This window comes from Zingiber officinale, chromosome 6B (genome assembly GCF_018446385.1).
Source record: "Zingiber officinale cultivar Zhangliang chromosome 6B, Zo_v1.1, whole genome shotgun sequence".
Taxonomy (NCBI): Eukaryota; Viridiplantae; Streptophyta; class Magnoliopsida; order Zingiberales; family Zingiberaceae; genus Zingiber; species Zingiber officinale.
In genome coordinates, this window is record NC_055996.1 from 44,479,573 (window position 1) to 44,551,661 (window position 72,089).

The 72,089-nt window shown below is 39.1% G+C and overlaps 1 protein-coding gene across 1 annotated transcript; it reads left to right on the top strand.

The window, feature by feature from the left end:
* The first annotated feature begins 22,472 nt into the window (after positions 1-22,472).
* Positions 22,473-26,343, top strand: LOC121990121 (NAC domain-containing protein 7-like). The gene is made up of 4 exons (XM_042544340.1): positions 22,473-22,673; positions 24,901-25,082; positions 25,156-25,427; positions 25,542-26,343. The coding sequence occupies exons 2-4, from the start codon at positions 24,923-24,925 to the stop codon at positions 26,091-26,093; spliced, it is 984 nt and encodes a 327-aa protein (XP_042400274.1). The 5' UTR covers positions 22,473-22,673; positions 24,901-24,922; the 3' UTR covers positions 26,094-26,343.
* Positions 26,344-72,089: the final 45,746 nt, after the last annotated feature.

Sequence of the window (72,089 nt, forward strand, 5' to 3'; positions counted from 1 at the left end):
CGGTCGATCGAACCGTAAGATCGGTCGACCAAACCATGATGACTCAGCCTAGCCAGTTCATCAGCATCGATCAGCAGCAAAGGAAAGAAGGGTTGATCGGTCGACCGAACACATGGATCGGTTGACCGATCCAATCAAAATTAATTGCACCATTAATGAAGATTTTTGCAGATTTCGACGAACAGGGAAATTGACTGTTTGGTCGACCGAAAAATGGGTTCGGTACACCGAACCATTAAAGATCAGTAAATGCAAAAGATCAAGCCAGCTTCAGACTTCAGCCAGAATGGAAGGGAGCAGGTTCGATCGACCGAACAGAGGGATCGGTCGACCGAACTTCCAGTACACCTATAAATTCAGACTTGAAGACAGAGGCCTTAATGAAAAATTTCTGATCAATATTTCTGGTGCTCTTCTGCAAAGCTGCTCACGCCTACGATCTCAGCAAGCAACTTCATTCGTGCCGACCGAGCTTCAATTTTAAATTTTCATTGTCGGTATATTTCTTTTTGTATTGTACTTAATTCTATAAGATTGTAGAGTGTTACTATCTTACATTCTTGTAACTGTACGATCCACTTCTTTCCGAAGGTTTTGGAAAGAAGTGTCATAGTGGTTTGCCCATCGGTGCGGTCAAGGACCGCGGGCCTTCGAGTAGGAGTCGAGCTAGGCTCCGAACGAAGTAAATCAACGTGTCTCTCTCTTTACTTTCCGCTGCACATTTCTGATTTGAATTTGAAAAGAAAAGTTTTTTAAAAGGCACGATATTCACCCCCCTCTATCGCTCTAAACGATCTATCACGAAGCCCCTTGCGGGGTTAGGGGCAGCACCCCAACTTGCGATATAACCATCGCAAGTGTTCCTAAGCGATCCTACAACGCCTTAGCCCACTGTCCCAAATCATTTTGGGCGAGACCTTGCCGATTCGGAAGGTGTTTCTCGGTAGTCGAAGCCTACAAGTGTTCAAACACTTGTTGCTTCGCTTCTATGAGAAAAATACCCATAAAATACATGAAAATCATAAATTTATAGAAAGTTATAGAACTTATATTTTTCATAAAAATACAAATAAAACATGTACACGCTTCGCACGTGGCTCTGATACCAATGTTGGGTTTTCCGGGCCGCAAAAACCGTTTTTTGCGTTGCGAAACCCTGAATCCCATGCCACCGGATCCGTGCGAAGTTATAAAATTTCATAAAAACTTCATGTACATGTTTTCTAGCCTAGATCTACACTAGATCTACAAGGAAGAGACTTATACCTTTGTAGCGAAGCCCTTCTCGTATCTCGCTCGTCCAAGGTTCGCCGGATCTCAAGGTTGTCAAGTGTACAACCCTCTATGTGTATCCACACGAACAAATCGATGGAGAGAACCTATAAAGATGTGCTAGCAACCTTAGAGGATTAGCAATGGTGGAGGAGAGGGAGAGAAGAAAGGTAGAGAGGAAGAAGAAGGATGTTACACACACAAAATGAAACTCCCACAATGACATAAAATGACCGGCCACATTGAAATGAGGTTATATACCTCCATGGGATATCAAGAGTCACAACTCTTGATCTCCCTCATGATGTGGCACACACATAAGCCAACCTTGATGATGTGGAACATCATCATTGGCTCACTTAATGTCAACTCACAAATGAGGTGGCAATGGTCAAGTCAAACTTGACCTTTCATCTTCCTCTCAAGTCAAGTCAAACTTGACCACTTCTCTCTCATGGTTGATCAAATCTAACCATTGGTTCAAGTCAATTTTAATTTAATAAATCTCTATTCATTGAATTAAATTGGCTCAATGAGTCTAAGTCCAAATTAGACTCATTTAACACATGAACCAAATTGAGTCAAACTCAATTAGTTTACTTTGGATTACTCTTAATCCAATTTGGTTCATCATATGAACCTAATCCTCTAGTTACATCAAATGAACCTAATCTCCATCTATTTGCCCTTTGTGTATGACCCTATAGGTTCTTGTAACTTTGGCAATGCTCCTAAACTCATTTAGAAGCATAAGTAATGAGCGGTATCTAGCAACACATCATTACTACCCAAGTTACAAGAATGTTGAGATCCAACATCACCTTGTGACTACTAATTGTGACCCCTCACAATATATGACAAGTGTTCTTCTATCTTTGACATCTATATTGATCAATGTGAGGCATAGACCGTGTCATCCTCTAATCAATCTAAATCTTGAAACCCAAGTAGACTCACACAATCAAATGAGTTCAACATCTCATATTGACTCATTTGGGCATGACCATGTACTTAGTGGTCTCACTCTATCAAGAATAATGATGTCACTCCCATCATATAGAAGGGATAGATCCCATCTACATCACTCACATCCCTCCGCATAATTTTTTACATACCCAATAATCGCCTTTATAGTCCACCCAGTTACGGGTGATGTTTGACGAAGCCAAAGTATGTAACTCCTTATGTAGGGAACCATGGTGACTTCAGGTCCAAGGACTAATAGTCATACTAATAGGCACATGAGAAAGTATATGACACTCATATAACGATCCATGATACTTTCTCATGATGGGTCATTCAGTATACATTCTCCAATGCATACCCATGTGTCAACTTGATATCTCCATATCCATGACTTATGAGATCAAGTCATCGAGTTGACCTACATGCTAGTCTCGTCGTATTAACATTATCCTTGAATGTTAATACTTAACTAGGAATGATTAAGAGTAGTGTTCCCTATATCATCTCACTATCGATTCAACCAATCGATTGATATAGGTAAGAACCTTCTACTCAAGGATGCTATTATACTTAGTTATTTGGCACCAATACAAGTAAGCATAATAACCATAAATAAATGCCTTTATATACATAAGAAATATGATACAATGAGTCCATACAACAATTATCAAATGATTGGCTCTAGGGCTCTAACTAACACTAATTGTGACTCTCACAATATGTGACAATGTCCTTCTATCCTTGACATCTAGATTGATCAATTTGAGGCATAAACCGTGTCATCCTCTAATCAATCTAAATCTTGAATTCCAAGTAAACTCACTATAATCAAATGAGCTCAATATCTCATATTGACTCATTTGGGTATAGCCATGCACTTAGTGATCTCACTCTATCAAGAATCACGATGTCACTCCCGTCATATAGGAGGGATAGATCGCATCTACATCACTCACATCCCTCCGTATAATTTTTTACATACCCAGTAATCGCCTTTATAGTCCACCCAGTTACGGGTGACATTTGACAAATCCAAAGTATGCAACTCCTTAAGTAGGGAACCATGGTGACTTCAGGTCCAAGGACTAATAGTCATACTAATAGTCACATGAGAAAGTATATGACACTCATATAACGATCCATGATACTTTCTCATGGCGGGTCATTTAGCATACATTCTCCAATGCATTCTCATGTGTCAACTTGATATCTCTATATCCATAACTTATGAGATCAAGTCATCGAGTTGACCTGCATGCTAGTCTCGTCGCATTAACATTGTCCCTGAATGTTAATACTTGACTAGGAATGATTAAGTGTAGTGATCTCTATATCATCTCACTATCGATTCAACCAATCGATTGATATAGATAAGAACCTTCTACTCAAGGACGCTATTATACTTAGTTATTTGACACCAATACAAGTAAGTATAATAACCATAAAGAAAATGTCTTTATAAATATATAGGAATATGATACATCGAGTCCATACAACAATCATCATATGATTGGCTCTAGGGCTCTAACTAACAATCTCCCACTAGCACTAGTGCCAATCAGTGTAGGCTCTAAGGCTCAATGACCTAGTGTGACCATCATGCTTTCTCTGTGCTAAAGCCTTGGTCAAGGGATCAGCTATGTTTGCCTCTGTGGGTACTCTGCAAATCTTCACATCTCCTCTATCGATAATCTCTCGAATGAGATGGAAGCGCCATAGTATATGTTTGGTCTGCTGGTGTGAGCGAGGTTCCTTAGCCTGTGCAATTGTTCCATTATTGTCACAATAGAGCTCTATAGGATCAACTATGCCAGGAATCACCCCAAGCTCAGTAATGAACTTATGGATCCAAACTACCTCCTTTACTACTTCTAATGCAGTAATATACTCGGCCTCTGTTGTAGAATCAGCAAATGTGTCCTGATTCAAACTCTTCCAACTCACATCACCACCGTTCAAGCAAAGCACAAACCCAAACTGCGATCTATAATCAACCTGGTCAGTTTGGAAACTGGCATCACTGTAACCTTTTACAGCTAGCTCATCATCGCCTACATATATCAAGAAATATTCTTTAATCCGTCTTAAGTACTTAAGAATATTCTTGACCGCTATCCAGTGATGCTCACTTGGATCTGACTGGTATCTACTTGTCATGCTCAAAGCATACGAGACATCAGGACGAGTACATAGCATGGTGTGCATGATAGATCCTATGGATGAAGCATAATGGATCTTATACATGCGGTCTCTCTCCTCTCTAGAAGAAGGACTTTGTGTCTTCGAAAGACTCACACCATGTGACATCGGCAGAAATCCTTTCTTGGAATTCAGCATGGCAAACCATAGTAATACCTTGTCAACATATGTACTTTGACTTAGGCCAAGCAATCTCTTAGATCTATCTCTATAGATCATTATGCCTAGAATGCAGGCAGCTTCACCTAAGACCTTCATTGAGAAACAATTCCCCAGCCAAGTCTTGATAGACTGCAGCAAAGGAATGTCATTCCCAATGAGTAGTATGTCATCCACATACAATACATGGAAGACAACTGTGTTCTCAATAACCTTCTTATAGACACAGGGTTCATCTTCATTCTTGATGAAACCAAACTATTTGATCGCACATCGAATTGAAGATTCCAGCTCCGAGAAGCTTGCTTTAGTCCATAAATGGACTTATGCAGTTTGCATACTCTGTCAGTATGCTGTGGATCTACAAAACCCTCAGGTTGTGTCATGTACACATCCTCGAGTAAGTTTCCATTCAGGAACGCGATTTTGACATCCATCTGCCAGATCTCATAATCGTGGTATGCTGCAATAGTAAGCATGATCCGAATGGACTTAAACATCGCTACTGGAGAAAAGGTTTCATCATAGTCAATACCATAAATTTGCTTGAAACCTTTTGCTACCAAATGACCCTTATAGATAAGTCCATCCATGTTAGCCTTTCTCTTAAAGACCCACTTACACCCAATGGGTTTGACGCCTTCAAGTGGATCAACCAAAGTCCATACTTGGTTGGTGTACATGGATTCCATCTCAGATCTCATGGCCTCTAGCCACTTCTCAGAATCTGGTCTCATCACAGCTTCCTGATAGGAGGTAGGCTCATTCTCAATGAGCATAACGTCATCATGGTCAGACAAGAGAAATGAGTATCTCTCAGGCTGACGACGTACCTTATCAGACCTGCGAATAGATAGGTCTACTTGAACTGGTTGTTGTTCCTCAACTCCTTGTGGAACAATCTCATCATCCACAACTCTTTATGGCTCCAGTTCAACTTCCATCAAGGCTTCAGTGCTATGGTCCATATCTTGAACTTCTTCAAGATTGAACGTACTCCCACTAGTTTTTCTAGAAACAAAGTCTCTTTCTAGAAATACCCCAGTCTTAGCGACAACTACTTTGTGTTGACTGGGAATGTAGAAGTAATATCCCTTCGTTTCCTTAGGATATCCTATGAAATAGCACTTATTGGATTTGAGTCCTAGTTTGTCCGAGACTTGACGTCGAACGTAAGCCTCATAACCCCAAATCCTCATAAAAGGCACCTGGGTATCTCTCCCAGACCATATCCTATATGGTGTCTTTATCACAGCCTTGGATGAAACACAGTTAAGTATGAAGGCTGCTGTGTCTAGAGCATAGCCCCAAAGAGATATAGGAAGATCTATGTGACTCATCATAGATCGCACCTTATCTAATAGGGTACGATTTCTCCTTTCAGATACACCATTCCATTGTGGTGTTCTAGGAGGAGTGAGTTGGGATAGAATCACACACTTAGCTAGATAGTCACTAAACTCATGGCTAAGGTATTCTCCACCTCGATCTAATCGAGTATCTTAATACTCTTGCCAAGCTGGTTTTGTACTTCATTCTTGAATGCTTTGAACTTTTCAAAGGATTCAAACTTATGTGTCATCAAATATACATAATCATATCTACTGAAGTCATCAGTAAATGTAATGAAGTACCTATAACCACCTCTGGCAGCGACATTGAAAGGGCCACATACATCACTATGTATAAGTCCTAACAAGTCAGTCACTCTTTCGCTATGTCCACTAAAGGGAGTCTTGGTCATCTTGCCCAGTAGGCATGACTCGCATGTCTCATATGATTCAAAATTAAATGAGTCCAACAAACCATCTTTATGGAGCTGGGATAAGCGTTTGTCATTTATATGACTTAAGCGACAATGCCGGAGATAGGTTTGGTTCATTTCATTTGACTTGAACCTTTTGATATTTATGTTATAGATGGGGTTCTCTAAGTCTAGAATATAGAGTCCGTTCATCAAAGGTGCACTACAATAGAACATATCGTTTAAATAGAAGGAACAACATTTGTTCTTTATGATAAACGAAAAGCCTTTCTTGTCCAAACAAGAAACTGAAATTATGTTCTTAGTAAGAGTAGGCACATAACAACATTCATCTAATTCTAGTACAAGCCCAGAGGGCAGAGATAGAAAGTATGTCCCTACAGCAACAGCAGTAACCCGTGCTCCATTGCCTACTCATAGGTCCACCTCGCCCTTCGTCAATGCCCTGCTATTTCTCAATGCCTGCACATTAGTTCAAATGTGAGAAGCACATCCGGTATCTCATACCCACGATAAAGAAATAGAGAGATTAACTTCTATAACATATATACCTGAAGTAGAAGTCTCACTTTTCTTCTTCTTAAGATCTTCCAGGTAAACTTTACAGTTCCTCTTCCAGTGCCCGGTCTGACCGTAGTGGAAGCAGATAACATCCTTGGCAACCCCTCCTTTGGGTTTCAGTGCCTTGCCTTTGCCCTTGGCTTGGGACTTTCCTTTGCCTTTAGGATTACCCTTGCCCTTATGCTTTTGTACCATCAAAATGGAGTTGGGCTTAACCTTCTTAAGGTTGAGCTCAGCAGTTCTCAACATGCTAAGCAACTCAGGTAGTGACTTATCAATTTCATGCATGTTGTAGTTCATGACAAATTGACTGTAGCTCTCTGGCAAGGATTGCAAGATCAAGTCAGTGGCCAGCTCTTGGCAAAGTTGGAATCCCAACCTCTGTAGGTTTTCTATGTACCCAATCATTTTGAGCACATATGGTCCTACGGGAGTCCCATCATGCATCTTGCACTGAAACAGTGCCTTGGAGATCTCGAATCTCTTGTGCCTCGCTTGTCCTTGATATAGTTGACAAAGATGTTCAACCATATCATAAGCACCCATCAACTCGTGTTGCTTCTGAAGCTCAGAGTTCATGGTTGCGAGCATGAGACATGACACATCTAATGCGTCGTCTTGATGCTTCTTATAAGCACCCTTTAATTAAATGATGCTCCCATTGAATTACAGAATTTTTGTAGAATCAAGTCATGGATATGGTCAAACCACACTTACTAGATTCTAACCAATTAGCTATAATTCTTGCGAGACAAGATCCACATCATACTACGCCTTGAGTTAGCTTTGGCTAAATCGCCCAAGACTTAGTATGATTGGTAGATAACTAATTATCAATTACATCTCTATGCAACTCTTGTTTATAGGATCAAAAATCTCATTTACATTAAAACTTGAGTTAGCTTTGGCTAAATCGCCCAAGATTTAGTATAAATGTGATTTTTATCCTATCGTCCAACCGTTGGAAAATGCCTATAGTTATACTCGATCCAATTGAGTTAACTAGTTATACTCAATATAATTGAGTTTGTACTCACCCAAGCCTAGATAGGCGGGACCAAGATTGTCCCTCCGCACCCTACCAAGATAATATGTGTTGCTCTGCTTTGGCAGGTTCAACAACAACAAATGATCGAGGTGTTGGTTAGTTCTAGGAAAACGTATCGGTTCTACTGTACAAAAATTTTATACAAGTGTCGAACCTTTCCTTAAATAACCTATTGTGTTCTTAAGAAGTTAAATTAGGAATTACAGATGGAACTTAACATCATTGATTCCAAATTTAACTTATCTGTTCTTAATGGTTTATATTTGAATAGCAAGCTAACACTATTGATTCAAATCCACCTATGTTATTAATTTCATTAAATATTAATTTCTAAAATTGGTTTCCAGGACTGCATAGCGAGACACATGACCTTCTTGGATAGGGGAGTAACCACCACCGCCTAGACAAAGCCTTTTAAGGAAAGCTAATATTTAATTTCCTTAAATAACTGTAGGTTAACCAAAAAGAACAATCGAATCACAAATTCGAAAAACAAAGAAAACACAAACTCGAAAAATAAATTCGAAAAACTAGATCTAATGCCTCTTGTGTTTGAAATTCTTACAAAAAGAAATAACTAGCATGATGCGAAAAACAATTGCTAATTATACCTTCTCTTTGTATGCTAATGACCTCGAGATCTTCTGCTGTATTCCTCACCTCGCCTTGGATGTCGTGTGGGTGACGATCTTCCAAGATGAACACCACCCAAAAGCTTTCTTCCTCTTCCTCTAAAATCTGGCCACCAACACCACCAAGGAGAAGAGAGCAAAAGGGAAAAGAGAAGGGGAGAGGGAAGGGTCGGCCACCTAGAGAGACTCCACCAAGAGAATAAGAATTGTTGTCTCCCTACTTCTCCTCTTCTTCTCATTTTCTTGTATCTGTCCACAATGAAGAACCACAAGAGGTGGCCGGCCCTAGCATGAAGAGAAGCAAGGGACGACCCTTAGGAGAAAACTAGAGAGAAGAGAGAAAAGAATAGCATGCTACATGAGGCCTCTCCTCCCCTTCTTTTATATTACTTGCCCAAGGCAAATAAGGAAAAACTTTTTACAAAAATTAAAATCTTCCTCATGTTTTTCCTTTTCCCTTATTATTTTTCCTTTTCTTTTCTCTTGATTGAATCAATCACCAATCATAGATTGGTTTTAATTTGATTGGAAGATGGTTTAATCCTATTGGCCGAACCCTTGCTTGGGCACCAAGCAAGGGTGGTCGGCCCCTATAAGGAAGGAAAAGATATCTTTTGTAAAAATTTTATAAACTCTTATAAAATTTTACAAGCTCTCTTTTTAATTTCCTAAAGTGGATGTTAAAAAAGAAAGTTTTAAAAATTAAAACCATGTTTTAAAATTTTAAACTTCTCTTCTAAAAATATCCTTTTTTAACATGTTTGCAAAAATTTAAATTTTAAAACTTCTCTTCCTTTTTCTAAAACTATGAGGATGGTTAAAAAAGGAAAGTTTTAAAACTTTTAAATTTTCTTTTAAAACATGTGACCTAATTCAAATAAGGAAAGTTTTTAAATTTTAAATCTCTCTTTTAAAACTTGTAGTTTTCTACAAAAAGAAGATTTTAAAAAAATTCAAAACACCCCTCCTTGTTTGAATTAATGTGGTCGGCCCCCTCTTGCTTGGGCACCAAGCAAGGGGTCGGCCCCTTAAGAGGATAATGTGGTCGGCCCTTGCTTGGTCACCAAGCATTGGGTCGACCCCTTTCTTGGACACCAAGATGGGCTTATATTTGGATGGACTTAAGGCTTTAATGAGGCTACGACAAGGACCTAGAGGAGAAATTGGTTTTGGCCTTCCGATGAGCTTGAGTATCCCGTGTTCACCACGAGCACACAACTCAAGTTCATCGATAATAACTCATTCCACTAGAGAGTTATTATCGCACTACCGCACCGATCCCAAATTATATTTTGGGCTTTTTCTTATCATGAGTGTGTTAGTCTCCCTGTGTTTAAGATTACGAATGCCCACTAATTAAGTAGGTTACTGACAACTCACTTAATTAATATCTAGCTCCAAGAGTAATATCACTCAACTTCATTGTCATGTCGGACTAAGTCCACTTGCAGGGTTTAACATGACAATCCTTATGAGCTCCTCTTGGGGACAACTTAGATAACTAGGACACATATTCCTTCTATAATCAACAACACACACTATAAGTAATATTATTTCCCAACTTATCGGGCATATTGATTTATCGAGCTAAACCTCACCCTTTGATAAGTCAAAGAAATAAATATTAAATATATGTGCTTGTTATTATATTAGGATTAAGAGCACACACTTCCATAATAACTAAGGTCTAGTTCTTTTATAAAGTCAGTACAAAAAGAATTTTCCTAAAATGGTCCTACTTAATACACTTAGAGTGTACTAGTGTAATTTATTAGTCAAGATAAACTAATACCTAATTACACTATGACTATTCCAATGGTTTGTTCCTTTCCATCTTAGTCGTGAGCAACTATTTATAATTTATAAAGAACCGACAACATGATCTTCTGTGTGTGACACCACACACCATGTTATCTACTATATAAATTAATTGAACAAATTACATTTAACAAATAAATGTAGATATTGACCACTGTGATTCTTTATTTCTAAATAAATGTTTATACAAAAGCTAGGCTTTTAGTATACACTCTAACAATTCCCCACTTATACTAAAAGACTATGCTGCCATACATTTGATTCCCAAACCTTCAACATGCCCATCAAAAGCTCTTGCCTCAGGGGCCTTAGTGAAAGGATCTTCCAGATTATCACTTGATACAATCTAGGCGGCAACAACTTCTCCTCATTTATAGGATTTCTCGTATTGGGTGGTACTTGCACTCTATTGTGTTTACTTGCCTTACGGACTTATGGTTTCTTTGAGTTTGCTACTACACCACTATTATTACAATAAATTGTAATAATTTTTTTTTGGCAAACCAGAAAACATGTCTAAGTCCATCATGAAGTATCTGAGCCATACAGCTTCTATGACTGCCTCAGAGGCTGTCACTTACTCAGCTTCTATGGTGGAGTCCGAAAAAGCACCTTTGCTTATCACTCTTCCATTGTTATGACTTCACCTCCTAAAGTAAACACAAAACCCTGAGATCAACTTACTATTGTCCCTATCTGATTGAAAGTCAAAATCCATGCAACCCACAAGGACCAAATTATCTGCCTAGTAAGCTAGCATATAATCTCTAGTGCCTCTAAGGTAAGTAATATATGTTTTACCGTAATCCAATGTCCTTGTCTAGGGTTACTTTGATATCTGCTAACTATTCCCTCGGTAAAATAGATTTCTTTTCTCATGCATAGCATACATTAGGCTTCCGACAGTCGAAGCATAAGGAACTACCTTCATTTCCTCTATCTCCTTTGATGTCTTCGGAGACATCTCTTTAGATAAATCTACTCCATGCTGAAAAGGTAAGAAACCTTTCTTGGAGTTTTACATGCTTAAAACAAGCAAGGATTGTTTTGATATATGAAGCTTGGGATAAGTAAAATATTCTTTTCTTGCGATCCCATATTACTTTGATCCCAAGAATATATGAATTCTCCCAAGTCCTTCATATCGAATTGTTTGGACAACCATACCCTTACTTCTGACAAAACTTTGATATTGTTTCCAACTACCAAAAAAGTTATCTACGTATAGTACAAGAAATACCACCACGTTTCCATCACACTTCTTGTATACACAAGACTCATTCGGTTATTAAATAAATCCATAGGTCTAGATTACATTATTAAACCGGATGTTCCAAGACCTTGAAGCTTTACTTCAGTCCATAGACTGATCGAGCTTACACACAAGATGCTCTTTGCTCTTTGCAATGGTCCCTTCTGGTTGCTATATATGAATGTTTTCTTCAAGACTTCCATTAAGGAAAGCTGTCTTGACATCCACTTGCTAAATCTCATAGTTCATAAGAGAAGTAATAGATAAAAGAATCTGGATAGACTTAAGCATGGCTACCGGTGAAAAAGTTTCCTTTTTCAACAAGCCTTGCTTTGAAAGTTTCTACCTTCCTATATATCCCTCTTTTCATATTGCAGACTTATTTTCACCCAATGGCTTTTATACCATTTGGTGATTTTATAAGCTCCCAGACTCTATTAGAATACATATATTCTAATTCTGTATTTATTGCTCTTTGCAAAGATGCTGCATCTTTATCTTGGAGTGCTTCGTCATATGTGCGGGGATCAGGTTCATGTCCACCAGGGATCAAGTCCAAAGACTCTCCCAAAACATGAATCTTTTAGGTTGCCTAACAACCCTCCCACTATGACGAGGCACTTTCTGTAATTGTGTATCATTTGTGATACGTGTTGCAGTTTCTTGTGATATTTCATCTTGTACAGTTGGTACTAGATTAGACGTGTCCTATTTCCTTAAGAATAATTTTTACTCATGGTCTTGTGGTTCATAGTATAGTCCTTTTCTAAAATCGGGCATTGGTGCCAACAATGACCTTCCGATTTTAAGGACTATAAATCTCTTTTCATTTTTCTAGGATAACTCACAAACAAGTGAACTCATGTCCAACTTATCAGTGTCTCTCATGTGTTAAACCACCCAAATCCGAATATGCTTCAGACTAGGCTTACACCCATTCTGCAATTCTATGGGAGTAGAGAGTTCTGACTTAGAAGGTACTATGTTCACTTTCGTTTCCAGTATATATCCTTAAAACAAATTTGGTAATTTTCTGAATAATTCATCATCGATCTAATTATTCCATAAGAGCCTTATACCTTCTTTCTACTACACCATTCTGTTGGGGTGTACCAGGTACAGTTAGTTGGGATTAAATCCTGACTTCTAATAAGTGACTCCTAAACTCTCCTAAGAGGTACTCGTTACTACAATTTCACCGTAGTGTCTTGATACTTTTACTTTGATGTTACTCCACATCAGCCTAGTACTCTTTGAACTAATCAAAGCACTTAGACTTGTGGTGCGTCAAGTAAATGTATCCTTATCTTGAATAGTCATCTATAAAAGAGACGAAATATTCGAAACAACCTCTTGCTTGGATAGTCAAAGGTCTACACAAATCAGAATGAACCAATTCCAACATATCTTTGGCTTTATACCCCTTAGACTTAAAAGCTTCTTAGCTATTTTTCCTTCCAAGAAAGAATCGCAGGTTGGAAAGATTTCCATGACCAATGAACCCAAGAGTTCATTGGTTATTATCCTTTGAATCATACTCAAGTTAATATAACCTAGCCTTGGATGCCAAAAATATGATTGGTTCATTTCCGAATGTTACTTTCTCTTATTAAAGTTAGAAAATATGTTATTAATTTCCATTTATTGCATCGTGGGAGTTATTGGATTATAAATTGTCAACCAACGTACTAGAACAGATAACTTCCCTATTTTCCTTGATAACAAATTTGTTATCAAAATAGATAGAATATCTATTCTTTAATAGTTTAGAAACCGAAATAAGGTTCTTTCTAAATTTAGTACGTAAAGACAATTTCTGAAAATTCATATTTTATTCCTATCAGAGGATAAACATCTCTCACTGCAACAACTGTTACTTTTGCAGTAGTGCCCATGTAAACAGTGTTTTACTTTTCATATAGCTGTCGGGTTTCCTGGAACCCTACAATTAATTGCAGACATGATTAGTGGCATCTGTATCTACACTCCAGGTACTGGTAGATAACACCACTAAACATGTTTCAACAACTAATGAATTAAATACACCTATATTGTTCTCAGTTCTAAGAGGACAGTCTACCTTAATGTCTAAGTCCTATCATTATAATTGAGACTACTAAGTCTTTTCAATAGTATAACAACTAGGGGATTGACAAACATTTAAAATCCTAAGAATCATAAAAATATTTGGTCAATACCAATATTTTAAAATCCCTGTGAATTTTGTATGCCATGATAGTGTGGACGTATACAAATTCAAAAAAGAGATTTTGTCCATTAATTTTATTATCTCGTCATCCTAACTTCATGACAAATAAAATTAATAGTTGGTCTATCTTTGATCAAATATTTTGGTCAAAACTTTGAATTTAAAATAACATTGATCCCTCAAACAATATTATTTAAATTCACCAACACCTCAAACACCAAGAATTTTGCATGCCACAATAGTGAACATTTGTAAGAGGAGGGTTTTACCCATTAATTATCTTGTCAATAAATCTTTATGACAAATAAAATTACCTCAAACACCGTGAATTTTGTATGCCACGATAATGTGGACGTATACAAAACCAAACATTTGTAAGAGGAGTTTTTCCCATTAATTTTATTTTCTTGTCATCCTGACAAATAAAATTACCTTATACACCGTGAATTTTGAATGCCACGATAGTGTGGACGTATACAAAAACTCGACATTTGTAAGAGGGGGTTTTAATTTTATTATCTTCTCAACTTATCTTTTTAAAAAATTAATAGTTGGTTTTCCTTTGGTCACACAAATAATAGCAGTGACTCCGATGGGGAGGATACTATTAGACATGCCTAAGTGTATACCATTACTTGACACTAAGTCCATTAATAAGATTGTACCCCTTCCGATGGGAAAGATCACACACTCTTAATTAATTTCCTATAGTCATCCTAAATGGAAGTTTGATCTAGTGATCCGCAAACAAACTCATCCGATATGGAGGAAGGCATTCAGAGCCAAGGCGCAAGTTTGTTTGTATCACTTACAAACCAGTAATGGAGATCGTGGAATTTATTAAAATAAATCTCTCTCCCACTTAGTTATTTAAAGTGAGGAATTTTAAACTATCCTAGCATACATCACATGCATACATACATATCACAATAAATAAAAGCAATAAATATGGAAATTATTTTTCCAACTATTATGGCATTTTCCATCATTGTCCTCTGTGTGCTCCAACCCTAGCTGCTGCCACCTTTAGCCACCGCCATCCAGTCGAGACGTCGCATCCATCTTGCTTCTTATTCCGCTGCGCCTCTGGTGCTTCAAAAGTACCACGCCTCGCAAGCATCCGATCCGCGACAAAAATAGAATTTTACATGTGTCGATCCTATATTCCACGAGGGAATGTACATGAAATCTAGATCGAAAATAAAATTCTAAAATCCTAGGGCTAATACAGCTCCTGCTGTATTAGTTACATACAATCATGCACACACACAATAATGCCCTTGACATGTCCAAGGGTCCAATCACACATAACATCTATAAGCCATAATAGTTGGAGCCTGCAACCAAAAAGTTAGCACATCCTACTATTATCCTGCCTAAATTATGTATGACATGTGCATAACCTATTTGAATTCTAAACACACAGAGGCAAACCCTAGCTCTGATACCAATTGTTGGTTAGTCCTAGGAAAACGTACCAGTTCCACCGTAAAAAAATTTTGTACAAGTGTCAAACTTTTCCTTAAATAACCTATTGTGTTCTTTAGAAGATAAATTAGGAATCACAGATGGAACTTAACATCATTAATTCCAAATTAACTTATCTGTTCTTAATGGTTTAGATTTGAATCGCAAGCGGAACTTAACATTATTGATTCAAATCCACCTATGTTATTAATTCCATTAAATATTAATTTCCAAAATTGGTTTCCAAAACTGCATGGCGAGGCACATGGCCTTCTTGGATATGGGAGCAACCACCCCCGCCTAGACAAAGCCTTTTAAGGAAAGCTAATATTTAATTTCCTTAAATAACTCTAGGTTAACCAAAAAGAACAATCGAATCACAAATTCGAAAAACAAAGAAAAAACAAACTCGAAAAATAAATTCGAAAAACTAGATCTAATGCCTCTTATGTTTGAAATTCTTACAAAAAGAAATAACTAGCATGATGCGGAAAACAATTGCTAATTATACCTTCTCTTTGTATGCTAATGACCTCGAGCTCTTCTGCCGTATTCCTTGCCTCGCCTTGGATATCGTGTGGGCGACGATCTTCCAAGATGAACACCACCCAAAAGCTTTCTTCCTCTTCCTCTAAAATCTGGCCACCAACACCACCAAGGAGAAGAGAGCAAAAGGGAAAAGAGAAGGGGAGAGGGAAGGGTCGGCCACCTAGAGAGACTCCACCAAGAGAATAAGAATTGTTGTCTTCCCTACTTCTCCTCTTCTTCTCCTTTTCTTGTATCCGGCCACAATGAAGAACCACAAGAGGTGGCCGGTTCTAGCATGAAGAGAAGCAAGGGCCGACCCTTAGGAGAAAACTAGAGAGAAGAGAGAAAAGAATAGCATGCTACATGAGGCCTCTCCTCACCTTCTTTTATATTACTTGCCCAAGGCAAATAAGCAAAAAAAATTTACAAAAATTAAAATCTTCCTCATGCTTTTCCTTTTCCTTTTTATTTTCCCTTTTCTTTCCTCTTGATTGAATCAATCACCAATCATAGATTGGTTTTAATTTGATTGGATGATGATTTAATCCTATTGGTCGGCCCCTTGCTTGGGCAGCAAGTAAGGGTGGTCGGCCCCTATAAGGAAAGAAAAGATATCTTTTGTAAAAATTTTATAAACTCTTATAAAATTTTACAAGCTCTCTTTTTAATTTCCTAAAGTGGATGTTAAAAAGGAAAGTTTTAAAAATTAAAACCATATTTTAAAATTTAAAACTTCTCTTCTAAAAGTTTCCTTTTTTTAACATGTTTGCAAAAATTTAAATTTTAAAACTTCTCTTCCTTTTTCTAAAATCATGAGGATGGTTAAAAAAGGAAAGTTTTAAAACTTTTAAATTTTCTTTTAAAACATGTGGCCTAATTCAAATAAGGAAAGTTTTTAAATTTTAAATCTCTCTTTTAAAACTTGTAGTTTTCTACAAAGAGAAGATTTTAAAAAAATTCAAAACACCCCTCCTTGTTTGAATTAATGTGGCAGACCCCCTCTTGCTTGGGCACCAAGCAAGGGGCCGACCCCTTAAGAGGATAATGTGGCCGGCCCTTGCTTGGTCACCAAGCATTGGGTCGACTCCTTTCTTGGACACCAAGATGGGCTTATATTTGGATGGACTTGAGACTTTAATGAGGCTACGACAGGGACCTAGAGGAGAAATTGGTTTTGACCTTCTGATGAGCTTGAGTATCCCATGTTCGCCCCGAACACACAACTCAAGTTCATCGATAATAACTCATTCCACTAGAGAGTTATTATTGCATTACCGCACCAATCCCAAATTACATTATGGGCTCCTTCTTATCATGAGTGTGTTAGTCTCCCTGTGTTTAAGATTACGAATGCCCACTAATTAAGTAGGTTACTGACAACTCACTTAATTAATATCTAGCTCCAAGAGTAGTACCACTCAACTTCATTGCCATGTCGGACTAAGTCCACATGTAGAGTTTAACATGACAATCCTTATGAGCTCCACTTGGGGGCATTCTCAACCTAGATAACTAGGACGCAGATTCCTTCTATAATCAACAACACACACTATAAGTAATATCATTTCCCAACTTATCAGGCATATTGATTTATCGAGCTAAACCTCACCCTTTGATAAGTCAAAGAAATAAATATTAAATATATATGCTTGTTATTATATTAGGATTAAGAGCACACACTTCCATAATAACTAATGTCTAGTTCTTTTATAAAATTAGTACAAAAAGAACTTTCCTAAAATGGTCCTACTCAATACACTTAGAGTGTACTTGTGTAATTTATTAGTCAAGATAAACTAATACCTAATTACACTACGACTATTCCAATGGTTTGTTTCTTTCCATCTTAGTCGTGAGCAACTGTTTATAATTTATAAAGAACCGACAACATGATCTTCTGTGTGTGATACCGCACACTATGTTATCTACTATATAAATTAATTGAACAAATTACATTTAAAAAATAAATATAGATATTGACCACTGTGATTTCTTATTTCTAAATAAATGTTTATACAAAAACTAGGCTTTTAATATACACTCTAACACGAGGTAGTGATGGGTATCAAGACTTGTTAGGCATATCGAGTTGACTTGATTAAGATCTAATCTAATCGTGGATTCGTATCTTATACGCATCAAGGCACTAATTATCCTACTCTAGCATGCATAACATACACACAAGCAATGAATAATTAAATTTTAATTAGGTCATGGCCCTACTACGATCTTCTCAAGCCAATGAGAAGATCGAACGGTCAACCTAGGGTCAACAGCTTCTCCAAGCTCCTCCCTTTGATTTCCATATGTTGCTCGCACCCTCCTCGTAACTCCTTCTCGAGTGGACCGTCCACCGCTCCATTTTGTACATTACAAATATGAAACTCGAGTTACATTCGAGTCTAAAACTATTTACAATAGGAAATATGAAAGAGAGGTACGACGCGCAAGTCGCATATAAGAAATACAACACGCACAATCACAAAAAAATGGCGCGCAGGCCATATTATGAATTACAACACATTTTGTCCAATAAAATTGGGGTTTTGGGCCATGATCATCACAAAATCATACATAATTCTAAATTATATATTAAATATAAATTTCTATAATTTTACTACTATTTTTAGGATTTTATGAGTCGCAACTTCCCAGCGGTCCCGTTTAGCGATTTTCAGGCGCGATCGCGGAACAATGCCCCTTGCGGGGTTAGGGGCAGCATCCCTTCTTATGAAATGAGTCTCACGAGTGTCCTATTACAATCTTACAGCGCCTTAAGCCGCTGTCCCAAAATAATTTGGGCGAGACCTTGTCGTTTCGGAAGGTTTTTCTCGGTAGTCGAAGCCTACAAGTGTCCAAGCACTTGTTACTTCGCCTCTACGAGAAAAATACTCATAAAATACACAAAAATAGTAAACTTACAGAAACTTACAGATCTGATATTTTTCATAAAAATACAAACGAAACATGTACACGCTTCGTACGTGGCTATGATACCACTGTTGGGACTTTCGGGCCGCAAAAACTATTTTTTGTGTTGTGGAAACCCCTAAGTCTTGCCATGGATCCGTGCGAAGATATAAAAAATTTACATGTACATGTTTCCTATCCTAGATCTACACTAGATCTACAAGAAGGTGAGTATACCTTTGAAGTGAAGCCCTTCGCAAATCCTGCTCGTCCAAGGTTCTTCGGATCTCAAGTGTGTTCAAGCGTACACACCTCTAGAAGTATCCACACAGACAAAAAGGATGGAGAGAAAAACACTTAGAGTGTTCTAGCACTCTTAAGGTGTTTCGGCCAAGGAGGAGAGGGAGAGTAGAGAAGAAGAAAGGAGGAAGAAGATGGAGTTACACCAAGCACACCCAATGCACTAAAGTGGTCGGCCACTTAATGAAGGGGGTTTTATCTCCATGTAATACCAAGAGTCAAGGCTCTTGGTATTCCTCATGAGGTGGCATACCATGAAGTAACCTTGATGATGTGGCACATCATCATTGGTCGACCCTATGCCAAGTCACAATGACATGGCATTTGGTCAAGTCAAGGTCAAGTCAAACTTGACTCTTCATCTTCCCTCTCAAGTCAAGTCAAACTTAACTTAAATCCTCCCATGGTTGATCAAATCTAACCATTAATTCAAGCCAATTTGATTTAATGAATCTCTATTCATTAAACTAAATTGATTTAATGAGTCATAATCTAAATTAGACTCAGTCAACACATGAATCAAGTTGAGTCCAACTCAATTAGTCTAATTTGGATTACTCTTAATCCAATTTGGTTCATCACATGAACCTAATGCTCTTAGTTCATCATATGAACATAATCTCCATCAAATTGCCCTTTTTGTGTGACCCTATAGGTTCTTGTAACGTTGGCAATGCTCCTAAACCCATTTAGAAGCATAAGTAATGAGCGGTATCTAGCAACACATCAGTACTACCCAAATTACAAGAATGTTGAGATCCAACATCACCTTTGTGACTACTAATTGTGACTCTCACAATATGTGACAATGTCCTTATATCCTTGACATCTAGATTGATCAATTTGAGGCATAGACCGTGTCATCCTCTAATCAATCTAAATCTTGAACTCCAAGTAGACTCACTATAATCAAATGAGCTCAATATCTCATATTGACTTATTTGGGCATGGTTATGCACTTAGTGATCTCACTCTATCAAGAATCACGATGTCACTCCCGTCATATAGGAGGGATATATCCCATCTACATCACTCGCATCCCTCTGTATAATTTGTTACATACCCAGTAATCACCTTTATAATCCACCCAGTTATGGGTGATGTTTGACGAAGCCAAAGTATACAACTCCTTATGTAAGGAACCATGGTGACTTCAGGTCCAAGGACTAATAGTCATACTAATAGTCACATGAGAAAGTATATGACTCTCATATAACGATCCATGATACTTTCTCATGGTGGGTCATTCAGCATACATTCTCCAATGCATACCCATGTGTAAACTTGATATCTCTATATCCATGACTTGTGAGATCAAGTCATCGAGTTGTCCTACATGCTTGTCTCATCGCATTAACATTGTCCCTGAATGTTAATACTTGACTAGGAATGATTAAGAGTAGTGTTCTCTATATCATCTCACTATCAATTCAACCAATCGATTGATATAGATAAGAACCTTCTACTCAATGACGCTATTATACTTAGTTATTTGGCACAAATACAAGTAAGTATAATAACTATAAAAAAATGTCTTTATAAATATATAGGAATATGATACATCGAGTCCATACAACAATCATCATATGATTGGTTCTAGGACTCTAACTAACACTTTTATATCGTCAATCATCTTGAGATTTACATGCCTATAGTGATATAGATTGGATAAGTTCTCCTGAAGACAGACGCTCTACTAGTGCATATGCAATATTTCTTGGACGAAAGCTTATCTCATGGAATTCAAAAAAATAACCTACGATATCTCGTTCAAACACTGAGGCAGAATATAAGGTTATAGCAAATACAATGTCTGAAATTATTTAGCTTCAATTACTTCTCTCTGAACTTTATCTTACATCAAATATTTAACTAAAAATTTGGTGTGATAATAGAACAATATATCTCACACCAAATTCAATCTTTTATGCTCGTATAAATTAATATGTGGAAATTGATTTTCATTTTGTTCGAGAACATATAATGACTTAATAATTATCAGTTTCTTATATTTCTACAGAGGATCAAATTGATAATATCTTTACTAAGTTATTATCTAAATAGTTTTTCAACAAGGTAGTAAGTAAACTCAACGTCAGAGATTTCTCGTTGAATTTATCGGGGTGTAAAAGAGAATCATTCAATATGATTACACCAAAATAAAATTATGACCTATTAATTATTTCTTTCATTTTTTACTCTGTCAATTGACGGAGTCTTATAATATTTTTTTATTTATTACTCTGTTAATTAATAAAGTCTTATAATATATCTATATATTATCCCTTTATGGACAAACCAAATCAATCAACAATTTTATTATTTCATCTCTTTTCTATCAAATCTCGTTTCTTACGTATAATTCCTATTGTAATTGATTGACATCAGCTCATTGTTGACTTGATTTCCATTAGTTTTTTAGTTAAAAAATTAACCAACACGAGCTAAAGCATTAAAATGATGGAGAGAAAGAAATTAATATCGTAGAGGAGATCTCGTGATTGTGGGCATTTTGATTAGGCAGCAAATGATGAAGAAATTGGCAGGCACCCAGCTGTTTAACAATGGCCGACCACATCTTCTTCCAACTCCAACATGACTGTGCCATCGCGTATGACCCTTTTGCTTCACTTCTCTCCCAAAGATACACCAACACCTACCAAAGCTGTACGTATCCCACCCTGCAATTAATCGACTACACAAGCATAAAATTAATATCACACTCCCACCGCCTTTCAACATCCTCTTTCTCTCTTACTTGACGTCTCGATGGGCGATGTGGCTGACGAGGGAATGATCGGGTCGAGCCCACGCCGGACAGGGAGCCGCCACCTACTGAGCTCAAGCACGCTTGTTCAATACTGAATACTGAAGACTGAGACCTCTCTCTCTCTTTCTGCCTAATTAATTGTTACTAATCGATGGAGCTTAATCGGTCGGTCCAAAGGAGGCCCACCATGCACTAGCAAAATAGGAGTGCTAAAAGTTCGGTGCAGGCATAATTACTCGATACTACTCATACACGAGAAAAGGCAGAGCGGAGAGGAAGATGAGGAAGGGGATAATATCAGGGCATGCAGACAGCCAGCCAACCATTTAGAGACCGTCGAAGCCAGGTGGTCCCCAAATCTCCACTTCCTCCTGCATATTTTATTGGAAGCAAAAATATAATACATTTGTTTCTTGTTGTGCAGTTCTCAGTGCGTCGCAATCAATATATGAGGTGAGGAAGCTAAGGAAAGGGAAGAGATTTAGCTGATCGATCTTGTTGTGGTGGTCGCAATCAGTGGCGGGTAGAGGGTGGTGGCGGTTGCGGCCAAGAAGGCCAACGAGAGTAAAAGAGTTGGCACTTTGCGGCCATTGCGGCACCATCTCTCTCTCTCTCTCCCGCCTTCAAGTCATATCTGACCACTAAAATATGCACATGATGTATAGTCATCTGGAGTGGCTTGGCTTCTATATATATTTAACTCCACTGGCTAGCCCTTTATCCCCTCCCTAGCTATCCATCGCCAATTTGCCTTCCTCGACTCACAAGGTATACCTTTTTGAAGAGAAGCAGCAGCTCGCAGGGGTTCCAAACGAAGGTATCTGCACAAGTTCCGCGTACTTGGGAGCTATAGACAACAAGTTATTTCCTTGTGTGCATTGCAAGAAGTGTTCCTTCTCCCATCCGTGTCCTGTGATATTCATATTCTTTCTCTCTAGGTCCCTTTACTTTGTGTTTTCTTTCATCATATATGCATATGCATGAATACTTGCACAACATCATTTCACTCATATGGAGTAGATATATATTCTCATATTTATATGGAGTCGCCTTTCTTATTATTGTTCGTACGTATAAATTATCTACAAGGTTCTAATTCATGCAATAATGTGTATACTTTGTTCACATATACATGGTAGACTTAGATCAATATTTTTGTGGAAGTTGTATTAGATTTATATGTTTGTTGACGTGTTAAATCAGATCAATTGTCAAAAAAGTAGATCTACCTCGTGAATCTCAGGATTCATAATATATTCTTCACAGAGTTCATGACTATATATATATATATTACTAAACAAAGGGGTCATGAACTGTGTGAAGAATATATTATGGATGAATATGTTACCAATATTTTAATTATATGCCAAAGTAGATATTAAATATCAGTCTTTGAGGCGAAATGCAATCGATCATGGTTAAGAATTAATTTAATTTCTTAAATGTACCTTATATGTTTTACATTTGGATGTCAGTTTAACAACATGCATGTAGCTTTATTTTTAGGATCAATTATTAATTTTATCATATGATTTCAGAATTCAATTAATTAAGTAATTGAAACAGAATGAATTGATTGTATAAAATTATAATAAATATCACTTTATGAAATTATTTATGTGGATATATGGATATAATTCTAACGTGTAAAGGCCTTAGTAAACAAATGATACCATGTCCTTAGGTGTAGATTTTATTGTGGTATCAATATATACTAGTGATATCAATCTATATTATAGGCGCTACCAATTTTTAATGGTACAAATCTATGTTATGAGTGATATAAAATAATAGTAATCTACTAATTTATTTACAGGTTATAGGTGATACCAATCTCTGATATAGATGGTATCCATCTGGTACGTGCTACTTTAAAAAATAAAAAAAAATGATAATTTTATTTAGTCTTATTGATTATTTTTAGGATGATCGGTCCAGTCTCACGGAAGTTTCCATCCGTCATTAGGGTAAATTGAGAAGCACACGCGGTGGCCAATCCAGAAGTCCAACATCTTTAGGTTACGCCCCCCATTTGAAGGAAAATTCCTGTAAATATGTCATAGCTGGAGTTCGAACCGTGGGTACTTGGATGATAATCTTAATGTCTTACCACGATACCATGACCCCATATATACGTGTTACTCATCTGTATTACAGGTGGTACAAATCTGGATTATAAGTGTTACCAAATAATAGTGTTGTAAGTAGTACTATATACAATGCATATTGATGTCACTTTACTACCTATATATAATATTTATTAGTAGCACTGTAAAGTGCTAATTTTTTTTTTAAATGACATTTGAAGATTAACACATAAATCATACCAAGATTCATACATGAAAGAAGTAGTCGATCTTCACACGATATGCATATAGGTTCTGCATGCATGTTCATGCCCCTCAACTTAGTTGAGTTGGTCTGTATGGTATAATTATCAAATCAAGAAAGGGTTGATTTCCGATAAAGTAGAGAGAAATATCCTCCTATGTGATAGTCTATTCAGTTTTTTGATTTATCTCTTTATTGATAATTATATGATCTACCTTATGGGACGTCCGGGATCCATGTATAACCTTTTGTAAAATCTACATGCAAGTTCTAATATTCCGGATGTCATTTGTTAATGAATTATTGGCGAAAGAAAACCGTGCATTTGTTATTATTTTACACCCTATTTTATTTAAAAGAATGTAGAAGATTTATTCATAAAGACACATTTTCATAATAAATTTAATAATCATCTTAATTTATATTCTAAATCTTGTTATAACCTATGTGTCAAGAAATTTTCTGGGCTAGGCATGTGTATGCCTCATGTTTTTCTTAGACGAATGAACCTGCTTTATACAAAATAGTCAGTTAGTTGTACATAAATTGATTTCAACAATTTTGATCATTAATGCATACGTTTTAAATCTATTTTGCATTCTCAGAAATTCAAATGATAGTATTTGAGATATTCTTTTGTTACAATATTAAACTTAAATTTGCTACATTTGTGATCTTATAATCAATTGATTGCACTCTATTTTTGCTTGTAGATTTTGAACTAAATTAAAGGAAATGGAAGCCTTTTCTCATGTTCCCCCTGGTTTTCGTTTTCACCCGACTGATGAAGAACTTGTTGATTATTATCTTAGAAAAAAAGTGGAGTCAAGAAGGATTGATCTAGATATTATAAAAGATGTAGATCTATATAAAATTGAGCCATGGGACCTTCAAGGTACAACGTCAACACATAATACTTTATATTCTATATATTCTAAGCTTCTATATGTATATACCTCTTGTCGTAGAAAAATGCAAGATAGGAGTAGAAGAACAAAATGATTGGTACTTCTTTAGCCACAAAGACAAGAAGTATCCGACTGGGACTCGTACAAATCGAGCAACAACAGCTGGATTCTGGAAGGCAACGGGAAGAGACAAACCAATTTATACAAACAACAATTTGATAGGCATGAGGAAGACATTGGTATTCTACAGAGGTCGAGCGCCAAATGGACTAAAGTCGGACTGGATCATGCATGAGTATCGTCTCGAAACAAATGAGAATGCACCTCCTCAAGTAAGTGCACGTAACAATGCATAGAACTTACAAGCATTTAATGAATGTTGACAAAAGTGTGCAAAGTCATGGATGCTTGGGTATACAAATTAAAATTTTGTCTCCATGTTTCAGGAGGAGGGATGGGTTGTGTGTAGGGTTTTTAAGAAGAAAATCGCTGCCATGAGAATTGAAAATGAACACTATTCATCTTTCTGGTATAATGACTACATGTCCTTACCTAATTTCGATTCCACAAATCAACATGACTCACACTTGGAGATGGAATACCACCAACATCATCAACTTTTCAATTGCAAGCCAGAGGTAGAGATGCACCACCAATTGCCGCATGATTCCTTCCTACAACTTCCCCAGCTTGAGAGCCATGTTTACATCAACCAAGCAAGTCCTCTCCAACCATCCAACATTGATGAACAAATGCATTCAAACAAGCACCTTCAACTCATCTCGACATATGCTACTGATATCACCAGAGACACTAAGGAAGCAGGTGAGAATATAACAGATTGGAGGGCTCTTGATAAGTTTGTTGCATCACAACTCTGCCATGATGAGATCTACAAAGAATGCATTTTCTCCAATTTATCTGCTGATGTTCAAACATCAAAAAAGTGTGACGGAACTACCAAATCCACTTCGACTTCCAACTTAATTGAATTGTGAAAGTAAAAAAAAAAAAGACATTAATAAAAATATACATATATACACATAACATACTAATTCTAGGATTCAAATAAGTTTCAAAAGAGAACCATACAGAACCATATATTTGTGTACATATATAATAAGCAAAAGTTGTTAGGAGGTTGAGGTTGGTTCTTACAATTATTATGAATTTCTTCCTCACTAAGAACATTGTATGAGATTGATTTATTGTGAAGAAGGCTTGGGTAGTTAATTCTGTCTTCATTATCGAAGAAGCAAAAGGTTGTATAGCATGAACCCATTGGACATTAATTATTATCTTGTCCATGATTGGCATGCAGTACTCTACAAAATACTAGATATTTATATTTGCATATGTAAAAGTGAATTTTCACTGAACTACATGCAATTTATCCTTTATTTGTTATTACACTATTAGAATAATATTCTTTAAGGATATATCAATGTTCATATAATAAATTTTTGATGACACTAAAATTTAGTGACATCATTGAAAAACGCTCTATAAAATAATGTTCTCATATTTCTGACATTTTCGATGTCGATATATAATATCAATACTAACTTCAAAAGTATCATAATATAGGGATATAATGAAGTCTAAAATATCAAAAAAAAAAAACATATCTTAAGGGAATTTATAATTGTCACCTAAACTCATTTATTTTGACATTTATAAATGTCTTATTTTTTATAAGGACAATCAAAATTATTAGTAAAGATAATTTATAAGATCATTTTAAAATGTCAGTTTAACTAATTTATAATGACATTAATAAATGCCAATATAATAATTTATAAATACATTAAAAATTATCTTTAATATTTATTTAGAATATATATATATATATATATATATATATTCTAAATTCAATATTCATATATCATCATAATTCATCCACTGTGAGATATAAAAATTAAATAATAAATACAATTTAGAAATAACTTTATAAAATTTTCTGAGAATTTTTAGTAATGTTTTAGGATTTAAACGGAGCCCGTATGACATATTTAAAGAAATAAATCTATTAAAGTTAGAGGAAGCTTGCCTGTTTAGATTATCACGTAAGTGGGAGTTAGTTAATGCGATTAACTTAAAGTTAGATTAATTAACCTAGATATAAAACCTAGGTTTCCTATTCATTTTCCTATTCATTTCCCTATTCCTCCCTGATTCTTCTTATTCTCCCAATATCACCACCGCCCCCTCTCCCTCTCTTCTTCTCTTCATCGTCACCTCCTTCTCTTCATTACTGTTGAATAATCGCCAACGTTGAAGAGTACGGTGTGTAGCCTTTTGCCAGCCAGAAGCAGTAGATTGCTATCACGGGGTAGTGATGGCTTCGTGGGCACGTTGCTGGAAAGGGTACCGGAAGGACATGGGAGAGCCGACCATCATCTTCTCTTTTTCTCCTAATTTCCATCGATCCATGCCCTAGCTCATCAATGCTGCCATTTTTCTCTTTGATTGTTCCACATCCGATCGAACTATGCCTTTGTTAACCGTGGCCCCGGTCGAGTGCCACCACCGGAGCGCCTTCTTCCTCATCCATCTCCATCCAACACCGGTAATCACCCTAGCAAGGAGGAAAGGGGTATTCCCTTCCTAATTTAAGGCCACTATGCGCTCCACCCCGAGCAGATCACCGACTCCTTTTGCCACCACCGACTACCGTGAACCCTTGCCAAAGAGAAGTCATAGGGTAACAAACTTCTCTACCCTATTAGTGTAATTTGTTTTAGTTTTTGTTACAATCAAATTAGGAGGAAATATATGGAGGAGTTAAATTAGTAATAACAATGTTTAATATGATAATCCCAATTAGGTTCATTGACTATCTCTAGGGGTGTCTGGCCTAGCCCTATGGAAGTTTCCCACCTGGTACCAGGGTAAATTAGGAAGCACATGCTACGGCCAGCCCAAAAGCCCAGCATCTTTTGATTGCACCCCCACCCCCCCCAATAATTTGGAGGGAAAATTCCTACAAATATGCCATAACTAGGGATTGAACCACAGGTGCCTAGGTGATAACTTGGATGTTCTACCACGACATCATTGTTAGTTAGAGCCCTAGAGCTAATCATATGATGATTGTTGTATGGACTCATTGTATCATATTCTTATGTATATAAAGGGGTTTGTTTTGGTTATTATACTTACTTGTATTGGTGCCAAATAACTAAGTATAATAGCGTCCTTGAGTAGAAAGTTCTTATCTATATCAATCGATTGGTTGAATCGATAGTGAGATGGTATAGAGAACATTACTCTTAATCATTCCTAGTCAAGTATTAACATTCAGTGAAAATGTTAATGCGACGAGACTAGCATGTAGATCAACTTGATGACTTGATCTCACAAGTCATGGATGTAGAGATATCAAGTTGACACATGAGTATGCATTGGAGAATGTATACTGAATGACCCGCCATGAGAAAGTATCATAGATCGTTATTTGAGTGTCATATACTTTCTGATGTGGCTATTAGTATGACTATTAGTCCTTGGACCTGAAGTCACCATGGTTCCCTACATAATGAGTTACATACTTTGGCTTCGTCAAACGTCACCCGTAACTAAGTGGACTCTAAAGGCGATTACTGGGTATGTAACAAATTATGCGGAGGGATGTGAGTGATGTAGATGGGATCTATCCCTCCTATATAGCGAGAGTGGCATCGTTATTCTTGATAGAGTGAGACCACTAAGTGCATGACCATGCTCAAATGAGTCAATATGAGATATTGAGCTCATTTGATTAGAGTGAGTCTACTTGGAGTTCAAGATTTAGATTGATCAGAGGATGACACCGTCTATGCCTCAAATTGATCAATCTAGATGTCAAGGATGTTGGTGCAACCTTAGGTCAAGGTTGACCTGGTTGACCCGACTCGAGTTGACGTGACTCGAGTTGTATTTTGATGTTTGACTTGGGAAGATTGTCGGTGCAACCTTAGGTCAAGGTTGACCTAGTTGTGTTGCATGTTGATGTTTGACACTCGTGAGAGAGTTCTATTCTTGATGTGGGACAAGAATAGATGTTTGGGAGATTATTGGTGCAACCGTAGGTCAGGGTTGACCTGGTTGACCTGATTCGGGAAAAGTCCAAGTATGGAGACTTGGCACGGAAAAGTCCAAGTAGGGAGCTTGGCACTGGAAAAGTCCAAGTATGGAGACTTGGCACGGAAAAGTCCAAGCAGGGAGCTTGGCACGCGAAAAGTCCAAGTATGGAGACTTGGCACTGGAAAAGTCCAAGTATGGAGACTTGGCACGGGGAAAGTCCTGGTGAGTGAAGCCAGGCAGTGGGAAAGTCCTAACTGGGATGTTAGGCAATTGGAAAGTCCTGGTGAGTGAAGCCAGGCAGTGGGAAAGTCCTAACTGGGATGTTAGGCAGTGTGGAAATCCTGGTGAGTGAAGCCAGGTGGAAAGTCCTGGTGAGTAAAGCCGGGCAAGGGAAAATCCAGATGGATCAAGGGTGATCGGACATCTGGTGTTGAGAAGTCCAAGTGAGTGAAGCTTGGCATATGGAGTCGGAGAGGGCTCGGTAGCTCGTTCTCCGAACTAGGTTAGAGAGGGCACTCTAAACCTAGGAGTTGGATCGGACTGGTGACCGATCCAGTGATATTGCGTTTGCCCTGATCGGTCTGGTGACCGATCAGAATCAGATCAGTGGCTCACTGATTGTAATCTGATCGGTCCGGCGATCGGAGGCAACGCAACTTGCGAGAAGAAAGTCGTGGATCGGTCTGCTGACCGATCCACACTGATCGATCGGCGGACCGATCGGGCATAGATCGATGGCGTGAGGCGAAGCCCGATCGGTCTATGGACCGATCAGAGGTTCTCGATCGGTCCACAGACCGATCGGGGCTTGATCGCGACACCTGATCGGTCCGGGACCGATCGGTGACAAAAGCTTCGCGCGCTAGGCCGATCAGACCGATCGAGTTCTAGCCGTTGCGACGCAACGGCTAGTTTCAGGTATAAAGGGGTCGAGGGCTGCTGCTGCACTACTTCTTCTTCCTCTTCTCTTCTGCTACAGAGCTGCTGTTCTGGTGCTTGAGCTTTGTTGAGCTCTTCTTCGCAAGCTTCGCGTGAGCTTCTCGACTGGGATATCCTGCTGTTGTAGGTGTTCTGAGGAGCTGCTGCTTCAACGAATCCAGTCGGCGAGGAGGCAAGAAAACCTGTGTTTTTACATTTATTGTTCTTGTCTTCTTGTATTTCTTGTTGTATTCCTTTCTTGCTGTTGCAAGAATATTGTGGCGAGGTTTCTCCACCCACAAGGAGTATATTGTATTAGCCGGTTTTCCGGGGACTCATCCACCGACGGATTGATAGGCTTCGTCCACCTTACGGACACGCCGAGGAGTAGGAGTTTCATCTCCGAACCTCGTTACATCGACGAGTTGAGGTTTGGTTTGTTTTGTTTTCGTTTCCTTTTGTTATTTCCGCTGCTAACCTAATTTGTAGAAAGAAACGAGCAAAGATTTGGGGTCGGCTATTCACACCCCCCTCTCTAGCCGTACGAAGGATCCTAACAAGTGGTATCAGAGCGAAGGTTCGCTCTTCATCGGATCAACACCCGTGGGAGCAAAGCTAGAGAATGGATCTCTATGGAGAAGACGTCACCATTCCACCCTTCTACGAATGCGGCGACTTCGCGTATTGGAAGGTAAGGATGAAGTATTTTCTTATGACTAACATAATGAATTGGTTTTGTGTACAAGAAGGATTTACTCCTCCGGTGGATAAGGAAGGAAAACCACTTGAGAAGAAGGAGTGGACAAGAGAACAAATTCACAAATCCGAAATCAACGAAGAGGTAACGAAAATAATTGAATTTTCATTGCCTACTAACATCTTGTGTAAGATAGGTTACAACAATGCCAAGGAATTATGGGATAACTTGGCCAAGTACCATGAAGAGAGCTCCACTTCAAGCCATGAAGAGGAGCCTAGTGAGCCAAGTAGCTCACATCATGAAGGGAGCAAATTGGAAGTTGAGGGTTACTCAACATCTAAAGAAGAAGAGGAAGTGAGTTCTTCTTCAAGATCGGAGCACGAAGAAGAAGCTTCTACCTTCGGGAGGGATGAAGAAGAGAGCATCCATTCATCCTCAACCCTAGGTAACTCAAACACTTTAAGTTCAAGTAAATTGCATATAATGTGTTTTGAGTGTAGGGAATTTGGGCACTACAAGAGTAAGTGTCCAAAGAGGGTTAGAAAGACTCCACCGGCGCCAAAAGTCAAGGGAGCCGGAGTCCCGACACGCAAGGGCAAGGAGCACGTGGTGTGTTTCCAATGCAAGCGAAGGGGACACTATAGGAGCCAATGTCCGAGGGGGAGGCAATCTCACAAGGACAAGAGACCGAGCACATCGATAGGGGGAGCTAAGGCAAACCCTAAGGTAATCTCTAAGGTTCATTATTGCAATTCTAATAAAACTCATGCTAGTAGTTTTGTTGCAATTGTTAATAATGATAAGCATGTTAACTTTAGGAACCAATACATGTGCTTAGGAGCTAAACATGTTAGCCTAGGTAAGGATAACACTAGAAATACCAACCCTAGGATTAACGCTTCTAAAGTTAAGGAAAACCTAGGTAGAAATCCCAAGAAAACAAGACACATGCCTAGGAATATCTCAAGAGAAAATGACAAATTAAAACTTGAGGTATTAGAGAGGGAAAATCAAGTCTTGAGGTCAAGAATTGATAATTTAGAAAAGGCTCTTAAAAACATGGAGAAGTCATCTCTAGGGTTTAAGAGTCAAAAACCCAAGTCCAAGGACAAGAAAGGTTTGGGTCACAAACCTAAGTCCCAAATGGTCAAGCCCACTTATCATAATGTTCCATTCGATTATGGAACAAAACCTAGGGCTAGGAAGACCATTGCCAAGGTCACAAGGGGAGTCACCCCTAGAGTTGATCTTGATGAGTCCCAAATGGCCAAGGCTTTAAAGCCTAAGAGGGTCATTAGGAGAGTTGCTAGGGAAGTTATCCCTAGTGAATTTTTAGTGAACCCAATGAGCTCAAATAGGTATTGGGTTCCTAGGAGCATTTTCTCTACCCCATAGATGGGTTAGAGAGTGTCAACTCCAATTAGAAGGGTAGTTAACCCAACTTTGAGGAAATTGACACTCAAGGAGCATTTTCAAGGTTTTGAGAACTTTTGAAAATGAAATGGAATTATCATTTACTCCTTGAAGAGTAAATTGTGCCATAATTGGAAAATATCGATTTTAATCTTATTTGGCACAATTTAAGAAAACCTAGAGAAATACCATAATTGGGATTTTGGTTTTCTCTTAGGGATATATGGGCAGTCTAGGGTTAGATTTTAAGTTAGCTAAGGCTAAGGATACTTAGATAGGGAATTTAGGTATTTTATTTGTGCTAACTTGCCATGATTGGTTGCCATATGCCATGCCATGACATCATATTTATTTTATTATCATTTGAAATGTCATGATAATGCTTAGGCTAGTTTTTATGTCATGTTTATTTAAGTTTCAAACTTTATGCCATGACATCATGACATTGGCACATGTTTTCATTTATGATACCATTTTATGCCATGTCATCATCTCTTGCATTAATAATCAATGAAATTGATTTAAGGATAAAACACATTTTGATATTGAGATCAAAGTGTAGTTTAGAAAATGCATGAGAACTTAGCCTAAGTTGACCTTAATCCATGTCTCACATCAAATTGACTTGAATGTGGTTTGATACACCTTAGATGTGTGTGAGATATTAGGATCATGAGTTAGGATCAAGGTGCATAGTCCTTGTACCTAGATGACCCTAATTCAAGAAATTGAGGATCATAGGGAAAGCTTGTGTACAAGTCATGTACATCTAGCCCTAAGATTATGGTCCTAAATTAAAAGGTTTAAAATCATTTTAAAATTGATTTGGAAAACCTTGATGAAGCCATCTTAGTGATTGCATTCATCATTGAACAAAGTGATACAAAGTTTTTGAAACTTTGAGCTATTTCAAAACTTTTCGAACTTTGTATCAAGATTTGAAAATGGAAGTTATTTTCATCTAAAACTATTTTTCCATGATAGTGTATGATATGAGGAATGTATCCTCAAAGTTTCGTAATTTTTATAATTTTCTGTAATTTTCTGTGAGTTTCTGAACTTCTCCCGGGGAGAAAATCAGAAGTTCTGATTTCAGTAGCTGGATCGGTCCGGGGACCGATCCAGGGAAGATCTGATCGGTCTACGGACCGATCCAGAGTATTGTGGATCGGTCTGCAGACCGATCCAGTGAGTTCCAGTAGCACGAGTGCGATCTGGTGAAGGGCTGATCGGTCTGGGGACCGATCAGGGCGTGCCGAATTTCTGATTTCTCAGCTGTTGTCTGAAATTTCAGTTATGGAAGTGGTGTTTTCGGATTTCTAAAGGTTTGGAACTCTCAAAGACATTGTTGGTGCAATGGTCAAGGGGGAGTTGACTTTTAGGGGGAGTTTTTACTCCTTAAGACTTTTGAGGATTAGTGATATGGGATTATCACTAAGTTGATTGTTGAGTTTAGTATCAAGGGGGAAATTAAGAGTTTCAATGGAAGGTATGAGACTTTCATTAGGAAGAAAATCTTGACCTTGATACCCTCCTTTTTCTTTTTGATGTGTGTCAAAAAGGGGAGAGTGTTCATTGGAGAATTATTGGAGAACCCAAGTTAGGTTATCGGGTTAACCTAAGCTAGAGGAAGAATGTCTAGGAATGTTCAAGGAAGAACATTGGAATTCTTTTTGATGTGTGTCAAAAAGGGGGAGAATTATTGGAGAACCCAAGTTAGGTTATCGGGTTAACCTAAGGGGAGAATGTCCAGAGAATGTTCAAGGAAGGAACATTGGACATTGGAAGATGATTGAAAACCTAAGTTAGGTTATCGGGTTAACCTAACTTGATTATGGTTTTGTCAAACATCAAAAAGGGGGAGATTGTTGGTGCAACCTTAGGTCAAGGTTGACCTGGTTGACCCGACTCGAGTTGACGTGACTCGAGTTGTATTTTGATGTTTGACTTGGGAAGATTGTCGGTGCAACCTTAGGTCAAGGTTGACCTAGTTGTGTTGCATGTTGATGTTTGACACTCGTGAGAGAGTTCTATTCTTGATGTGGGACAAGAATAGATGTTTGGGAGATTATTGGTGCAACCGTAGGTCAAGGTTGACCTGGTTGACCTGATTCGGGAAAAGTCCAAGTATGGAGACTTGGCACGGAAAAGTCCAAGCAGGGAGCTTGGCACTGGAAAAGTCCAAGTATGGAGACTTGGCACGGAAAAGTCCAAGCAGGGAGCTTGGCACGCGAAAAGTCCAAGTATGGAGACTTGGCACTGGAAAAGTCCAAGTATGGAGACTTGGCACGGGAAAGTCCTGGTGAGTGAAGCCAGGCAGTGGGAAAGTCCTAACTGGGATGTTAGGCAGTTGGAAAGTCCTGGTAAGTGAAGCCAGGCAGTGAGAAAGTCCTAACTGGGATGTTAGGCAGTGTGGAAATCCTGGTGAGTGAAGCCAGGTGGAAAGTCCTGGTGAGTGAAGCCGGGCAAGGGAAAATCCAGATGGATCAAGGGTGATCGGACATCTGGTGTTGAGAAGTCCAAGTGAGTGAAGCTTGGCATATGGAGTCGGAGAGGGCTCGGTAGCTCGTTCTCCGAACTAGGTTAGAGAGGGCACTCTAAACCTAGGAGTTGGATCGGTCTGGTGACCGATCCAGTGATATTGCGTTTGCCCTGATCGGTCTGGTGACCGATCAGAATCAGATCAGTGGCTCACTGATTGTAATCTGATCGGTCTGGAGACCGATCAGGAGGCAACGCAACCTTGCGAGAAGAAAGCCGTGGATCGGTCTGCTGACCGATCCACCCATGGCCTGATCGGTCGGCAGACCGATCAGGCATAGATCAGTGGCGTGAGGAACCGAAGCCTGATCGGTCTATGGACCGATCAGGAGGTTCCCTGATCGGTCCACAGACCGATCAGGGCTTCGATCGCGACACCTGATCGGTCTGGGGACCGATCAGGTGACAAACAGAAGCTTCACGCGCCTAGGCTGATCGGTCTGCAGACCGATCAGGGTTACGCAACGGCTAGTTTCTTCGCTGTCTTCTTCGCAGGTATAAAGGGGTCGAGAGCTGTAGCTGCACAACAACTTCTTCCTCTTCTCTTCTGCTACAGAGCTGCTGTTCTGGTGCTTGAGCTTTGTTGAGCTCTTCTTCGCAAGCTTCGCGTGAGCTTCTCGACTGGGATATCCTGCTGTTGTAGGTGTTCTGAGGAGCTGCTGCTTCAACGAATCCAGTCGGCGAGGAGGCAAGAAAACCTGTGTTTTTACATTTATTGTTCTTGTCTTCTTGTATTTCTTGTTGTATTCCTTTCTTGCTGTTGCAAGAATATTGTGGCGAGGTTTCTCCACCCACAAGGAGTATATTGTATTAGCCGGTTTTCCGGGGACTCATCCACCGACGGATTGATAGGCTTCGTCCACCTTACGGACACGCCGAGGAGTAGGAGTTTCATCTCCGAACCTCGTTACATCGACGAGTTGAGGTTTGGTTTGTTTTGTTTTCGTTTCCTTTTGTTATTTCCGCTGCTAACCTAATTTGTAGAAAGAAACGAGCAAAGATTTGGGGTCGGCTATTCACACCCCCCCTCTCTAGCCGTACGAAGGATCCTAACAAAGGATAGAAGGACACTTGTCATATATTGTGAAGAGTCACAATTAGTAGTCACAAGGTGATGTTGGATCTCAACATTCTTGTAACTTGGGTAGTAATGATGTGTTGCTAGATACCGCTCATTACTTATGCTTCTAAATGGGTTTAGGAGCATTACCAACGTTACAAGAACCTATAGGGTCACACACAAAGGGCAATTAGATGGAGATTAGGTTCATTTGATGTACCTAGAGGATTAGGTTCATGTGATGAACCAAATTGGATTAAGAGTAATCCAAATTAGATTAATTGAGTAAGACTCGATTGAGTTAGACTTGAGTTAGACTCAAGTGAGGTTAGACTTGAGTTAGACTCAAGTGAGGCTAGACTTGATTTAGACTCAAGTGAGGCTTGATGATGATATTCATTGAATTTTGAATTCAATGATAAATGGAATTCAATTTGAATTTTAGATTCAATTTTGAATGAGTTTCAAAATGGCCATTTAATGATGAATAATAAATACTCATTAAGGTTCATTAATGAGGCTCATTAATGGTGTTAATGAGCATTAAGTATTTTCATTAGATGAAAATATTTAGGCCATTTTTTACTCTTATTTTCATTGTCGATCATTATTATTTCTCCTTGCTTCTTCTTCTCTCCCTCTCCTCCTCCTTGGCCGAAACATCCAAGAGTGCTAGCACACTCTAGGAGTTTTTCTCCACCTAGTCGTTCGTGTGGATACACATAGAGGGGTGTGTTGGGACCTTAACGCCCGCTAGAGGGGGGGTGAATAGCGTCTCACCCAAAACTTTACTTCCTATAATGTTAGTGCACAGCGAAATTCAAAAGCAAACTAACAAATACGAAAGTTAACCTAAAACAAGAAGGAAGAAGACAACAAACCAAACACAAACCCTAACACAAGGCGTGTACGTGGTTCGGAGATAATACTCCTACTCCACGGCTGTCCGTAAGGTGGACGATCCCGATCCTTCGGTGGATTAGCCCTCGGCAAACTCCGGCTACTCAAGCAACTCCTTGTGGGTGGAGAAACCTCACCACAACACCAACCAAGAACACTTGGACACAAGAGACCTTGAGTACTTTGGTGACTACTAATTAGGCTTTAACCAAGTCTAATTTTGTCACATTGGCCGGCCATCCCAAGCTCCTTCTTATAGAGCTTGGAGCAAATCAGTAAGCTGATTTGCCCGTTACCAGTCGACTGGTCCTTGCACCAGTCGATTGATGCCAGCACAACGGCTCTCTCAACGGCTCTCTACAGTGCACCAGTCGACTGCTACAGTCATCAGTTGGCTGCTACAGTGACGCTACAGTATTGCTACAGTAAAATCCTAAAACTAGGATTTTACTCCGAGTACAATCTCTCATGCACTCGTCCTCGCCCGACCAACCTAGACCTAGCCTTCTAGCCTCCTCCATCAGCCTCGCGTCCCTCAGATGTCTACCCATCCTTCATGTCTTGCCTTCTGGAGCTTCCTTCGGCCTTGTCTATATTGTCGGGTCTTCCTTTGCCAAGAGGCTCCTCACCTCCGGGACTTCATCCATTGTCAAGTCACACTTGGACTTACGTTGCCAAGACTACATGCTTGGACTTACACCGCCAAGACTCATTCTTGGACTTTCCTCTTTTACCAAGATCACACTTGGGCTTTCCTTGTTGTACCTATATCCTGCACACTCACAATGCTTATCAAATACAACAATAAACCTAACTTAAACCTTTGCCCAAACATCAAAACTTAGGGCACCTAGATTGCTCCAACAATCTCCCCCTTTTTGATGTTTGGCAACCTGTTTAAGTTAGGGAAACATAAATGCAATACATATGCAAATAAATATGCAAATCAACTCATGCATAAATAATGGAACTTAAATCCCTAGGCTCCCCCTTCACCTAAGCTTCCCCTTGAGCTAGGATTTCCCGCAAAGGTAAACTTCTCCCCCTTTGCCTAAACAATCGCTCCCCCTTCACCTAAGCTCCCCCTCGAGTTAGGATTTCTGGCAAAGGTGTATAGGTTTCCCACTTAAACCTAGACTTCTCCCCCTTTGCCATGCATCAAAAAGAGCTCCAACAATATCCCAATTGTTGAAAACATGTCATCCAAATTGACCCTAAACTCATGTATTTATCCCCCATGGATCTCATACATTTAAACGAGTTGACACGGTCAAGAACAACGTTAAAAAACACTTTTAGGCTGGTATCAGTCGACTGAACTAGGTACCAGTCGACTGCCCCCTTCGACAGAACCTTACAGAAGCATTCTGTGGTCGAAATCTACTGTTACCAGTCGACTGGTATCGGAACCAGTCGACTGGTATCGACAAAATGAGCTTACAGAAACATTCTGTGCTAAAAAACACTGTTACCAGTCGGATGGTATCTGCACCAGTCGACTGGCACCCTATTTCTGCAAAAATCAACCTTTTCAGGTCAACTTCAGAAATGCACCAGAAATTCCCTAGACCTCCAAAAATTCCCAAATTTTATGGAGAGGTCTATTGTACCCTTGTCTACTTGGGAAAAATATATATAAAAATATATTTATCACAGATCCCAAGATTGACACAAAATTTAAAACTAGCTAAATGGTTCAATTGAACCTTGACCTAAAGTCCTAGTTTTGGCTTCCTCTTGATGTATTTGCCCATACCAACCCACAATGCATCCCTAGCATTGGTTTATATGACATATATACATCCAAAATCAATTATCATGCTATATGACCCCAAATGTCATATTTCTTGCATGAAACACAAACCATGTATGCCAAATTCCTAGGTTTGAGACTCAAGTCCGCCTCCAAACCATTTGACACACTCCATGGCTCCTCTAGACTCCCAAGTAGTACCCACCTGAGATCCATTGGCCATGGGTCCCAACTTGACTCTTAGAGCTCCCCCTAGAGCTCTTAGCCATAGCCACCTCCTTAGGTGACTCATCCACTATGGCTAGGCCACTTCGGTGCACCTCGGGTGACACTTGGCCTACAAAATTCACCTTCTTAATCTTAGACACATTGTCTTTAGTTAATTTCTTCTTGTCCTTAACCTTGTACATCCCATCCTTGCCATAATTATATGCCACCCTAGCATATTCCTTCTTATTGGCCTTGGATGACTCTCCCTTATTCTTGGTCGCACCTCCCTTACCAATGTCATGTGCTACCTTAGCACTTGACCTCTTTTTGGTCTTGGAGGGACCTAATTTGACATTTTTAGGTCTTTGACTACCCAAATACATGTCAAGTCCTTTAGGTCCAATAATGAACCTCTCTAGGATTTTCTTCATTTCCTCAAGCTTTGCCTTCAAGACTTGATTTTCTAATTCTAGGGTTCTAACCCTAAAGTCAACATGTCCACCTTGGACATGCCTAGACCTACCCACCTTCCTAGGCATATGTCTCCCTTTCTTGGGATTAATGCTTAGGTTTTCACCCACTTTCCTTCCCTTAGGTAAAGTGGTTTGGGTCTTAATAGGTCTACCCTTATTGTATGATTTCTTAGGGTTATCTACCGTGTTAACCCTATTCCTATCATTATACCTAAATCCATGATTATGCTTGGGTAAATAATCTACATTATTTCTAACAAGCAGATAAGAATTAGAGCGTGGATCAAGCTTCAAAATAGGAATTACCTTCCCTTTTACCTTTGAAGCTCCCCCTTGACTTGTGCTCCTCTTCTTTTCCCATTTCTTCAAGTGCACCAATTTCTTGAGCTCTCCTCTCCTTGGACACTTTGTGTGGTAGTGACCCCACTCACCACATGTAAAGCACCTAATGTGCTTCTTCTCCTTCTTCTTCCTACAACTCACATTAGTTTCTAAATTAACTTTAGTGAGTTTAGGGTTTACCTCCTTTACCTTCTTGAGTGAAGGACACCTACTCTTGTAGTGCCCCATCTTACCACACTCAAAGCATTTGATGTGGTCCTTTTTGCTCTTCTTGGTAGTTGAGGTGGAGGGTTGAGCTTCCAAGATCTCCTCTTCCTTGGATTGCTCTTCTTCCTCTTCACTTGAAGATGTGGATGGTTCCACTTCTTCCTCCCTTGAAGATGTGGATGATACCTCCTCATCTTCCTTCTCCTCCTCGGATGTTGAGCTCGTGTCAACATCGGATTGACCCTTCTCTTCTTGGACCAATGAGCCCTTCTCCTTGGGCTCCTCTACTCCTTGGAATTGTGACGGGTCTTCATGATAAACAATGATCTTTTTCCAAAGATCACATGCACTTGTGCATTCACCTACACTCACGATGATATTAGAAGGTAATAGATTTAACAAAATTTTTGTTACCTCCTTATCCGCCTCCGCTTGCTCCCTTTGTTCCTCGGTCCAATGTCGAGGTCGGAGGGGCTTCCCTTTTTTGTTCGTAGGAGCTTCAAATGGGTCACACAAGACAACCCATTGGTTCCAATCCATTTAGAACCATGTCTCCAACAGCTTCCTCCAATAATTGAAGTCTTCTTTGTCATACGGAGGTGGAATTCGGATATCCCATCCGAGCGGTCCTTCGGACTCCATCTTCTTCTTCCTCTAGCTTCTTGCTCTCTTGGCGGTTAGTCCGTAGAAGAGTGCCCTCGCTCAGATACCACTTGTTGGGACCTTGACGCCCGCTAGAGGGGGGGTGAATAGCGTCTCACACAAAACTTTACTTCCTATAATGTTAGTGCACAGCGGAAAACAAAAGCAAACTAACAAATACGAAAGTTAACCTAAAACAAGAAGGAAGAAGACAACAAACCAAACACAAACACTAACACAAGGCGTGTACGTGGTTCGGAGAAAATGCTCCTACTTCACGGCTGTCCGTAAGGTGGACGATCCCGATCCTTCGGTGGATTAGCCCCCGGCAAACTCCGGCTACTCAAGCAACTCCTTGTGGGTGGAGAAACCTCACCACAACACCAACCAAGAACACTTGGGCACAAGAGACCTTGAGCACTTTGGTGACTACTAATTAGGCTTTAACCAAGTCTAATTTTGTCACCTTGGCCGGCCATCCCAAGCTCCTTCTTATAGAGCTTGGAGCAAATCAGTAAGCTGATTTGCCCGTTACCAGTCGACTGGTCCTTGCACCAGTCAACTGGTGCCAGCCCAACGGCTCTCTCAACGGCTCTCTACAGTGCACCAGTCGACTGCTACAGTCATCAGTCGGCTGCTACAGTACTGCTACAGTAACGCTACAGTACTGCTACAGTAAAACCCTAAAACTAGGATTTTGCTCCGAGTACAATCTCTCATGCACTCGTCCTCGCCCGACCAACCTAGACCTAGCCTTCTAGCCTCCTCCATCAGCCTCGCGTCCCTCGGATGTCTACCCATCCTTCACATCTTGGCTTCTGGAGCTTCCTTTGGCCTTATCTATATTGTCGGTTCTTCCTTTGCCAAGAGGCTCCTCACCTCCGAGACTTCATCCATTTTCAAGTCACACTTGGACTTACGTTGCCAAGACTACATGCTTGGACTTACACCGCCAAGACTCATTCTTGGACTTTTCTCCTTTACCAAGATCACACTTGGGCTTTCCTTATTATACCTATATCCTGCACACTCACAATGTATATCAAATACAACAATAAACCTAACTTAAACCTTTGCCCAAACATCAAAACTTAGGGCACCTAGATTGCTCCAACAGGGTGTTCACTTGACACCCTTCAGATCCGACATCTTCTTGGACGAGCGGGATTCGCGAAGGGCTTCGCTACAAGGGTAATCACTTAAGCATGTAGATCTAATGTAGATCTAGGATAGAAAAACATGTACATGAAATTTTTGTTCTTTTAATTTTCGCACGGATCCAGTGGCATGGGATTTCGAGGTTTCCGCAACGCAAAAAGAGGTTTTTGCGGCTCGAAAGTCCCAACAGTGGTATCAGAGACACGTGCGAAACATGTACATGTTTTATTTTAATTTTTATAAAAAATTACAGATCTGTAACTTTCTGTAAATTTACAATTTTTATGTATTTTATGGGTATTTTTCTCATAGAGGAGAAGCAACAAGTGTTCGGACACTTGTAGGCTTCGCCTACCGAGAAACACCTTCCAAAATGGCAAGGTCTTGCCCAAAATGATTTGGGACAGCGGGCTAAGGTGCTATTAGATCATCGTGGGGCACTCGTGAGATTCATTTCGCAAGAAGGGGCACTGCCCCTAACCCCACAAGGGGCATTGTCCCGCGATCGTGCCCAAAAATCGCTAAACGGGACCGCGGGAAGTTGCGCCTCGTAAAATCACAAAAATCAGTAGTAAAATTATAGAAATTATAGAAAAATACATAATTTAGAATTATGTATAATATTTTGATGGTCATGGCCCAAAAACCCCAATTGGATTGGATACATGTGTTGCAATTCATAATATGGCCTGTGTGCCATTTTGTGTGTTTGTGCGTGTTGTATATGATCGCGACCTGCGCGTTGTGCCTTTCTTTATTTTATATTCCTATTGTAAATAGTTTAGACTCGAATGTAACTCAAGTTTCAAATTTGTAATGTACAAAATTGGAGCGGTGGAAGGTCCACTCAAGACAGAGTTACAAGGAGGGTGCGAGCAACACATGGCGGTCAAAGGGAGGAGCTTGGAGAAGTTGTTGACTCTAGGTTGACCATCCGATCTTCTCATTGGCTTGAGAAGATCGTAGTAGGGCCATGACTAATCATAATTTAATTAATTACTTGTGTGTGTGTATGTGATGCATGCTAGAGTAGAGTAATTAATTAGTGCTTTAACGATTAGATTAGATCTAAATCGCGTATATGATGCACCACAATTAGATTAGATCTAAATCGAGTATATGAAACACATCAACGATTAGATTAGATCTAAATCATGTCAACTCGAAATGCCTACCATGCCGTGATACCCATCACTACCTCGATCACATGTTGTTGTTGAATCTGCCAAAGCAGAGCAACGCATATTATCTTGGTAGTGTGCGGAGGGATAATCTTGGTCCCGCCTATCAACGCATGGGTGAGTGTAAACTCAATTAGATTGAGTAAAACTAGTTAAACTCAATTGGATCGAGTTTAACTATAGACATTTTCCAATGGTTGGTAGATAGGTCAAAATCACATTTATATTAACTCTTGGGCGATTTAGCCAAAGCTAACTCAAGTTTTAATATACATGCGGATATTGATCCTATAAACAAGAGTTGCATAGAAATGTAATTGGTAATTAGTTACCTACCGATCATACTAAAGACTTGGACATTTTAGCCAAAGCTAACTCAAGGCGTAGTATGATGTGGATCTTGTCCCGCACAAATTATAGCTAGAATCTAGTAAGTGTGGTTTGACCACGTCCATGACTCGATTCTACAAAAGTTCTATAATTCAGTGGGAGCATCATTTAGTTAAAGGCCTAATTAAATGATTAGTAGAATATGATTATTTATTTTCTGCATTTTCTGTTGTAGATTGATATGTCGTCAAACACGAACACCTTCTCCCTGCGTTCTGTCCTTGACAAGGACAAGCTCAATGGAACTAATTTCATGGACTGGTACAAGAACCTGAGAATTGTTCCCACTTAGGAAAGGAAACTGTACGTCCTGGAGACGCTCATTCCCGAGGCACCTCCTACCACTGCCACGCGAACTGACCGAGATGCTTACAAGAAGCATCAAGATGACGCATTAGATGTGTCATGCCTCATGCTCGCAACCATGAACTCTGAGCTTCAGAAGCAACACGAGTTGATGACTGCTTATGATATGCTTGAACATCTTCATCCACTATATCAAGGACAAGCAGGGCACTAGAAGAGGAACTGTAAAGGATACATGGAAGATCTTAAAAAGAAGAGAAATAAGATTTCTACTTCAAGTATACATGTTATAAAAGTCAATCTCTCTATTTCTTCATCGTGGGTATTAGATATCGGATGTGCTTCTCATATTTGTACTAATGTATAGGCGCTGAGAAATAGCAGGGCATTGACGAAGGGCGAGATAGACCTATGAGTAGGCAATAGAGAGATCATCGATAGAGGAGATGTGAAGATTTGCAGAGTACCTACAGAAGCTAACGTCGCAGATCCCTTGACCAAGGCTTTGGCACAGAGAAAGCATGATGGTCACACTAGGTCATTGGGCCTTAGAGCCTATACTAATTGGCACTAGTGCTAGTGGGAGAATGTTAGTTAGAGCCCTAGAGCCAATTATATGATGATTATTGTATGCACTCATTGTATCATATTCTTATGTATATAAAGTCGTTTGTTTTGGTTATTATACTTGTATTGGTGCCAAATAACTAATTATAATAGCATCCTTGAGTAGAAGGTTCTTATCTATATCAATTGATTGGTTGAATCGATAGTGAGATGGTATAGAGAACACTACTCTTAATCATTCTTAGACAAGTATTAACATTCAGGGATAATGTTAATGCGACGAGACTAGCATGTAGGTTAACTTGATGACTTGATCTCACAAGTCATGGATATAGAGATATCAAGTTGACACATGGGTATGCATTGGAGAATGTATACTGAATGACCCGCCATGAAAAATTATCATGGATCGTTATATGAGTGTCATATACTTTCTCATGTGGCTATTAGTATGACTATTAGTCCTTGGACTTGAAGTCACCATGGTTCCCTACATAAGGAGTTTCATACTTTGGCTTCGTCAAACGTCACCCGTAACTGGGTGGACTATAAAGGCGATTACTGGGTATGTAACAAATTATGCGGAGGGATGTGAGTGATGTAAATGGGATCTATCCCTCCTATATAACGGGAGTGACATTGTTATTCTTGATAGAGTGAGACCACTAAGTGCATGGCCATGCCCAAATGAGTCAATATGAGATATTGAGCTCATTTGATTAGAGTGAGTCTACTTAGATTTTAAGATTTAGATTGATCAGAGGATGACACCGTCTATGCCTCAAATTGATTAATCTAGATGTCAAGGATAGAAGAACACTTGTCATATATTTTGAAGAGTCACAATTAGTAGTCACAAGGTGATGTTGGATCTCAACATTCTTGTAACTTTGGTAGTAATGATGTGTTGTTAGATACCGCTCATTACTTATGCTTCTAAATGGGTTTAGGAGCATTGCCAACGTTAGAAGAACTTATAGGGTCACACACAAAGGGCAATTAGATGAAGATTAGGTTCATTTGATGTACCTAGAGAATTATGTTCATGTGATGAACCAAATTGGATTAAGAGTAATCCAAATTAGATTAATTGAGTAAGACTCGATTGAGTTAGACTTGAGTTTGACTCAAGTGAGGTTAGACTTGAGTTAGACTCAAGTGAGGTTAGACTTGAGTTAGACTCAAGTGAGGCTAGACTTGAGTTAGACTTAAGTGAGGCTTAATGATGATATTCATTGAATTTTGAATTCAATGATAAATGGAATTAAATTTGAATTTTAGATTCAAATTTCAAATGAGTTTCAAAATGGCTATTTAATGAAGAATATTAAATACCCATTAAGGCTCATTAATGTGGCTCATTAATGGTGTTAATGAGCATTAAGTATTTTGATTAGATGAAAATACTTAAGTCATTTTTTACTCTTATTTTCATTATCGATCATTATTATTTCTCCTTGCTTCTTCTTCTCTCCCTCTCCTCCTCCTTAGCCGAAACATCCAAGAGTGCTAGCACACTCTAGGTGTTTTTCTCCACCTAATCGTTCATGTGGATACGCATAGAGGAGTGTTCACTTGACACCCTTGAGATCCGGCATCTTCTTGGACGAGCGGGATTCGTGAAGGGCTTCGCTACAAGGGTATTCTCTTAACCATGTAGATCTAATGTAGATCTAGGATAGAAAAACATGTACATGAAATTTTTGTTCTTTTAATCTTTGCACGGATCCGGTGGCATGGGATTTCGAGGTTTCCGCAACGCAAAAAGAGGTTTTTGCGGCTCGAAAGTCCCAGCAGTGGTATCAGAGCCACGTGCGAAGCGTGTACATGTTTTATTTTAATTTTTATGAAAAATTAAAGATCTGTAACTTTCTGTAAATTTATGATTTTTATGTATTTTATGGGTATTTTTCTCGTAGATGCGAAGCAACAAGTGTTTGGACACTTGTAGGTTTCGACTACATAGAAACACCTTCCAAAACGACAAGGTCTCGCCCAAAATGATTTGGGACAGTGGGCTAAGGTGCTATTAGATCATCGTGGGACACTTGTGAGATTCATTTCGCGAGAAGGGGCGCTGCCCCTAACCCCGTAAGGGGCATTGTCTCGCGATCGCGCCCAAAAATCGCTAAACGGGACCGCCGGGAAGTTACGACTCGTAAAATCGCAAAAATCATTAGTAAAATTACAGAAATTATAGAAAAATACATAATTTAGAATTATGTATAATATTGTGATGGTCATGGCCCAAAAACCCCAATTGGATTGGATACATGTGTTGTAATTCATAATATGGCCCGCGAGCCATTTTATGTGTTTGTGAGTGTTGTATATGATCGCGACTTGCGCGTCGTGTCTTTCTTTATTTTATATTCCTGTTGTAAATAGTTTAGACTCGAATGTAAATCGAGTTTCAAATTTGTAATGTACAAAATTGGAGCGGTGGAAGGTCCACTCAAGACGGAATTACAAGGAAGGTGCGAGCAACACATTGGCTTGAGAAGATCGTAGTAGGGCCATGACTAATCATAATTTAATTAATTGCTTGTGTGTGTGTATGTGATGCATGCTAGAGTAGAGTAATTAATTAGTGCTTTAATGATTAGATTAGATGTAAATCGCGTATATGATGCACCACGATTAGATTAGATCTAAATCGAGTATATGATACACATCAACGATTAGATTAGATCTAAATTACGTCAACTCGAAATGCCTACCTTGCCATGATACCCATCACTACCTCGATCACATGTTGTTGTTGAATCTGCCAAAGCAGAGCAACGCATATTATCTTGGTAGGGTGCGGAGGGACAATCTTGGTCCCGCCAATCAATGTATGGGTGAGTACAAACTCAATTAGATCGAGTAAAACTAGTTAAACTCAATTGGATCGGGTTTAACTATAGACATTTTCCAATGGTTGGTAGATAGGTCAAAATCACATTTATATTAACTCTTGGGCGATTTAGCCAAAGCTAACTCAAGTTTTAATATACATGCGGATATTGATCCTATAAACAAGGGTTGCATAGAGATGTAATTGGTAATTAGTTACCTACCGATCATACTAAAGTCTTGGGCGATTTAGCCAAAGCTAACTCAAGGCGTAGTATGATGTGGATCTTGTCCCGCACAAATTATAGCTAGAATCTAGTAAGTGTGGTTTGACCACGTCCATGACTCAATTCTACAAAAGTTCTATAATTCAGTGGGAGCATCATTTAGTTAAAGGCCTAATTAAATGATTAGTAGAATATGATTATTTATTTTCTGCATTTTCTATTGTAGATTGTCATGTCGTCAAACACGAACACCTTCTCCCTGCGTTCTGTCCTTGACAAGGACAAGCTCAATGGAGCTAATTTCCTGGACTAGTACAAGAACCTGAGAATTGTTCCCACTCAGGAAAGGAAACTGTACGTCCTGGAGACGCCCATTCCCGAGGCACCTCTTGCCACTGCCACGCGAGCTGACCGAGATGCTTACAAGAAGCATTAAGATGCCGCATTAGATGTGTCATGCCTCATGCTCGCAACCATGAACTCTGAGCTTCAGAAGCAACATGAGTTGATGACTGCTTATGATATGGTTGAACATCTTCATCAACTATATCAAGGACAAGCAGGGCACTGGAAGAGGAACTGCAAAGGATACCTGAAAGATCTTAAGAAGAAGAGAAATAAGATTTCTACTTCAGGTATACATGTTATAGAAGTCAATCTCTCTATTTCTTCATCGTGGGTATTAGATATCGGATGTGCTTCTCACATTTGTACTAATGTACAGGCGCTGAGAAATAGCAGGGCATCGACGAAGGGTGAGATAGACCTACGAGTAGGCAATAGAGCACGGGTTGCTGCTGTTGCTGTAGGGACTTACTATCTATCTCTGCCCTCTGGGCTTGTACTAGAATTAGATGAATGTTGTTATGTGCCTGGTCTTACTAAGAACATAATTTCAGTTTCTTGTTTGGACAAGAAAGGTTTTACATTTATAATAAAGAACAAATGTTGTTCAGTTTATTTAAATGATATGTTCTATTATAGTGCACCTCTGATTAACGGACTCTATATTCTAGACTTAGAGAACCCCACCTATAACATAATATAAATACCAAAACGTTCAAATCAAATGAAATGAACCAAACCTATCTCTGGCACTGTCACTTAGGTCATATAAATGACAAACGTTTATCCCAGCTCCATAAAGATGGTTTGCTGGACTCATTTTATTTTGAATCATATGAGACATGCGAGTCATGCCTACTAGGCAAGATGACCAAGACTCCCTTTAGTGGACACAGCGAGAGAGCGACTGACTTGTTAGGACTTATACATAGTGATGTATGTGGCCCTTTCAATGTCGCTGCCAGGGGTGGTTACAGGTACTTTATTACATTTACTGATGACTTCAGTAGATATGATTATGTGTATCTGATGACACATAAGTCAGAATCCTTTGAAAAGTTCAAAGCATTCAAGAATGAAGTACAAACTCAGCTTGGCAAGAGTATTAAGATACTTTGATCAGATCGAGGTGGAGAATACCTTAGCCATGAGTTTCGTGACTATCTAACTGAGTGTGGGATTCTATCCCAACTCTCTCCTCCTGGAACACCACAGTGGAATGGTGTATCCGAAAGGAGGAATCGTACCCTATTAGATATGGTACGGTCTATGATGAGTCACACAGATCTTCCTGTATCTCTTTGGGGCTATGCTCTAGACACTCCAACCTTCATACTCAACCGAGTTCCATCCAAGATTGTGATAAAGACACCATATAGGATATGGACTGGGAGAGATGCCCAGGTGTCTTTTATGAGGATTTGGAGTTGTGAGGCTTACGTTCGACGTCAAGTTTCGGACAAACTGGGACCCAAATATGATAATTGCTATTTTATTGGATATCCCAAGGAAACTAAGGGATATTACTTCTACATTCCCAGTTAACACAAGGTAGTTGTGGCAAAGACTACATTCCCAGTTAACACAAGGTAGTTGTGGCAAAGACTGGGGTATTTCTAGAAAGGGACTTTGTTTCTAGAAAAACTAGTGGGAGTATGTTCGATCTTGAAGAAGTTCAAGATGTGAACCATAACACTGAAGCCTCGATGGAAGTTGAACTGGAACCACAAAGTGTTGTGGATGATGTTGTTCCACAAGGAGTTGAGGAACAACAACCAGTTCAAGTAGACCTACCTCTTCGCAGGTCAGATAGGGTACGTCGTCAGCCTGAGAGATATTCATTTCTCTTGTCTGACCATGATGATGTTGTGCTCATTGAGGATGAGCCTACCTCCTATTAGGAAGCTATGATGAGACCAGATTATGAGAAATGGCTAGAGGCCATGAGATCCGAAATGGAATCCATGTACACCAACCAAGTATGGACTTTGGTTGATCCACCTGAAGGGGTAAAACCCATTGGGTGTAAGCGGGTCTTTAAGAGAAAGACTGACATGGATGGACTTATATATAAGGGTCGTCTGGTAGCAAAAGGTTTCAAGCAAATTCATGGTATTGACTATGATGAAACTTTTTCTCCAATCGCGATGTTTAAGTCCATTCGGATCATGCTTGCTATTACAGCATACCACGATTATGAGATATAGCAGATGGATGTCAAAACTGCGTTTCTGAATGGAAACCTGCTCAAGGATGTATACATGACACAACTTGAGGGTTTTGTAGATCCACAGCATACTGGCAGAGTATGTAAGCTACATAAATCCATTTATGGACTAAAGCAAGCTTCTCGGAGCTGGAATCTTCGATCCGATGATGCGATCAAACAGTTTGGTTTCATCAAGAATGAAGATGAACCTTGTGTCTACAAGAAGGTTGAAGGGAGCAAAGTTGTCTTCCTTGTATTGTATGTGGATGACATACTACTCATTGGGAACGACATCCCTTTGCTGCAGTCTGTAAAGACTTGGCTAGGGAATTGTTTCTCAATGAAGGACTTAAGTGAAGCAACCCGTATTCTTGGCATATAGATCTATAGAGATATATCTAAGAGAGTGCTTGGCCTAAGTCAGAGTACATATATTGACAAGGTACTACTACGGTTTACCATGCAGAACTCCAAGAAGGGATTTCTGCCAATGTCACTTGGTATGAGTCTTTCGAAGACTCAAAGTCCCTCTTCTAGAGAGGAGAGAGACCGCATAGATCAGATCCCTTATACTTCAGCCATAGGATCTATTATGTACGCCATGCTATGTAGTCATCCTGATGTCTCGTATGCTTTGAGCATGACGAGCGGATACCAGTCATATCCAGGTGAAAGTCACTGGATAGCGGTCAAGAATATTCTTAAGTACTTGAGAAGGACTAAAGAATATTTCTTGATATATGGAGGCGATGATGAGCTAGCTGTAAAGGGTTACAGTGATGCTAGCTTCCAAACTAACCAGGATGATTATCGATAGTAGTCTGGGTTCGTGTTTTGCATAAATGGTGGTGTTGTGAGATAGAAGAGTTCGAAGCAGGACATAGTTACTTATTCTACAACAGAGGCCGAGTATATTGCTGCATCAGAAGCAGCAAAGGAGGCATTTTGGATCTGCAAGTTCATTACTGAGCTTAGGGTGGTTCCTAGCATAACAGATCCTATTAAGCTCTATTGTAACAATAATGGAGCAATTGCACAGGCTAAGGAACCTCGCTCACACCAGCGGACCAAACACATACTACGACGCTTCCATCTCATTCGAGAGATCATCGATAGAGGAGATGTGAAGATTTGCAGAGTACCTACAGAAGCTAACGTCGCAGATCCCTTGACCAAGGCTTTGGCACAGAGAAAGCATGATGGTCACACTAGGTCATTGGGCCTTAGAGCCTACACTAATTGGCACTAGTGTTAGTGGGAGATTGTTAGTTAGAGCCCTAGAGCCAATCATATGATGATTATTGTATGGACTCATTGTATCATATTCTTATGTATATAAAGCCGTTTGTTTTGGTTATTATACTTACTTGTATTGGTGCCAAATAACTAATTATAATAGCATCCTTGAGTAGAAGGTTCTTATCTATATCAATCGATTGGTTGAATCGATAGTGAGATGGTATAGAGAACACTACTCTTAATCATTCCTAGTCAAGTATTAACATTCAGGGACAATGTTAATGTGACGAGACTAGCATGTAGGTCAACTTGATGACTTGATCTCACAAGTCATGGATATAGAGATATCAAGTTGACACATGGGTATGCATTGGAGAATGTATACTGAATGACCCGCCATTAGAAAGTATCATGGATCGTTATATGAGTGTCATATACTTTCTCATGTAGCTATTAGTATGACTATTAGTCCTTGGACCTCAAGTCTCCATGGTTCCCTACATAAGGAGTTACATACTTTGGCTTCATCAAACGTCACCCGTAACTGGGTGGACTATAAATGCGATTACTGGGTATGTAACAAATTATGCAGAGGGATGTGAGTGATGTAGATGGGATCTATCCCTCCTATATGACGGGAGTGACATCGTTATTCTTGATAGAGTGAGACCACTAAGTGCATAGCCATGCCCAAATGAATCAATATGAGATATTGAGCTCATTTGATTAGAGTGAGTCTACTTGGAGTTCAAGATTTAGATTGATCAGAGGATGACACCGTCTATGCCTTAAATTGATCAATCTTGATGTCAAAGATAGAAGGACACTTGTCATATATTGTGAAGAGTCACAATTAGTAGTCACAAGGTGATGTTGGATCTCAACATTCTTGTAACTTGGGTAGTAATGATGTGTTGCTAGATACCGCTCATTACTTATGCTTCTAAATGGGTTTAGGAGCATTGCCAATGTTACAAGAACCTATAGGGTCACACACAAAGGGCAATTAGATGGAGATTAGGTTCATTTGATGTACCTAGAGGATTATGTTCATGTGATGAACCAAATTGGATTAAGAGTAATCCAAATTAGATTAATTGAGTAAGACTCGATTGAGTTAGACTTAAGTTAGACTCAAGTGAGGTTAGACTTGAGTTAGACTCAAGTGAGGCTAGACTTGAGTTAGACTTAAGTGAGGCTTAATTATGATATTCATTGAATTTTGAATTCAATGATAAATGAAATTTTATTTAAATTTTAGATTCAAATTTCGAATGAGTTTCAAAATGGCAATTTAATGAAGAATATTAAATACTCATTAAAGTGTTAGCTAGAGCCCTAGAGCCAATCATTTGATGATTGTATTTTGGACTTGTTGTATTATATTCTATATAAATAAAGACATTTGGTTTTTGGTTATTATACTTACTTGTATTGGTGCCAAATAAACTAAGTATAATAACGTCCTTGAGTAGACGGTTCTCACCAATATCAATCGGTTAGTTGAACCGATAGTGAGATGATATAGGGAACACTATTCTTAATCATTCCTAGTCGAGTATTAACATTCAGGGACAATGTTAATGCAATAAGACTAGCATGTAGGTCAACTCGATGACTTGATCGCACAAGTCATGGATATAGAGATATGAAGTTGACACATGGGTATGCATTGGAGAATGTATACTGAATGACCCGCCATGAGAAAGTATCATTGATCGTTATATGAGTGTCATATACTTTCTCATGTGGCTATTAGTATGACTACTAGTCCTTAGACCTGAAGTCACCATGGTTCCCTACATAAGGAGTTATGTACTTTGGTTTCGTTAAACGTCACCCGTAACTGGGTGGACTATAAAGGCGATTACTGGGTATGTAACAAATTATGCGGTGGGATGTGAGTGATGTAGATGAGATCTATCCCTCCTATATGACGGGAGAGACATCGGTATTCTTGATAGAGTGAGACCAAGAAGTGCATGGCCATGCCCAAATGAGTCAATATGAGATATTGAGCTCATTTGATTGAGTGAGTCTACTTGGAGTTCAAGATTTAGATTGATTAGAGGATGACACGGTCTATGCCTCACATTGATCAATCTAGATGTCTAGGATAGAAGGACACTTGTCATATATTGTGAGGAGTCACAATTAGTAGTCACAAGGTGATGTTGGATCTCAACATTCTTGTAACTTGGGTAGTAATGATGTATTGCTAGATACCGCTCATTACTTATGTTTCTAAATGAGTTTAGATGCATTGCCAACGTTACAAGAACCTATTGGGTCACACACAAAGAACAAGTGGATGGAGATTAGGTTCATATGATGAACCAAGAGGATTGGATTCATTTGATGAATCAAATTGGATTAATAGTAATCCTAATTGGGCTAATTGAGTTGGACTCAAGTTGATTCATGTGTTCAATGAGTCTAATTTAGATTATGACTCATTGAATCAATTTAATTAAATGAATTAGATTCATTATATTAAATTGGCTTGAATTAAATGGTTGGATTAGATCAACCATGAGAGAGATTAAGTCTAGTTTGACTTGACTTGAGAGGAAGATGAAGAGTCAAGTTTGACTTGACTTTATGCCACCTCATTGGTGAGTTGGCATTAAGTAGACCAATGATGATGCTCCACATCATCATGGTTACTTAAGTGAAGTGCCATCTCATGGGAGTTACCAAGAGTTGTGACTCTTGGTATCCCATGGAGGTTACAAACCACTTAATTAGATGAAAAGAGTTTCATTTTGCAAGCGTAACTCTCATTCAAGTGATCTTCCTACTCCTAAGCTCTCTTCTTGCTCCTTCTCTTCTCTTGGTCGTGGGTTTCAAGCAAGGGAGAAGAAAGTTGAGTGAATCTAATCCAAGAAGAAAGGTTAGTGAAAGTCACATAGAGATTTTAGAGGAGTGTGTTCTCTTCTTTTCCTTTCTTCTTCTTCCAATCCTACCCGAGAGCCCTAGAGAGTGCTAGCACACTTGTGGTTCTCTCTTCTCCATCCTTGTGTGGTAGAGAACATATCTTGTTCGTGTGGATATCACTAGAGAGTTGTCTACGTTGACAACTTCGAGATCCGGCGTACCGTTGGACGAGCGGGATTTACGAGGGCACGCTTCAAAGGTATAAAATATTTTTCCTTTGTAGATCTACTGTAGATCATAGTTTGAAACTCATACTCGTATTTTTGAAAGTTTTTTTCGCACGGATCCAATGGGTAGGGGGTTTCGGGGTTTCCGCGACGCGAAAAAGCGATTTTCGCGGCCCGAAAAACCCAACAGTGGTATCCGAGCCACGTGCGAAGCGAGTACGAGTTTAGATTCGTATTTTTATGAAAAATATGCATACTCTAACATTCTGTGAATTTCCTAATTTTTATGATTTTATGGGTATTTTTCTCGTAGAAGCGAAGCACAAGTGTTTTTACACTTGTAGGCTTCGACTACCGAGAAGAATTTTCCGAAACGGCAATGTTTCGACCCAAATCATTTTGGGACAGCGGACTTAGGCGCTATAGGATCGCTTAGGAGCAACTCGCGATGGTTATATCACGGGTAGGGGTACTGCCCCTAACCCCGCAAGGGGATTTGCTCCGCGATTGCATCCGAAATCGCTAATCGGGACCGCGGGGAAAATTTTACTCATAAAATCTGTAAAATTATAAAAAAATTACAGAAAATTATGAAAAGTATATAATTTTGAATTATATATTAATTTTTTGATATTCATGGCCCAAATACCCAATTTGATTGGACAATTTGTGTTGTAATTCATAATACGGCCTGCGCGCCGTGATGTGATGTGCGTGTTGTATTTTATTTTATTTTTGGTTTATTTTTCGCGACCTGCGCATCGTGCCTTTCTTTTATTCTGGTTGTAAATTAGATTTAGACTCGAATGTAACTCGAGTTTCAAAATTGTAATGTACAAAATTGGAGCTGTGGAAGGTCCACTCGAGACGGAGTTACGAGGAAGGCGCGAGCAACACAAGGTGGTCAAAAGGAAGGCGCTTGAGAAGTTGACCTTAGGTTGACTATCCGATCTTCTCATTGGCTTGAGAAGATGGTAGTAGGGCCATGACTAATCACAAAACTTAGTTAATTACTTGTGTATATGATGCATGTTTAATTAAGTAATTAATTAGTGCCTAGCGATTAAGATTAGATCTAAATCGTGCACAAGATGCACCCTTACGATTAGATTAGATCTACATCGTGTACAAGATGCACTCTATCGATTAGATTAGATCTATTTCGTGTATATGATACAACATCATTTAGATTAGATCTAAATCACGACAACTCAAAATGCCTACCATGCCGTGATACCTACCACTACCTCGATCGCATGATGTTGTTGAATCTGCCAAAGCAGAGCGACACATACTATCTTGGTAGGGTACGGAGGGACAATCTTGGTCCCGCCTATCAACGCATTGGCGAGTACAAACTCAATTAGATTGAGTATTCCTAGTTTACTCGGTTGGATCGAGTACAACTATAGGCATTCTTCCAATGGTTGGAAAGGTAGGACAAAATCACGTTTATATTAATTCTCGGGCGTATTAGCCAAAGCTAACTCGAGTTTTAATATAAATGCGGATTTCATCCTATAAACAAGAGTTGCATAGAGATGTAATTGGTAATCGTTACCTACCGATCATACTAAATCTTGGGCGTATTAGCCAAAGCTAACTCAAGGGTTAGTATGATGTGGATCTTGTCCCACATGAATTATAGAATTCAGTGGGAGCATCATTTAGTTAAAGGCCTAATTAAATGATTAAGAATATGATACTTATTTCTGCATTTATTTCTGTTGTAGAATTTCCATGACGTCAAATACGAACACTTTCTCTCTGCGATCTATCCTTAAGAAGGACAAGCTCAACGAAGCAAATTTCCTGGACTGATACAGGAACCTGAGAATAGTTCTCACCCAAGAACGTAAACTGTACGTTCTGGAGCAGCCCATTCCGGAGGCTCCTCCTGCCACTGCCACGCGAGCAGACCGAGATGCTTACAAGAAGCATCAAGATGACGCATTAGATGTGTCCTGCCTTATGCTCGCGACCATGAACTCTGAGCTTCAGAAGCAACATGAGTTGATGAGCGCTTACGATATGGTTGAACATTTTTGTCACCTATATCAAGGACAAGCAAGGCACTGGAAGAGGAACTCCAAAGAATACCTGGAAGATCTTAAGAAGAAGAGAAATAAGATTTCTACTTCAGGTATACATGTTATAGAAGTCAACCTCTCTATTTCTTCATCGTGGGTATTAGATACCGGATGTGCTTCGCACATTTGTACTAATGTACAAGCGCTGAGAAATAGCAGGACATTGACGAAGGGTGAAGTACACCTACGAGTAAGCAATGGAGCACGGGTTGCTACTATTGCTGTAGGAACTTACCATCTATCTCTGCCCTCTAGGCTAGTACTAGAATTAGATGATTGTTGTTATGTGCCTTCCTTGACTAAGAACATAATTTCAGTTTCTTGTTTGGACAAGAAAGGATTCTCGTTTATAATAAAGAACAAATGTTGTTCCGTCTATTTAAACAATATGTTCTATTGTAATGCACCTCTGATAAACAGACTCTATTTTCTAGACCTTGAGAGCCCTATCTATAACATAAATACCAAGAGGTTCAAGTCAAATGACCTGAACCAAACCTATCTCTGGCACTGTCGCTTAGGTCATATAAATGACAAGCGCTTATCCCAGCTCCATAAGGATGGTTTGCTGGACTCATTTGATTTAGAATCATATGAGATATGTGAGTCATGCCTACGAGGCAAGATGACCAAGACTCCCTTTAGTGGGCACAGCGAAAGGGCGACTGATTTGTTAGGACTCATATATAGTGATGTATATGGCCCTTTCAATGTCACTGCTAGAGGCGGTTATAGGTACTTCATCACATTTACTGATGATTTCAGTAGATATGGTTATGTGTACTTGATGACACATAAGTCAAAATCCTCTGAAAGGTTCAAAGAATTCAAGAATGAAGTACAGAACCAGCTTGGCAAGAGTATTAAGATACTTCGATCAGATCGAGGTGGAGAATACCTTAGCCATGAGTTTCGTGACTACCTAGCTGAGTGTGGGATTCTATTCCAACTCACTCCTCTTGGAACACCACAGTGGAATGATGTATCTGAAAGGAGGAATCGTACCCTATTAGATATGGTACGATCTATGATGAGTCACACAGATCTTCCGGCATACCTTTGGGGCTATGCTCTAGACACGGCAGCTTTTATACTCAACCGAGTTCCATCAAAGGCCGTGATAAAGACACCATATAGGATATGGACTGGGAGAGATGCCCAGGTGTCTTTCATGACGATTTGGGGTTGTGAGGCTTACGTACGACGTCAAATCTCAGACAAATTAGGACCCAAATCCGACAAGTGCTATTTCATTGGATATCCCAAGGAAACTAAGGGATATTACTTGTACATTCCCGTTCAGCACAAGGTAGTTGTGGCAAAGACTGGGGTCTTTCTAGAAAGGGACTTTGTTTCTAGAAAGACTAGTGGGAGCGCGTTCGATCTTTAAGAAGTTCAAGATGCGAACAATAGCACTGATGCCTCGATGGAAATTGAACTGGAACCACAAAGTGTTGTGGATGATGTTGTTCAACAAGGAGTTGAGGAACAACAACCAGTTCAAGTAGACATATCTCTTCGCCGGTCTGATAGGGTACGTCGTCAGCCTGAGAGATACTCATTTCTCTTGTCTGACCATGATGACGTTGTGCTCATAGAGGATGAGCGTACCACCTATCAGGAAGCTGTGATGAGACCAGATTCCGAGAAATGGCTAGAGGCCATGAGATCCGAAATGGAATCCATGTACACCAACCAAGTATGGACTTTGGTTGATCCACCTGAAGGGGTAAAACCCATTGGGTGTAAGTGGGTCTTTAAGAGAAAGATTGACATGGATGGACTTATCTATAAGGGTCACTTGGTAGCTAAAGGTTTCAAGCAGATTCATGGTATTGACTATGATGAAACCTTTTCTCCAGTAGCGATGTTTAAGTCCATTCGGATCATGTTTGCTATTGCAGCCTACCATGACTATGAGATATGGCAGATGGATGTCAAAACCACGTTTTTGAATGGAAACCTGCTCGAGGATGTGTACATGACACAAACTGAGGGTTTTGTAGATCCACAGCATACTAGCAGAGTATGCAAGCTGTATAGGTCCATTTATGGACTAAAGCAAGCTTCTCGAAGCTGGAATCTTCGATTCGATGATGCGATCAAACAGTTTGGTTTCATCAAGAACGAAGATGAGTCTTGTGTCTAAAAGAAGGTTGTAGGGGATATAGTTGTCTTCCTCATATTGTATGTGGATGACATACTACTCATTGGGAAGGACATCCCTATGCTTCAGTCTGTCAAGACCTGGCTAGGGAGTTGCTTCTCAATGAAGGACTTAGGTGAGGCATCCCGCATTGTAGGGATTCAGATCTATAGAGATAGATCTAAGAGATTTCTTGGACTAAGTCAGAGTACATACATTGACAAGGTACTCCTACGGTTTGCCATGCAGAACTCCAAGAAGGGATTTCTGCCGATATCACATGGCGTGAGTCTTTCGAAGACTCAAGGTCCCTCTTCTAGAGAGGAGAGAGACCGCATGAATCAGATCCCTTATGCCTCAGCCATAGGATCGATCATGTACGCCATGCTATGTACTCGACCTGATGTCTCGTATGCTTTGAGCATGACGAGCAGATACCAGTCAGATCCAGGTGAAAGTCACTGGATAGCGGTCAAGAATATTCTTAAGTACTTAAGAAGGACTAAAGAATATTTCTTGATATATGGAGGCAATGATGAGCTAGCTGTAAAGGGTTACAGTGATACTAGCTTCCAGACAGATCAGGATGACTATAGATCGCAGTCGGGGTTCATATTTTGCATTAATGGTGGTTCTGTCAGCTGGAAGAGTTCGAAGAAGGATACAGTAGCTGATTCTACAATAGAAGTCGAGTACATTGCTGCATCAGAGGCAGCAAAGGAGGCAGTTTGGATCCGCAAGTTCATCACTGAACTAGGGGTGGTTCCTAGCATTGCTGACCCCATTGAGCTCTATTGTGACAACAATGGAGCTATAGCACAGGCGAAGGAACCTCGCTCACACCAGCGGACCAAACACATACTACGGCGCTTCCATCTCATTTGAGAGATCATCGAGAGAGGAGATGTGAAGATTTGCAGAGTACCTACAGAGGCTAACATCGCAGATCCCTTGACCAAGGCTTTGGCACGGAGGAAGCATGATGGTCACACTAAGTCATTGGGGCTTAGAGCCAACACTAATTGGCACTAGTGCTAGTGGGAGATTGTTAGTTAGAGCCCTAGAGCCAAGCATTTGATGATTGTATTTTGGACTTGTTGTATCATATTCTATATAAATAAAGGCATTTGGTTTTTGGTTATTATACTTACTTGTATTGGTGCCAAATAAACTAAGTATAATAACGTCCATGAGTAGACGGTTCTCACCTATATCAATCGGTTAGTTGAACCGATAGTGAGATGATATAGGGAACACTACTCTTAATCATTCCTCGTCGAGTATTAACATTCAGGGACAATGTTAATGCAATAAGACTAGCATGTAGGTCAACTCGATGACTTGATCTCACAAGTCATGGATATAGAGATATCAAGTTGACACATGGGTATGCATTGGAGAATGTATACTGAATGACCCGCCATGAGAAAGTATCATGGATCGTTATATGAGTGTCATATACTTTCTCATGTGGCTATTAGTATGACTACTAGTCCTTAGACCTGAAGTCACCATGGTTCCCTACATAAGGAGTTATGTACTTTGGTTTCGTCAAACGTCACCCGTAACTGGGTGGACTATAAAGGCGATTACTGGGTATGTAACAAATTATGCGGTGGGATGTGAGTGATGTAGATGGGATCTATCACTCCTATATGACGGGAGAGACATCGGTATTTTTGATAGAGTGAGACCACGAAGTGCATGGCCATGCCCAAATGAGTCAATATGAGATATTGAGCTCATTTGATTGAGTGAGTCTACTTGGAGTTCAAGATTTAGATTGATTAGAGGATGACACGGTCTATGCCTCACATTGATCAATCTAGATGTCTAGGATAGAAGGACACTTGTCATATATTGTGAGGAGTCACAATTAGTAGTCACAAGGTGATGTTGGATCTCAACATTCTTGTAACTTGGGTAGTAATGATGTATTGCTAGATACCGCTCATTACTTATGTTTCTAAATGAGTTTAGGCGCATTGTCAACGTTACAAGAACCTATTGGGTCACACACAAAGAACAAGTGGATGGAGATTAGGTTCATATGATGAACCAAGAGGATTGGATTCATTTGATGAATCAAATTGGATTAAGAGTAATCCTAATTGGGCTAATTGAGTTGGACTCAAGTTGATTCATGTGTTCAATGAGTCTAATTTAGATTATGACTCATTGAATCAATTTAATTAAATGAATTAGATTCATTATATTAAATTGGCTTGAATTAAATGATTGGATTAGATCAACCATGAGAGAGATTAAGTCTAGTTTGACTTGACTTGAGAGGAAGATGAAGAGTCAAGTTTGACTTGACTTTATGCCACCTCATTGGTGAGTTGGCATTAAGTGGACCAATGATGATGCTCAACATCATCATGGTTACTTAAGTGAAGTGCCACCTCATGGGAGTTACCAAGAGTTGTGGCTCTTGGTATCCCATGGAGGTTACAAACCACTTAATTAGATGAAAAGAGTTTCATTTTGCAAGTGTAACTCTCATTCAAGTGATCTTCCTACTCCTAAGCTCTCTTCTTGCTCCTTCTCTTCTCTTGGTCGTGGGTTTCAAGCAAGGGAGAAGAAAGTTGAGTGAATCTAATCCAAGAAGAAAGGTTAGTGAAAGTCACATAGAGATTTTAGAGGAGTGTGTTCTCTTCTTTTCCTTTCTTCTTCTTCCAATCCTACCCGAGAGCCCTAGAGAGTGCTAGCACACTTGTGGTTCTCTCTTCTCCATCCTTGTGTGGTAGAGAACATATCGTGTTCGTGTGGATATCACTAGAGAGTTGTCTACGTTGACAACTTCGAGATCCGGCGTACCGTTGGACGAGCGGGATTTGCAAGGGCACGCTTCAAAGGTATAAAATATTTTTCCTTTGTAGATCTACTGTAGATCATAGTTTGAAACTCGTACTCGTATTTTCGAAAGTTTTTTTCGCACGGATCCAATGGCTAGGGGGTTTCGGTGTTTCCGCGACGCGAAAAAGCGGTTTTCGCGGCCCGAAAAACCCAACATAAAGCTCATTAGTGAGCCTCATTAATGGTGTTAATGAGCATTAAGTATTTTCATCTAATGAAAATACTTAAGCCATTTTTTACTCTTATTTTCATTATCGATCATTATTATTTATCCTTGCTTCTTCTTCTCTCCCTCTCCTCCTCCTTGGATGAAACATCCAAGAGTGTTAGCACACTCTAGGTGTTTTTCTCCACCTAATCGTTCGTGTCGATACACATAGAGGGGTGTTCACTTGACACCCTTGAGATCCGACATCTTGTTGGACGAGCGGGATTCGTGAAGGGCTTCGCTACAAGGGTAATCTCTTAACCATGTAGATCTAATGTAGATCTAGGATAGAAAAACATGTACACGAAATTTTTGTTCTTTTAATCTTCGCACGGATCCGGTGGCATGGGATTTCGAGGTTTCCGCAACGCAAAAAGTGGTTTTTGCGGCTCGAAAGTCCCAACAACCATAGCCCTGGGGACGTAATTATGATGTTTAATGCATGTATTAGAAGTGGATTTTTATGGGTTATGTTGATTAATTAGTGTTAGAAGTTGATCATCTTGCGTGTTAACTATTGCATGCTAGTATGGATTAATTAGAAAACCTAGTACTGATTTGGTTTTAAGGATTAATAAGAAATGACAAATTTGAATTAGTTATAGATTCATTAAATTTATAGCTAGAGTAATTAAGTCTGGATCTTTTGATTAAAGGATTAACAATTTGTTAAGAAAATTTGGACATCTGATACTGAAAGAACGAGGTATGAATTAGTTATTGATTTTTGGTAGCAGTATTAGATATACTTAAATAGGTTTTTTTTTATTTCTACTTATAGGTTTCGGACTCGAGACCGAGCATCAGATCTGTAGATGACTAAGACTTTCTACTTTTGAGGTGGGTACTTCTTAACTGGCTTCTTTAGTGCTTTGTCCTTAGTGCATGAGCTATGATTAGATAAATAACTGTATTTACCTCAATGCTGTTCGTGTTGCTTCTTGAGTTTGATACTTATTTTGCTTGATCTTTGAGATGATCTACTTAACATCTATATAGTTTCTTGTTGTCATATATGATATTTAGTAGATACTTGTTATTTATCTTATGTGCATTGGTTGCTGTATATATATGTATTCTGTTTAGCATGCTAGTTTTTTTGTGGCATAGTTGATTGTTATATTCGCGATAATGATCATTCGCATCTTGCTCATCATAGCATTGCATGTATATCGGTGACTATGTCTCCCTTGTGGTTGAGAGCATCGTCAGCCATTGCAGCTCACTCGGCCGCTTAGGGTAGTGTGCTTGGAGTGAGTTCAGCTTTTCCTGTCATGCCCAACTCACTTCACTCAGGGGTATAGTAGCTGGACTTGCGAGCAACAGGGATCTCATTGCTATGTAGTTAAATAACTACTTTACAAATTGTCCACTCACACCACTCAGGAGTAGTGGTTGTTGGTAGTGTCATACAGTTATCATTATCTTGATCTCTCGACCACACAAGGGTCATGGTAACTGAGGGGTGGGTAGGAGTGACCATGTTATACATATGCATATGATATGTGTTTACATATGCTATTGATTTATTGTATTTATATATCTGTGATATGTTACAAATAATTGAGATATGTCTGTTGCATATACTTCGACACTAACTTACTTATTGGTAGTAGGTATATGTTATACATGATGCTCTTGTAGATACGAGCAGTATTGTTGTAGATCCTCCTTTACACTTTCTTTTATTACATACTTGGCACACAGTTCAGATATGGACACATATTATGGCATTTTGGTTATGCTTGTTGATCATTTCCCTATGAGACTATATACTTTAGAACATCTAGATATATTATGTGCATGCACTGTATTTCTTATACCCATTGAGTCATTTAAACTCACCACCCCATTTGTACTTTTATTTTTCCCAAGTAGCATGTATGATACGAAGTCACTTGGAGTATTCTGACGGTTAGTCTCACGTCACATCTAAGGATGGTTTCTAGTTTTATCTTCTACTTTTTCTTGCATGTTAGATTTGTGGACTTGGTAATGTTATAATTTGACTTGGACTTTGATTTTATCCTTGTGACTTCTTTTATTTGTTTTTGGCGGTTGATGTGTTAAGCCAGGTCAACTCACAAACATTCATTTTTGGTGTAGGTGGCTTATCTTATGTCTTTCGCTGCATTTTTATTTCAGCCGTGTGGGTTGCTCATTATCCTGCATGGTGGTGTATGGTTACATCCATGTGGCAATGTATCCAGATTTCATACATTATCATAAGGGGGAAGATGTTGTCTGTTTGTCGGGTAGGGACTCTTTTGGGATTTGATAATTTATTGGTATCAAAGCCACAAGTTGTGAATCCAATTTCTTCATGTTTCAGATTTCATGGTTTTTTTTCTTAATATGACTTTTTAAGTTTTGAGACCTGGCAGCAGTAGGACATCTCCAAGCTATAGGAAGTAAGTTTGTATAACTAATATCATATACTCCTGTTAGTACTTATCTAGTCATCTGTAATAGGTATGACACGTGATGGGTTAGCCACTGTTCACAGTCGTGGTCCGTGTTAACCATGGAATTGACCTGTTGATTCGATTGGATCCGAACCTGTGGCCAAAAAAAGTGATTTTTCTAGAGATTCGACTGTTGCTGAGTCGAATAGCAGAGGTGAGGGCTATCAAACCCCTAATAGAGAATAGGGATTACAGTCTTATGGAATAGCAATAATCGTACCAACCTAGGCTACTACTAGCTGGGTGAAAGTTAGAGTCACACACTCTTGTTGGCTCGGTCAATGGAGGACCAATTTACTCTGTTTCATGGAGATTTCAATGTTTGGATTGCTCATGCTTAGTTAGATTGTTGGTTGGTCCTAGGAAGATCGTATCGGTTCCACCCTACAAAAATTTTGTACAAGTCCTGAACCTTTCCTAACAACCTATTGTATTCTTTAGAAATTAAATTCGGAATTGTAAACAGAACTTAGCATTATTGATTCCAGATTTAACTTATATGTTCTTAATGGTTTAGACTTGGATTGCAAACGATGCTTAACATATTGATCCAAATCCACCTATATTATAAATTTAATTAAATATTAATTTCTATAATTGACTTCCAGGACTGCATGATGAGGCACTAGGCCTTCTTGGGTATGGGATCATCCACCACCGTGTAACGCCCGCCCCTCCTGCTAGTAGGGCGGGGTTACTTGCAAGGGGAAAACATACATGCATATTAAAACTTCTTTTTAATATAAAATAGCGGAAGTACTTATTTTTTTATATTCTTTTAATGAACGAGGTCACGATGTCAAATTTTATCATAAACCTGAATAAGTATCATGAAATCATGCGAAACATTAACATAAATAAACTTAGTTCATGATAACATAAAATAACATAAGCAGGTCTTTTTCTTTTTCTTAGCCGAGCTACCACCACACACATCTCTTGCCTCTCCTGCGGCTCCCCTAGTTTATCCATTCTTTGCCTTTATCTGCGGTACAAGGAAAGTAAGCTATAAGCACACAGACTTAGTAAGATCCTTTCCTACTCACAAAAAAACGTATTTCATATCATAATCACATAAGCATATAACAATGGAGACATAATCATCTAAACATCGTATCATGTAAACAGAGCAGCATAACATATCATGTCATTAAGAAACATCATGCTATACCATATCATAAATAAAAGAGCATCATGTCATATAAATCATAAGAGCATATCATATCATAAAGAAACATCATGATATATCATATCATAAATAAAAGAGCATCATGTCATATAAATCATAAGAGCATATCATATCATAAAGAAACATCATGATATATCATATCATAAATAAAAGAGCATCATGTCATATAAATCATAAGAGCATATCACATCCTAACTTGTTATATCATGCAAGATGTCTTTTAAAATATGTGTCATGTCATGTGCAAGATGTCTTAAAACATATCATATAATACTTGAACATAATATCAACATGAGGGCCCGACTTGTACCACATACATACATAAATGCGCGCAATCCCTAGGACAGGGTAGCTAGCCCCGAACCTACTAGGGAACTAGGTCCGTACTACGACCGTTGACCTAGGGGCATACTAAGGATCCCATCCCTTTTTACTAGACCCATTCATAGTCCGTCGGCCTAGGGGCACTTATGGAGCCCACCCTTGGTACAAGCCATACAAAGTAAAATAACATGTCATAGTTACTTATCATATCATAAAGAGTGCTCTTAGTCCCATCTAATAGGGAAGCAACTCTTAGGTCTTTACTTGTCATATCATGAAGAGTGCTCTTAGTCCCACTTCATAGGGAAGCAACTCTTAGGCCTTTACTTATCATATCATAAAGAGTGCTTAGTCCTACTTAATAGGGAAGCAACTCTTAGGCCCTTACTTATCATGTCAATAAGCATGCATACTTGAGCATATAGCACATCATAAGAGTCATCATAATACATGGTTCATAAGCATACATGAATGAGCATATTACTTGCCATATCATAAAGCTTGCATACTTGAGCCTAAAACACATCATAAGAGTCATTATCATGCATGGTTCATAAGCACACATAAATGAGCATATAATACATCATAGGAACATAATCATGCATGGAAAATATTAACTAGCATCTCCTACTTCATATCATAGCATGTGAGACACATAGTAAAATCATAATTGGGTCTCTAACCCTAATTCCATGTAGTGGCCGAAAGTTCCAAGCCTAGATCTAGGTTATAAGCAACATAAAATCATGTGAACCCTAAACCAATTTCATATCATTAATCATTAAGAACCTCATGAGTATATTTAGTTTAGGTTCTAAGCTTCCTAGGTCCTCGGTCTTGTTATGGCCGAAAGTTATCATGCCTAGTTCTAGGTTATAGACCACATAAAATATGTGAACCCTAAACCAATTTCGTACCATAAATCATAAAGAACATTATGAGCCCATTTTGTTTAGGTTCTAAGTTTCCTAGGCCTTTTAACTTGGTTGTGGCCGAAACTTTGGGACATGGAACTAAGTTCCAAACAACATACAAGCCTAAGAATATCAAGCTAACTTCATATCATATCATAAGGAAAATCATGAGCATGCTAGATTTAATTTTAAGCTTCCTTAGACCCTAAAACTCATGATGGCCGAAACCATGGAGAGACATGTATCTAGATTTCAAGCAACATTCAAACATGATAACCCTAAGTTAGCTTTATATCATGCCATAAGGAGAGTCATGAGCATGTTAGACTAAGTTTTTAAGCTCCCCTAGGTCTTAAATCCCATCATGGCCGAAACCCTAAGGTGCATTACATTTAGGCTGCGTTTGGTAGCCTGTAATCTACCTTGTAATGTAATCCAGATTACATTACAAAGTCGATTATTTTGTTTGGTTTGATTTAAAACTTGTAATGTAATACAATCTGGATTACAAAAGGTAGTGAAGATTTGTAATCTGGATTACAAAGCAAAAGCTATGTAATCCGATTACATCACGAGGTCATTGTTTCACCAAAGTTTAAATGCTGAATATACCCCTAGTCTGTTGTCGACTGCCGCCCGCCACCGGTTGCCGACCTTCGTCGCCGGCCGCCGGCCGCCGCCAGCCACCGGTCGTCGACCTTCGTCGGCGACCGCCGCCGGCCATCGTTCACCGGCCGCCGATTGTCGGCCGCCGGTCGTCGACCGACGACCGACGACCGGCGACCGGCGGCGGCGGCCGGCAGTAGTCGTCGCCTGCCGCTGCCAGTCGCCGACCGCCGGTCGTCGCCGGTTGCCGCCGGTCGCCGGCAATCGGCCACCACTGTCGCTGCCAATCGTCAGCCGCCGATCGTCGTCCGCCACCGTTGCCCGCTGGTCGTCGCCCGCCTGCCGTTGCCCATCGCCGCCGATTGGCGAAGACGGTGGCCTGCTGCGGCGACCGACGGTGGCGGCGGTAGCTGGTTGCCGATGGCTGCCGCAAACTCCGACAGAGGTGTGGCGACCGCCGATAGAGGTCACAGGATATTTTTGTCATTTTATAATAATATGAATTACATTCCTTATAAAAAATAATGGATACCAAACAAAAGAATGTAATCACCTTTGTAATCAAAGATTACATACATTATATTACCAAACGTAGTAATGTAATCAAGATTACATTACATTACATTACAAATTTGATTACATTACAAGCTAGATTACATTACACCCAACCAAACGTAGCCTTAGGTTCCAATCAACATACAAGTGTGCAAACATTAGGTACTCTTCATAACATATCATAAAGCAAGTTATGAGCATGGTAGACTAAATTTTTTAACCTCTCCTAGCCAATTATTTCTATCATGGCCGAAAACATTATGAGCATGAATTTAAGTTTTAAGCAACCTACAAGCATAAGAACACTAAACTAATCTCTTATCATAGGGTACATATCATAAGGACATAGTGAGCATGTTTAGTTTAGGTCTTAAGCCTTCCTAGGTCTCTTATTTACACCTTGGCCGAAAGTTTAAGAACATGGATCTAAGTTTTAAGTAAGCATACAAGCATAAGATCATTAACTAACCTTCTATCCTAGGATACATGTCATAATAACATAGTGAGCATGCTTAGTTAGGTCTTAAACTTCTCTAAATCTTTTATTCATGTCTTGGCCGAAAGTTTAAGAACATGGATCTAAGTTTTAAGTAAGCATACAAGCATAAAATCATTAACTAACCTTCTATCCTAAGATACATGTCATAATAACATAGTGAGCATGCTTAGTTAGGTCTTAAACTTCTCTAAATTTTTTATTCATGTCTTGGCCGAAAGTTCAAGAAGTGACCTTAAGTTTTTAAGCATTCTAACCTCATGGAAAACACATAAACAACTTGTACCACAGGTGAGGGGATACTTACCTCCTCTTGCTTGTTTTTCCTAAGGAAGATGGTACCCTTGTGAAGAGGAAGAAGAAAGCTTCCCCCTTCTTGTTCTTCCTTTTGTTTTCTCTTGTTTGTAGGGAGTAGGTCTTGAGGACTCCTTGTGAGCTAGTTTCCATAGAAAGGAAAACCTTAGCTTGGATTTCGGAGATGAGAGGTAGAGCTTTAGATCTCGGTGGAGAAGGAAGAAGGAGAAGAAAAGGAGGAGGGAGAAGAAGGAGGAAGAATTAACCAACTTTCTTTCCCTTCTCTTCTCTCATTCCTATTTATTCCCAATGAGGATGAAAAGTGTCCCAATTCATCCCCTTGCCTTCTCTATCTTCTCACTCTCTTCATTCCCACGAAAATAGCAAGAGAAGGAAGAAAAAGGCAACTTGTTCTTTGCTTGCTTCTTTTCTTAACCAAGAGAAAGAGGAGGAAAGCCACTAGTCTTTCTCTTGTTCCCTTATTTAATCATACTCTTTACCTTTATCTATAATTTCCATTCTTTGCTATTCATGTGTCATTCATGATTCTAGTAGTTATTATACACCAATTTAACTTTATCATTTGTGGGAGGTTCAAGGTTCAAACCTTAACTTCTCTTTCTTTTTATTTCTTTTTGGTTCTATTTCCATTTCCCTTTTATTCTAAAAGAAAAATACCCATAGGTATAGCTTATTATTTCGTGGGTGTTACACACCGCCTAGACAAAGCCTTTTAAGGAAATCTAATATTTAATTTCCTTATATAACTCTAGGTTTAACCAAAAGGAACAATCAAATCACAAATTCGAAAAACAAAAAAAAAACACAAACTTGAATCACAATTTCAAAACTCTAGAATCATATGCCTCTTGTGTTTAGAAATCATACAAAGAAAAACTAGCATGATGCGAAAAATAATTGCTAGTTATACCTTTCTTTGTATGCAACGACCTCTTGATCTTCTGCCATATTCCTCGCCTCTTCTTGGACGTCGTGTGGGCGACGAACCTCCAAGATGAACACCACCCAAAAGCTCCTCCTCTTTCTCTAAGTTTCGGCCATAACCACCACCAAGGAACAAAAGAGAGCAAGGGGAAAGGAAAGGGGAGAGGGCCGGCCGCAAGAGAGAGCACAAGCAAGAGAATAAGAATTGATACCTCATGAGGCCTCTCCTCCCCTTCTTTAATAATACTTGCCCAAGGCAAATAAGGAAAGATTTTTTTTTTACAAAAATTAAAATCTTCCCCTTGATTTCCTTTCCTCCTTTTATTTTCCTTTTCCTCCTATTTTATTCTCTTAATGGCTGGCCCCTTGCTTGGACACCAAGCAAGGGTGGCCGACCCTATAAAGAGGGAGAAAAATATTTTGTAAAAATTTTATAAGTAAAGAAAGAAAGCTCTTATAAAATTTTACAAGCTCTCTTTTAATTTCCTAATGTGATGTTTAAAAAAGGAAAGTTCTAAAAATTAAAACCAAGTTTTAAAATTTAAAACATCTCTTCTAAAATTTCCTTTTTTATCATGATTATAGAAAAGGAAAAGTTTCAAATTTAAAACTCTCTTTTTAAACCCATGTGGACGGTTAAAAAAGGAAAGTTTTAAAACTTTTAAAACCTTCTTTTAAACCATGTGGCCTAATTCAAATAAGGAAAGTTTTATAATTTTAAAATCTTACTTTTAAAACTTGTAGATATCTACAAAGAGAAGATTTTAAAAATTCAAAACACCCCTCTTAATTTGAATTATGTGGCCGACCCCTTCATGAAGCATATGGCCGGCCACCTTAAGGAGAATATGGCCGACCCCTTTAGCTTGGTCACCAAGCCATGGGCCGACCCCTTCTTGGACACCAAGATGGGTTTCTCATGAGTGGATATGAGGCATTAATGAGGCTACGACAGGGACCTATAGAAGAAATTGTTGGTGCAGCGGAGACCGGCAAGAGGGGGGTGAATTGCTGAAAATAAAAACGAAAATACCCTCCTCGTACTTTCAACTCAGTTAGTGCAATAGTTAACAAAATAATAAAACAGTAAAAGAAAGACACAGAAGAATTAACCTGGTTACAGCCAAGGAGGTTGTTAATCCAGGGCAATAGAAGCGCACTAAAAGAAACTCTCCTTTGCTGAAGGCGGAGAAGCCTTTTACACTTTCAAAAGCTCAGAACTATTGCTAGGAAACACTACAGATTGATTGCTTGAGTTGTTATTGAATTCCTAGCTCCAGGGGCCTTTTTATAGCTCCTGGAAAGTCTATCCCGAGGGTCCAAGGCGCCTCCAACAAGGTTCAAGGCGCCTCCAGCTCGGTCAGCGGATAAAACTTTATCCGCATGCAAACGGTCAAAACTGACTTGTTGAAGGCTCCTTCAAGGGCGCCTTCCAGGGAGCCTTCAAGGGCGCCTTCCAGGGCGCCTTCAAGGGCGCCTCCAAGCTTCCAGCTTAGTTTATTCAGCTTCCTTCGCTCCGTTCTTTTGGGTGATTGCGGCCAACCGGAATAGGGCTCACCCGAACCCAATTCCCGGCCTTCCTCGAGCAGCCTTCCGTCCCTGCTTAACGTCCCTCGAACGCCGCGCACGCTCTTCACGCCCACCGGAGTACTCTTCCGCAGCTCTCTCGTCCTTCGGACGCACCGAGCCCGTCGGCTCCCTTCCCGTGCCGTCCTTCTCGCTAGCTGCGTCTTTCGCTCGACTTCCTGTGCTCCTAAGCTCCTGCACACTCAGACACAGGGATCAAATACAACGCAGGACCTAACCAACTTGGTTGATCACATCAAAACTACCATGGGGTCCAACAATCTCCCCCTTTTTGATGTGCATCAACCCAAGTTCAAGTTAGGGTTAAAAATAGACAAAAAAAGAGTAATTTTAAAGAAAAATTACTAAACTAACAAGTTAAGAATAATTTTTGCAATTAGTAAAATTGCAACACTTTTTTTTTTTTAAAAAACTCCCCCTAAACTTGTACTTTTCTCTCCCCCTTTGATCACAGCAAAAATGGGGTCTTAAGAATATTCAAGTAAGATTGAAGTTTTTTTTTTTTTGAAAATTTTCTAAGTTAAAAATGAATTTTTGAAAAAACATTGCTAAGTTAAAAATAAATTTTTCTAAAAAAAAATTTCTAAGTCAAATATTTGAATTTTCAGAAAAAATTTTCTACCTCAATATGAATTATTTAAAAAAAATTTCTAAGTCAAAATGAATTTTTCTAAAAAAAATTTAAAAAAAAAAAATTCTAAGTTAAAAAAAATTTCTAAGTCAAATTTAAATTTTTGAATTTTCACAATCTGACTTTTTAGAATTTTAAAAAGATTTAAAAACTTTTAAAGCATTATTTAATTCTAGTTTAATGCTTTTTCAGAAAGTTAATTAAACATTTTTTTTTCAATATTTTAGCTTCCAGGTCGTGGCGAGGCACTAGGCCTTCTTGGTTATTGGAGCAACAACCACTTCCTTAGACAAAGTTTCCATAGAGAATTTCAATATTTAATTTTCTCACTGTAAGCTTTTTAATATTTTGAAAAATTAATTAAGCACAGATTTTGGAACCCAATAGAGGTTCCTTCCTACAGGATTATTCAAAAATCTAGGGGGTACATAGTTTCTTGGTATTTTTCTAAGTTGACCTTGATGCTTCCTTATATACCAATTTAATTTACCATAAATTCTTAATTTTGAATTTGGAAATTGATTTAAGCATGCAGCATATTTCAGTTTTTCAATTTCTAATTTCATATTTTCATTTTCTGATTTTAGATGATCATACATTTCTAACGGGCATGCTCTTGCTAGGTTCAACTTTAGTTCAACATTCTCTTTTTCTAATTGATCTAACTCTTTAGAAAGAGACTTGATAAATTTAAAAGATTGAGTTGGGGTTAGATTGCGTACCTTACTTACCTGGTCTGGTGACGCTCCCCCTTCACTGCTGCTTTCTTCTTCTGAGGTTTCTCCCCCTTCATCGATGCTCATCTCTGAGCTTGAGTCTTCTTTCGGTTGATGGTTCGCCAATAGCGCTAACCCTGAGAATTCTTCGATGTCCGACTCAGAGGTTGACGAATCTGAC

What these genes read in the sequence shown, in the direction of transcription:
- LOC121990121 (XM_042544340.1), top strand. Translation starts at nt 24,923, where the DNA reads ATGGAAGCCTTTTCTCATGTTCCCCCTGGTTTTCGTTTTCACCCGACT. An exon ending in TGAGCCATGGGACCTTCAAG is followed by an intron (nt 25,083 to 25,155) that starts GTACAACGTCAA and finishes CTCTTGTCGTAG; the next exon opens with AAAAATGCAAGATAGGAGTA. An exon ending in ATGAGAATGCACCTCCTCAA is followed by an intron (nt 25,428 to 25,541) that starts GTAAGTGCACGT and finishes TCCATGTTTCAG; the next exon opens with GAGGAGGGATGGGTTGTGTG.